Below are 64,300 nucleotides of genomic sequence, written 5' to 3' on the forward strand. Positions count from 1 at the left end.
CCATAGAAAATGGTCCAAAGCGTTTTCTTCATGGCCCGTACGTGTATAATTTATACACGAACAAGAGCTCTTGGTGGTGCTAGTTCGTATCACTACATCCATAAGCCCATGACAGCAGGGGAGGAGGTTCTTAAAAAAATTGTACGGGGATATGCCACGCAGATTTGTGGATGCTGTCTTTCTCTAAACCTACTGTTTGCTGTTTTTGCAACCCATCAGTATTCCAATTTTTCACAAAAGCACCCAAATTTGCCCTAATTGGGCGCATTTAAAGTCACTCTTGTCCAAATGTGCCCAATTGGTTGCATTGGTCTCCACTGAAAACCCACCCATTGATATTAAAATTGCTGAAAAATGTACCCCAAAACTGTGAGTCCTTCCTGTGGACCTTCAAACAGGAATAACCCCCCCCCCTCCCGTGGACATGGCATTGGCCAGCAATTCAGGGGTATTGAGAACAGGGTAAAGGGTACCGAGTGGTCCCAGAAATGGGTTATGGGTCCCAGGGGATGGATTAATAGGGTTTCTAGGGATGGAGTTAGAGATGCCAGGGATGAGGTAAAGAGTACCGGAGACAACATATTAGGTATATCGAGGATGGGGTTAGAATACCAAGGATATGTTTAAGGGTGTCTGATGGGGGATGTTCCCTTCTGAGATGAGAAGTTCCAATTAAAATCATTTGGTGCATCATTTTTACACTATTACCATTCGCCATCGCTTTAAACAAAACAAAACAAAACAAAAAAAGCGCGCCTGAACTAAGAATTTTAAATGACATACTAAATCATGCATGGATTGATGTTGAAGTCAGAATTATTAAGTCCGTCTTAATACTGATATTGGTGACATTACGTTTGGGAATTGGAAAGAACCTTCTGATAAATCATGCGATGACTCAATTACAAATCTCTACATCCCTTTCTTCTTGTCTATTGATATTTTGAATAGTGTTTATCTTTCCCTAATAGATAGTGCCCTGATCGATTCTTCCTGCATATCAATATGCTTCATTTACATTACATTACAGAGATCGGACACTAATCCCTACCATAACAAACCATGTATAGACTCTACATGCAAATACAGGTGATATAACAGGTCTATATTACAGGATTAGATTAGTAAACTATGATCTATTTGCAAGTATTATATTGATTGAGCAGGAAAGATTTGATACTATTTTTTTGTATAGTAGTCTAGTTGCCGGCGTGCGTTATTTCTTTCTGCAACCATAATGGGCCACAATGCGATAACACATAGTACATACATGTAATTAATAGGCCTATGAGGCTAGATATAACACGAGTTTATTACCATTATTATTTCCTCTTACTTAATAAAATAAAAAGAAATCGATAGAATTAAAATTCTATAACGGTTTACCTGGGGTTCGAACCCACAACCTTTGTATACATAGTCTAATGCCTACACGACTGTGCTATGATTCGTTGTGCCAGAAAGGTGTTTGTTTATGATACTTATTGATTACGGAATAAACTGCATACACACAATATACTATTACTAGTATAATAAATACGAATATAATCCTAACCCTAACCCTAACCCTAACCCTTACCCTAACCCTAACCCTAACCCCTAACCCTAACCCTAACCCTAACCCCTAACCCCTAACCCTAACCATAAGACCCTAACCCTAAGACCTACACCACATTTCGCCAAAATACATTCTAGAAACGCTTGCTGTTAGAATAAGAAAAATTTTAATGCTAATTTATTGCACATTCTAGGGAAGCGTGGTTACCTTTTTAAAATAACCGAGTGAGAGGGTTTTCAAGATAATATTTTTCCTGTCAAAACTGAAGCATCCTCTGTATAAAAGAAAATATGAATATTAACTGCACACCATATATGTGACCGTACAGCACGAATGAGCCGTAAATGTCCTCAATTGTATTCAGAGTTACAGTGTAAAATGGGCATGAAGGTCATATTCATAGGTATTTCAATTTGGTGCTACGTGTATCTCATTAAATGAGGTACACGTAGCACCAAATTGAGGTACCTATGAATACGACCTTCATGCCCATTTTACACTGTAACTCAGAATACAATTGAGGACATTTACGGCTCATTCGTGCTGTACGGTCACATATAACGATTCGTGATACCCAATTGTGGCACATTTGATGTCGTTTAAGAAGCAGAGAATTTTATTTCAATTTTATATACGCCAAAATATTTTTTTAATTGAGCAAGAATAAGGATAGAAAAAACGTTGAAAATCCTATGTGAATATTACATTAGACCCGGCAAAAGATTACTGTTTTGTTTTTATGGTAATCTAATCTTTTATTTCCTGAAAAAACATTTGGGGTCTAAAATGGAATTTTTATGTAATTGATAAAAACATCGAACGTGTATACAAGAAAATGGTAGGTTTTCCTCTATAGTATTTTACTGACCATGGAAATGTACTGAGACACAAGCACGTGTCAAAATCGATATAATGTATTGTCCATACAGAGGGCTATACAGACGCCCAGTCGCCCAGTTATCATGTTCATTATTGGATTTTTTTGTATAAAACACGCAGTTAACAGTAATTGAGCGCTAATAATACACATAAATGTTTTTAGGCAAATAAAATTCCAAAATATGGTACGTTTTCTGCCTTTGCTTGACACGTGGTAGGCCTATGTTGAAGTTGCGATTATATCTTCCAATAAGTTTCAAATGAATTCCAAGAAGACAGGTAGCCGAGTGGTCTAAGGCGCTGGGTTCATAGTGTATTCAATGCAGTCCGCCGCCGTGAGTTCGAACCCCGCCTCCGCCAGACTTTAATGAAGTAAAATTAAAATTAAAATTTTACTTTAAAAAAATTTCATATTGGGGAAATGTGACTGGCAGAATTTAGGTATGGCGTGGAGTGGTGTGCCTAAGACCCTAACCCTGACAATAATGAACCTTGCCTCGGACTATGCGGTTAGTGATATATTGCGGCCCATTATGGTTGCAGAAAGAAATTATTTATGTCCTCTTTTGCACAATTACTGTATTTTTGTGGGACCTGAATTTCAAATGTTTATGATGATGACATAGACTCGCTTGCCAGTCCTATATACGCCGTACCTATGTATATTGAGGACTGGCTTACGCCATTTTGGATGTCAATGGGAAATACACACTTAACGATTGCGCCGGTTAGAAACTTGAAAAAAAATCTTTAAAATTTCATCAATGTATATAAATGTGGTACCAACTGTATTGTACTTGATAATTTAAGACTCGGTTGAAACAAAATTAAGGATCGAAAGCATTTAAGTGTCCAAAAAGGCAAAATTATCGGCAAAGTTCTGCCGAAATCGGCACCCTTGCGAAGGGTTCAGAATTCGAATCGGGAACGAAAATATCCGATCTTTGCGATCAAAAACACAAAATTACAACTTTAAACATACTATTGGCAAAAGACATTATTACCAAACAATATAGAATAGAAAATTTGACATCATTTTCTCAAAATAATGAAAAATTTGCTCACTAGACATCGAAAAAGTACGCAATCCAATTCCCGTTCAAACGCGTGGGAAACTGAAAGTGCATAATCGTGACTAATGATGACATGTATGATGCAAACTCATAGGTGTTGTGCGTTTGGCAAGTTGGGAGGGTGGGGTTCAAAATGACCCCATAGGATTATAAAATTGCTCAAATACCTCTTTCAAATATATCAAATTATTTACATAAATAAACAAAAACAAATAAATAAATAAATAAATAAATAAATAAATAAATAAATAAATAAATAAATAAATAAATAAATAAATAAATAAACGAAAAAATTGAACAAATTTTAGCGTAGCATTAAAATCATAAATATAACCATTGCTGGCAGGAGGACTCGAACCAACGATATTGATATCAGCAGTCTGATGCTCTACCATTGAGCTAAATAACAGCATCTAGTGATGAGCATCGAGTTTTTAGCTTATACAGTGTTTATCTGTGATAATGTCGCCTCGTGAAAGAAAGAAATATAAAATCTCAATTTGTAATTTAAATTTATTTGATAATTTTCTAACCTATATTTTCTTTCGAGCAGGGACAAATATTTCCCCTTTTATCTAATTTGACCGCTATATAAGAATCTATTTCTTTTATTACTGATTTAATTCCGCGATTTGTTCCATTAAGCAATATCAAAGATTAATGTCACACATCTCACAACAGATATGTCGTTGGTCGATTGGTCTTTCACAGTGCTGTTTAACCGGGAGGTACCGAGATCGATTCCCACCTCTGCCTGCAATTTTTTTAAAGACTGGGAAATAATAACCTGACATTCGCCGCTGACATTCGTACTTCAGTAGCGGAGTTATAACTTGTTAAACTTTGCTCCTTCCGTAAAAGGGTACATTATTTTGGCTTTACTTTTTTTATTTTTTTTTTCACATTGCTGGTATTAAATATCAAATGGTCATAATTGGCGGTCACTTCAAATCATCCCCAACTGAACTAGGTTCAGGAATTTCCTCTCATTGTTAACTGTTGGTTAACCCACCACTTGAGAATAAAGGACTATAGCCTTGTTCACACAGTCGGACTTAAACCACTTAATACCGGACTTAAATTACGTCGGTAATAGTATCGGGTATAAGTGGCAGTGTGAATGAGCGTCGGATATAACTATATCCGACGTAATGTGGTTTAAATCCGACAATTTAAATCCGAAGATGACCAGGGTTAAGAGCTGTTAAGACCGATCGAAACGTTACGATCGGTAATAGTAATTACGTGTGAACACTGAACAGCGCTTTTGGGCTGTCGGATATAACTGTGACCTTTCACCTTTCTGCGTGATTCAGCGTGAAGAACACTTCCGGGTTAAATTAAATCACTCCCCCAACTGATTTGAAGCAGAGTGTGACCAGTGAGAGATAAAACAAAATCATCATGGATGCAGGTGCGAATATCAAACGCAATAGAGGAATGAACTGGCAAGAGAAGGAGACATTAGCTCTGCTGACCATTTCCGGTTAGTTATGACCGGTAATAGCTCGGATATAAACACGTCGGACATAGAGTTATTGCCGACTCGTCGTGTTCACACAGTCGGACTATTACCGGACTTAAATTACGTCGGTAATAGTATCGGATATAAGTGGCAGTGTGAATGAGCGTCGGATATAAAAAATTACTATATCCGACGTAATGTGCTTTAAATCCGACAATTTAAGGCTGAAGATGACCAGAGTTAAGAGCTGTTAAGACCGATCGAAACGTTACGTCCGGTAATAGTAATTACGTGTGGACACGCAGCACTATTGGGCTGTCGGATGTAATTGTGAGTAGGCCTATATCAAAATTTTAAGCAGAGTAATTTATGGCTGCAGCTGCAAATATTAATATAAACTAGCGGGATGCAGGCCTTGCCGTTTAGATTTTAAGTGGTTAATCACTCGCTAGCATGATTGTAGGCGAGTGGTCGAATTTTCACAAATATCACTTATTTAGGAAATAATCAAGTAGAGTTTCTGTCTTGACACGGTATTTATGTACATTTTCACTTTCTACGCTTGGAGGAGTACAGCATCGATTAAATACTGAAATGGCTGATTTAGTGGCTGATTTTGGGAGATTCGCAGCGAGTGATATTTAGTGTCTATGGCGAGTGGAAAATCGCTCACTAAAATTCGAGTTTGGGCGAGCGGCGGCGAGCGAGAGCTATCGCTCGCCTCAAACGGCAAGGCCTGGGGATGCGATTATTTTTTTTTCGGACATCACCGTTAGATGAGTAAATGGGAGCGTTCACTATAACAGGAAGAATTACTGAACAGGTAGAATCATTGAAAATGAACATTAAAAATTTAAAATCTGTTCTTTCTTACATTTCCCTTTTAGCTTCTTTTTTTATTTGCTGCTTGTGATTTCCCGTTTCCATAGAGGGGTCAATTGGAGTGACAAGGAAACATTGGCTATACTCAAAATTTGGAGAGACACGGAGAGTATTTCTGGGATAAAAAAAAAAAGCTTTGGGAGGAGATAGCCACGCTATTACATGACAAGGGCAAAGGGGGGGGGTCCCGATACGGTCGGGGGAGCAAATACCTGTAGTGATAAAGGCACTGAAAACTCTCCATCGCACCCTCCATGATCGGGTGAAAAATTCAGGCGCAGGAGCAATTGACCATCCTTATTGGGATAACCTACACGAGTTTCGGGGGGGTAGCAAATGTTAACCCCAGAGGGTTCAGTGGGGGGGCAGTATGGCCCTGGATGTAGATGGAGATGAAATTTATTAAGCCATAAGCATGATAACAGAAAGGCATGCAATTGCATTTTATAAGATGATTAGGGGGTCCCAAATATATACGGAAAGAAAAATAGGGGTGTCATAAAATATTTTTGATGACCAAAATGTAGGGAGTCACAACACAGCATGACTACAGATAGTGTGTTTATTTTATTCAAAAGACTGATGCCTGGGTTTTTGGGGGGTGTAAACGGTGGGGGGGTCATAAAATATTTGCTGCCGAAATAGAGGAGGTCGCAATTTTATTGAAGCCGACGTTTTGTAAATTTGGGACCCCCCCCCAAGAAAAAAATAGCATGATGATGGGAGTCAGTGTAATTTTTTTTATTTTTGGCAATTTTTCAAAGATGTCCACCATAGTAGGGCCTACATGTATAAAATGCGATATAGAGCTAAGTCTACTGTAAAATGGGACTACTTTGTCAAACTAAAATAATAATAATAATAATAATAATAATAATAATAACAATAACAACAACAACAACAACAACAACAACAACAACAACAACAACAATAATAATAGAACCTACATAAATACAAAATTGGTCTTAATTTTGGAACTTTTGAATTTGCATTTTCTTACATGACATACCTACCGCATTGTCTGTAATTTGTTCTAAAGAGGGCGTTTATTGAAAGTGAATTTTCAGTGAAAACATTTAAAATCGGGTTAAATTTTCTGATGATGCTCATGTAGAAACGGAAGGATTTATGACCGGTAATAGGCTTTAACGGACATAACACGTCGGGCATACGCTGGCGAAGTTACGTCATTTATCGGATTAATTACCATAGCAATAGTTGAAAACAATTTTGAACATTTCGCGCTGTACTACAAGCAGGTTGCACTCATCACCTGTATGTCTGCAATAATAGATTGAATACAATACCGGTCTTTTCAAAGATACTAATCTTACAGGTGCAACTAATCAGCATGATTCACCTATTGCTATGGTAGTTAATCCGATTATTACGTAACTTCGCCAGCGTATAGCGCTATTGCCGACAAATGTGGACGCACTAAGGGATTAGCGGAAATATTTAATTCGATCGGACATAAGCCTAGATAAAATATTACCGGTAATAAGTGCATGTGTGAACACAGCTTATGATAGGTGCAACAGGATTACCTACGGGATTATCTCAAGGATATAATTCTGTTCTCCATCCTTTTCTTACATCTTCTCTGATATGTGCTAGTGTCAATGGTTATTGTTAAAAGGCAATAAGGTGTGTAATTGCAATATTTCATTTGAATAGGAAAGACTCCCTACGTCGAGTTATGTATGCTGGTGGTTCGCAATACTGTTATTTAAGAGAAGGTATCTTCCAAATCCAAATTCAAATGGACAACATATGACATTATTCCCTAAATCATTACACCACAAAATGACAACCTCTGTATTAATCTCATTGTTTTGATATTGTTATTTATTTACATATTTATCTACTTCTTTATGTAGGTATTTATTTATTTATGTAATTATTTCAATTTGTTACATTCATATAAATGCGATGATGTTCTACTTATTTAACGGCTTTACTATTGGGTATACTTCATGACTTGTTTATCTATTTTACTAATTACAGCATATCAACTCAAGTCTATTGTCAAGTATCACACGTAGAACAATATAATAGAAACCTTCACCGCCATAACAGTTTTATGTACACGCAATACAATCCACTGGTCACATTGTCATCGTCAACTGTCCCCCATAGACAAATATCCATCCACTTGTCCAGAGTCCAAAATGAAGGTAAATAGTCATATATCTTTTTCCCCAAAGCCATGAGATGTGTCAGCTGATCGATGACTTTCCACATTTTCTGGGATTTTTTCACGATTTCATGACATCGTTTCTACTCAAATCACTTCGTTAATGAATAGGTAGACATCCAGGTATATCAAGATGAGAAATTAGTATTTGGTTTACGACCTTGGGTTAGTTGAGACAAATGGTTGGGTAGGTAAATGTGGATAAAATAATGCAGGTAAAATAGGACAAATCGTTTAATGGGAGTGGTTACCCGGTATCTTCAGTAGATAGCAGAGGGCTCACTTTTAAGTTATTCTCTTGTTTCTTTTTATACTTCACAATATTCTAATTGGGGTTGTTAGTTAAGGTTTGCTTCCTAATTTGGAAGAGTTTGTGACTCAAAATATGTTTTTGTTTTGTGTATTCCTGCTATTTCTGAGACACCCTGTACGGTTAAATCCTGAAAAATCAGGGTCGCAATTTTTTTTTTTTTTTGAATGATGATTTTTACAGATTTGTTCAAAAACTCAATGTTTTTCACTTAAAATTAATATTTTATTGTAAGACTAGTCTTAAATTGTTGTCTAACAGGTATCCAGAAGTCAAAATTGACAAATGTCCCCTAATTGAACAAGCATTATTTAATATATGAGGGGATTTTTAAAAACTGAAGGTTTAAAAAGAAAAAAAAATAATCCGACGGTCCTACCCAAATTTCCCATTTTTCCACTTCAGGGCAACACAACAATTTTTTTTTGGCCTTATATGTATCTTGATTAAAACCATATAAATTCGTTAATCTCAGCGTTCCCGGAGGGTGACCGGTGATATTACTGATTTTTTAGCAGTGAAAGCAATATGCCGTATTCTCAACAATAATGCATTAAACTTTGACTTGCAAAAACAACATTAACACTTGGCAAGGATTCCAAAATGCTCATACATAATAACACACAAAGATTCAATCAGCTTGCTACAACTTAGTCTTATGTAGTAATCCCAGTAATTTGGATGGTTCCTGTAAAGACAACACAATAGGAAAACATAATTAGCATTGATAGATATTATAATATTTTCATATTAATAGTATTAAAGGTTACAAGTAGAGTTTCTTCCACTGATTCAGAGATATGCTATAATCAAACGAACCTCGGTAGCCTGTTGGCAGTAGTCAGGTAACTTGAAGTATTTATCGGGATCACGAATACCGTGTTCATAATTCATATTCCCACTCGTTGAAACTACGTCTTCTGTTATGGAAAATAAAATAAATTATGATAAGGACATTTGTATTATTAGACATGCCCGACGAATATCCATCCGTGTCATATTAATTTAGAGTTTCGCTGCAGTGAAATTTACATGTAGGCTATATTTTACCTGCGTAGACATTTGTTGTAAAATATTTTGGAAACCAAATTGAAGAGTGCTTCGAAACTTTACAAATAAAATAAATGTTTTTACCTTGGCGAGAGATTTGAGACCATTTTGATTAAAATCAGAGCATTTTTCAAATATCAGAGCATTTTTCAAATCACTTCAATTTTATTTGGACCCTTGGAGCCCAAAATTTATCCTTTGACCTTTTTGCCTTTAAGAGAGTTTATCTGATAGACTCAGATGGTAGGTGGAAGATGGGGGTCAGCAAATTTTGTTCATATTTTGTCAATCAAACATGTGTCCATGAGTATTTACAGTGGAGGTATTAAAAATTTTGAGGACCCCCACTGGGAGATACTGGACCCCCTCAAAATTAACCCCTATGATTGTCTTCTCAGACACAAAAACTTCGAAATATGCGCTAACTTTCGACTAGAGCCACGTAATAACACCAATTTGCAGACAATTTAATTATACTTTACAGTAATTATGCACATTTTGTCTCGACAGAGCAATTACAAATTCTTTAGAAAAAGTTTGGATTGTTCCATTTTCAGAGAGGGGTGTAATGGCCTTTTTAGCAATTTTATAAATGTTAAAAATCCCAATTTTGAAGCCAAGTTTACAAGATGATTGTGAGAGTTCCCCAATATTTTTGGAAAAGTTATTGATATGTTGGATAAAGTAAATATAGGCCAAACAGTTGAGCAAATAAAAATCATGGAGACTTTTTCCGTTTTAAAATGAGCACATCTTATTTCATGCCCTTTTTCAGAAAATGCAACCGCGACATTTCTAAGCTATAAACTCATGTTCGGTGATTTTCCATGTTTGAAAAGAAATTGGATAAAACATGAGCATATTAGAAGTAAACAACATCAACAATACTGTTGCATAATAAGTTTGGGGCCTACATTTTGCTGCAGAAATGCTTAGAAAAGGACTATTCCATTATTTGTTGGGTGTCAATACCCCGTGTCAGTACTACAATTCCCTCTGTTTTGATTTAAAAATTGCATCATGCTTATATGCATCCTCAAATGAATATTATCTCTTTCTTCCAAGGTAGATATAGCCTACAATTATTTTCTATCACATGTAGTGAACAACAAAGACAATAGTAATATTGGAATGATACATTCATCAAGTAGGGTGTTATTATGATAAACATAAAAATGCTTATCTGTCTATGATTCCTATTTTTTGAAATACCAATAATGCTGCTGACATTCAATTGATTCTGGGGTTTATATTAAGGTTCCTATGAACTTCTTCCTCCTCCTCTCTCTCCCCTCCTCTCTCTCTCTCTCTCTCTCTCTCTCTCTCTCACTCCATGCTCCATCATATTGCAAAGCATGTAAAAATCAACATTTTTAAGTGGCATTTTCTACCATGCGTGGCAATATTTTTCAATTTTACATCCTTTCTAGTTGTATTAAATAAAGAATACATTTTCATTTAAGGGCTCAGATTTTTCCCAAAAGACCTAACTTGCTTTGGTGTTTTGGGAAAAAATCTATATCAGATTAAGGTCAAAATTTTCAATTGATCATCGGCTTTAAGGTGGTACTACACCCCTGGCCAATTTTGTGCCTATTTTTGCATTTTTCACACAGATTATAGCGCATTGGTGACAAGTAAGATATGTATAATTATAGGGGCAAGGAGTACAACTACTGCAATGAAAATTTTATTTCAGCACAGACAACAGTTGTGGAGTCAAAAATGAGGGAAAACCAATATTTGATCAATAAATCAATAACTACTTATCTTGAGTCCCTGAAATTCCAGTGTAGATTCCTTGCCCCTATATGCTATAATATACATAACTTTTATTACCAGTGTTTTATTAGTTTTTGAGAAAAATGCAAAAATAGTCACACATTTATCAAGAGGTGTAGTACCACCTTAAGTACATATCATCATATTTATACAATTTACTTTGAGGACTGTTAAATTTTTTTTTTTTTTAATTTTTAATAATTTGCCATAAAATGTGTATTATATCGCGAATTTAAAATTAGCTTTAATTTCATGGCTATCTTTACAGAATCAGATTTTTTATTGAAACTGTTGAAAAGTGACGCTACTATTTCTATACCAAAACTATTATCAAAACTGGCTCCGTTCGCAGTAACTCGGAGAAGGTCTACCTTTCTTGTATTAAATAATTTCATATTCATATCCATTTGAGTGATTAATAAAATAGCATGTTTTTATTTACCGGGACATTTGCTCAATTCACTGGGGAATTAAAAATTAGTATAAATGGCTGTTGCCATGGAAACTCTCTTTGAATTCACCTAATATATGTAGCCTAAAAATAAAGAATCCATGTATATCAATAACATAAAGTGTAATACAAACTTTTTAATGAAAGTAATATGAAAATGGGTCAAATTTTGGCCAAAATTCCCCAAATTACTAAAAACATGCATTTTATGACTAAAGAGTACTTATGAATTTCAAGAGGTCATAGGCCACAGAAAAAAATATTGTTGCTGTCATCTGGAATAAGGGAGGTAACAAAAGATGGCATAGTGGGTTTTATCTTGATAATAATGTGGATGGAAGTCATGGAACCTTCCGAGTGGATCACCTGATGATGCGCGCTGGTACCGGAGATGAAATTTGGCAGGGACAACCATGACCACATGGCACTCATGATATCCAGGTCACTATCGAGCAGCAGATTATTCCTGCGCCTGTGGCAGTTTCCAGTTTCTGTGGCAACAGCCATTTATACCAAAGGGCAATTTTTTGGAAAATTTTACAAGAAAATTTACCAAATGTTACGGGGGAAATTCGCTGAAAAATGACTGAATGAGTATAAATGACTGTTGCCATGGAAACTGCCTCTTCCCTTTGAATTATCCGAATAGCTTACACTGTATATCAAAAATATAGAATAAACCCACTCCCTATATCCGAAATGGCAGGGATGTGCCTTGGCCATGTTAAAAGAAGTGGAAGTGCCCCCCGGAATAAACCAAAATATAAAATGTAAAAAAAAGAGCAAACAATTTATCTATATGTTTCATTTTTAATAGTATGTTATTTTTCTATTTCATTATTAATATCAATATTGTTATGTAATTTTTAAACTGTTGTCTAGCTTTTTTCTATAATATGAGGTTTACGGGCATGGTTCAAAGTCTAGAGTAAAAAAGGGTAAATTTGGTCAAAATGGATTTTTGCCCGGTAGGCCCACCCTTTTCAAATAAAAGACATACACGCACAAATGAGTGCCATGTGGTCCCTGCCAAAAGTCAAATAAAAGACATACACGCACACCCCCACACACCAACACCACGCCTTAAGAAAAACAAAACATGACCAATTAAAGCCCACTACTAGTACTATGATTTACCCCCCTCCCCCACCCAAGGTTAATAAGATTTTGTACTTTTGTGGCATGGGCCCTTTGTAGGCCTAGTTCCTACGACCTAACCCAAAGTGCTGATACATGTAAAATGATTAAAAGTCAAAATAGGAGCTTGTGATCATCATAATAATCGTGATAACGCTAACATATAGGCCTTCATGTTCATGGAGCATTATTGACTGGTGATTTTACTAATATGCTGTAAAAAAGAAGCACCCATCACAGATATTGGAACCATGTACTTGATTTGTATTCTTAAATGTGGTGCTCAACTCATCAAAGCAATAACTGACTCAAGATAACTGACTCGAGATAAGGGACTGATCAACAGTGAAAAGATCATACGTTTGATGTTGGTGTAATATACAGCATCATTATACAAATGCCATACCGTTTATGGGGAAAACATATGTTTGTGTTTTCTGAAAAGTAAAGAAGTCTCCATAATTTTTATTGCATGATATAAATAACCTATGTACATGTACAGAGCTTCTCTCCTGTAATGAACAATATGAAAAAAATTGGGGAACTCTTACAATGACGTCACAAAGTAGAGGGATATTTCACTTTTTTTTTCAAAAGTTGTAAAATGTGAAATATGGCCCCCTCCCCTGTAAATAAATGGAACATCCCGATTTAAATATTTGTTGTTTTATATTTTTTCAAGAAGACGAAGGATGAAAGATTTTGTGTACAAAAATTTACTTTCATAAATGCTCGTCTTAGGTGCCAAAATATTGTTCAAAATTGGTATAAAACCGCATTTTACAAGTCAGGGAAATACACGCTTGGGAGTTCATGGAGCATTATTTACTGGCGATTTTACCAATCTGCTGTAAAAGAGAAGCACCCATATACGTGGTTTGTATTCTTAAATGTGGTGATCACCTCTTCAAAGCAATAACTGACTATTGACTCAAAATAAGGGACTGATTCAGTGAAAAAATCATACGTTTGATGTTGGTGTAATATACAGCATCATTATACCAATGCCATATATTGGGGAAATACATGTTTGTGTTTTCTGAAAAGTAAAGAAGTCTCCATGATTTTTATTGCATTATATGAATAACCTATGTACAGAGCTTCTCTCCTGTAATGAACAATTTGAAAAAGATTGGGGGACTCTTACAATGACGTCACAAAGTAGAGGGATATTTCAGTTTTTTTCAAAAGTTGTAAAATGTGAAATATGTGCCCCTTCCCCTGTAAATAAATGGAACATCCCAAAATAAATATTTGTTGTTTTATATTTTTTCAAGAAGACGAAGGATGAAAGATTTTGTGTACAAAAATTTATTTTCATTAATGGTTGTCTTAGGCACCAAAATATTGCTCAAAAATGGTATAAAACGGTATTTTACAAGTCAGGGAAATATGTGTTAGGGGCATATTTTAGGGGGTCCCATATTTCCTAGGAGGGGGCATACCAGATTTTTAAACCTGATTACTGTGAACACTTATCCAAACTTACTAAATTGCCAAAATATGGTTGAAATTTGCTGACCCCCATCTTCCGCCTTTTTCCCATTTCATCGGTATTTCTCAGAAAATCTCTCTTAATTCGAGAACTTTATAGGCTAGAGACAGGTTAAACTATACTTTTTTGAATCCTTATGATGAGGGGAATATACGTTGGTTTGGCTTTTAACCAGATTTGACCAACTTTGTAATTGGACCCCCTGCATAGTGGACATTTTGGAATCTATCCCCTACATGGATTTTTAATAGGACTTAATAGCCTACCCAATAGGCTATGATCATGATGATGTTCTGGGGACTTGGGCCTCCAAGGGTAGTCTAAAGGTCCAAATTGAAAAATGATCTGATGTTTGAAAAATTGTAGTCATTGTTGTGAAGTGAAAGAAACTTATTTTGTAATTACTTTGAAGTTAAGGGGGCACACAGGATCACTCAAAGTCGGACATTTTAAACATTATTTTGTATTGTATCTTTAAAAGTAATGATGATAAATACATAAAAGTATACATTTTCAGAAAGGAAATGACACAAGGAATCCAACTAGCATGGCAGATTTCTGCAAAAATGAGCACTTTTTGAGAAAAGCGCCAAAATTGATTTTCCATGCCAATTTTTTTCGGTCCGCCATAACAACTTACCCAAAATATCAAAATGGATGAAAATTGCATATTTGTATTCTAAAGACTTGCATCTAGAAAGTGTTTTCTTAAATTTTTGAATTTTTTCTTCGTTTTAAAAATATGGGTCAAAAAAGATCAAAATTTGACTTTTTTTCAATTTTGACAAAAATTTGAGATAATTTAAGGTATATTTTCAAAACGAAGAAAAAATTAAAAAATTTGAGAAAACACTTTCTAGACTTGTGTCTTTAGAACACAGATATGCTATTTTTGTCAAATTTGATATTTAGGGTAAGTTGTTATGGCGGACCGAAAAAAATTGGCATGGAAAATCAATTATCCCCAGACACTGAAATGACGAAAACCCATACGCCAAAATTTGGGCCTCTGGTCAGCCATTCAGAAAGAACGCATAATTTATTCAAGCAATGTTTTTAGAAAATTCCCTGGAATCAGCCAAATAATAATGATTTCTGGACAACTTTTTCGAACGGAGTAAATACCCGACCGAGCCTCCCAACAATTACTGGGAAGCTTGTTGCGCCTATAACCCAAGAGTTCCCCTTAACACACTGGGAACTATTTTGCTAGGCACTCATCTAGCGATCAACTCCTTATCGAGGAGGAAAAGCTCCATATACCAATGGACAAATATTTCGCTAGGCAATCCTCTACACGATATCTCCTCGGAGGAGGAAATAAAAAGCTCCATAATACCAATGGAGAGAATATAAAATGCCGCGGACTTACATGAATTCGCTAGGCAGTCATCTAGCGCGTCAAAAGAAATTAAATGGCTGATACCTTTCTCATTTTCCTATTATATTCATATTCAGATTACATAGTGGACATCGGTAAATATACCCATGCCAAATACCCAGTAGGTAGATACCTCCGGATATTGGAACTACTAAATCGAATTTATTAATGTAGTACATGTATAATTCTGTACATTAAATCGATCATTTTAGAAAAATGATCCAAAAACTGCCACAAGGACTACTTGTTAACATCCGTACCCTGTACCATGGAATAAGCTATTTCTGATCCCCTCATTTCCTTTGCTAGTAAATTCATTCATTCATATTTCATTTTCATCAATCATCAACATCAATATACAAGTGATACTAATAGCTCAACAAAGTAATAAAATTAAATGTAAACAAGAGTGATTGGTATATAAATAAATCTCAATACATTTAGGCAGTAACAATTAAATCAATATAATTAAATTAGAATAACATTACTATGTATGATTGACCAAAATGCACTTTAAATGCATAATGATATTACGAGCGTGCTTGTAGTGGTTTATCACGGAAATACCACACTGCACTGGCAAATGATCTTGAAGTACTTCTACGGTGATAAGCGCCTAACTGATAAGCTGGCTCTCTACAAACACGCTCAGTGAATAATACATACATACATAATAAATACCGCAAGATCCACGTTTGCGATTATTTGAAGAGCCTCTGAATTTTACGGTCGAGGCCTCTTCACCACAGTGGACCATTAACCCGATTTTTTTGTTTGAACATGTTGAAGGAGTTAATTGCAAAACCCATTATTTTTCGCTGCCAACGCCAAGCAAACACAGTGCCATGCTCTGCACATTTATGAATTCGAATACATAACTAGGATATCATGTCTAATACAAAAGGCAGCCTTTAACAGAAATTAACGCGATAACCAGCCGGCTGCGCAACCTCATAAAAACTTGAACCCAATATTTCATTTTTATTTATACTTTGATGAACAAGAAAATCTGAGGGCATAGTACTTGGCCCCTGTCTAGCTATCCCATGCCAACCTGGTGTTAATTCCTTCCTTCCTGCTATAAATAAAATTACTCGACCTAAGACTGAAGGGCATTACCACCTAAGACTGAAAGTGGTACCAATTGTATCGATTTTGTTAATGCTTCTGAAGACACACTAGAGTGAACACACCTATACAAATAGAATTTCAGAAAATACAACTGCGCAACAGAATAGAATGTGTTGCTGAGATAGAAATTGAACCTAAAGTGATCTACCCACGCACACTCTCACACCCGTATACAATAGTCATACTCCTATGTAACTCAAAAACCTCAATGTAATTAGAATATTATTCAAATTCAAAGAACTCTCAATCGAATATATTTTCCTTTCTCTTTCGTATTTCATCTCATTCCTCATTACCTTTTAATTTGAAGACCGACACTTTATATGTACTTGTCTCACTACTGCGAGACTCAAATTTTATGACACACTATCAAACTCTTGAAATCAATTTTAAACAGATATCAATTATGACATATGGGGAGTGGTGGGTGGGATAAAAAATTTCTGCATCCGTTCTTGCTGAAAAACTGACAGAGAATGGCCTTAGCTAACAAAATGGCCACCGACGGCTCCAAGCAAGGCTGCCTGTGATTGGCCCGCCTGATACCAAACAAGGCACCCAATTGGCTTCCCATGGAAACATCGCGTGACATCACGAGGGCGATTCCATTTCAGCAGCAGGGATAATTTTTTGTTTCATTTGATATGTACAAATTAAACTGCATTATCCCCAGACACTGAAATGACGAAAACCCATACGCCAAAATTTGGGCCTCTGGTCAGCCATTCAGAAAGAACGCATAATTTATTCAAGCAATGTTTTTAGAAAATTCCCTGGAATCAGCCAAATAATAATGATTTCTGGACAACTTTTTCGAACGGAGTAAATACCCGACCGAGCCTCCCAACAATTACTGGGAAGCTTGTTGCGCCTATAACCCAAGAGTTCCCCTTAACACACTGGGAACTATTTTGCTAGGCACTCATCTAGCGATCAACTCCTTATCGAGGAGGAAAAGCTCCATATACCAATGGACAAATATTTCGCTAGGCAATCCTCTACACGATATCTCCTCGGAGGAGGAAATAAAAAGCTCCATAATACCAATGGAGAGAATATAAAATGCCGCGGACTTACATGAATTCGCTAGGCAGTCATCTAGCGCGTCAAAAGAAATTAAATGGCTGATACCTTTCTCATTTTCCTATTATATTCATATTCAGATTACATAGTGGACATCGGTAAATATACCCATGCCAAATACCCAGTAGGTAGATACCTCCGGATATTGGAACTACTAAATCGAATTTATTAATGTAGTACATGTATAATTCTGTACATTAAATCGATCATTTTAGAAAAATGATCCAAAACTGCCACCCAAGTTCCTTGTCATCACATGCAAGGAAATTGCCAAACCACCACCCCCCCCCCCCCCCCCTCGAGATTTTTATGCTTTACAAATAAGGCGAGCTCTTGGCTGTCGTTCCCTTCCTTGTTTATGATCTCCATTATAGTGTTCTTAAAATAGTTTGTCCCAACTTATAAACCTGCCATTGTTGGTGGTGACGAATGTTGGTGCTAAAAAGTTTAGGATTTAACTTGACTGATTGGATCAACAGTCCTACCTAGTGAGCATTCTTATGCAGTACTAGTGGAAAAGAATGCCTGCCAATGCTTTGTTTTGGCCATCTGGTACATTCACGTACGAGAAAACCCCGAAAAGAAAACAACAAAACCCACTGACTATTATAACTTCAAAAGGATTGTTTTGAATTATTTGAATTTCCTTCCTTCTGAACATGTGAGATGAGATAATTATGCTACTGTCGAGTGAGTGTCTACTTCTCATATTTTGACCACTGTCAATTATCATGAATGAGTGTTTTAGTAGCTTAATAGGCCTACTATTACTTATTAACGAGTTACCATTGTAAAAATTGTGAATTTCCTTCTGCTTCAGGAGTAACAACTAGGTGATAACCTATTTAAAACACTGACATACCGAAAAACATTACTATACATGTAATCTATGAATTTCCGTCTGTTTCGGACTACACATAGCCTATTTGTACATACCAACTAGGACAATGTTTTAGTGACCAATTTACCGATAAATGAAACTATATAAGGTCAATTTGCCATACATGGTGAACGAATCTGTCCTACAGTACGTTTAAATTCATAACTTTGATTTACCAAACTTAATACTAATGAAGAATTGTTCTTTGTTTGATAGGTACAAAAAAAATAATTTGTTTTACCAAACTTGATAACACTCTTATAGCAATGTACATTAATTATGTTATATGAAATTCTTTTTGCTTCTTTAAATGACTCCCCTGGTCTATCAGTGAATATCTACTGGGACAAAATGTGCTTAATTTAACTGCAATTTTAAAGGTTAATTTGCCGTAATTAGAACGAAGACATAATAATAATAATAATAATACATGGGATTTATAAAGCGCCCCACGATGTAAAAACATCCTCAAGGCGCGCGCTGCACAGAATCTTAAATTTACACCCACTAAAATAAAAAAAATTTAAATTTAAATATAGGGCCTACATGCTGAACAAAATAGTATACATAAAAATACGCATGATAGAACTCATATACACACCTTAATATACTAAAACCATGAAAACATAATAATAATGTACAAGAGTTCTGGACTTCGTTTGATAGATACGAATAAGAAATCATTTACCATGAATTTGTTTTGATAATTTCATAATAATCACTCTACTCAATGTAGCCATTAACTATATGTAATATGTTATATGCATATCCTTATGCCTCTGTTAGTAACTACCTACAGTCTATAAGCGAAACTTACGAGGCGGTGAAATTATAAGTATGCCATAATAGATGATACTGTATTTCAATTAATGACAAATTATTCTCTTTGTTTGATAGATACAATTATTACAACATTTAATCACACACACATGTTTAACTTGATGATAATGAAGATCCAGTCTTTGTTTGATAGATACAGAAAAAAATATTTGCCTTATACAATGCAGGTTTGTTTTACCAAATTTGGTAATAACCGCTCGACTAGCCATTAACAATAGGTAATATATTATATGCATTTCCTTCTGCCTATATTAACAGACTACCCCCAACCTGTGTCGGAGAAAAGTTAGGTGACAAAACGTATAGTGTAAAAGGTAATTTGATTGAAAACATTGCCAATTTGCAATAATTTAATTGATGAATAATTTTTTCCCCAGTAAATAAATTTTATTCGGACTCTGGACCTGCGCACCCCTATCTGCAAATACACAAATTTCCCTTGATTTATTAATAATGAACATCTATAAAAGTTTGATATGATGACCGATATTTCACTTCACTTTGAATTCTACCCCATAGAATTTGGGGTTATTTCTCCAACTAGCAAAAGTTTGCCGTTATTTCTCCAACTAGCAAAAGTCAAGTTGTCGGATGTGCTATGACACCTAAAAGATAATTCATGCAGCAACGAGTTTGGTTAATTAGCTACTCCGAGATAAATCCACTCACTTCAATTGCCTTCAGATCGCTTCAGCATTTAATGTATGACATTTTATCACTAAAATGATCCATTGATGACACCAAGATAATTCTGCAGTTTCCTGCAACCGCTTCCTTCATCTGTTTCTTGTATTATTTGACATGGACATATTGCCCAAGAATAATATAAGCCCAATCAGTGGTACAAAATAAATTTTGACATTTCCATCAAGCATTGGAATGATCTTCCTCTTTATTGCAGCTCCATTCGTAGAAGCATTTTTGACATTTTATCACTGAAATGATCCATTGATGACACCAAGATAATTCTGCAGTTTCCTGCAACCGCTTCCTTCATCTGTTTCTTGTATTATTTGACATGGACATATTGCCCAAGACTAATATAAGCCCAATCAGTGGTACAAAATAAATTTGACATTTCCATCAAGCTATGGAATGATCTTCCTCTTTATTGCAGCTCCATTCGTAGAAGCATTTTTGACATGGACTTGTTAGCATACAGCTTCCATAATTGCTTATGCTGTTTTTACTCGCATGAAGAACTGTATAATATATAATATTCCCGTTCACCACTAGCATTTTGTTTCGCCTCCTCGCCATATTAAGGTGCAACAATACTCCATTTGAAGGATACACTGTATCTAATGTAAGTGAAGATTCTTCGTTATCTGTACAATGCTCTCAATATAGTTAGCTGTTATACACAATAAAAATTTTCACCATTAGAGAAGTTACCGTTTCCATCATGCTTGTGCTCTAACAACGATAGTTCCTCCCCATAGAGCCAGGTTACGATTCAAAATATACTCCATCCACTGTCATAGGCATGGTAATTACGAGCTTTCTGTTGCAGATCCGCAAGATGTCCTCCTTCTACCACCTGTCTCGAAGTAACCACATGACCTGCAGTGAATTAAAAGACAGAAAAAGAGAAGCAAATTCTGCCAGCAAAGCCCTTTTACTTTGTGTATAATTCATGCCTGTCTATAAATGACATCCAATATATTCGACAATTCAACTCCTTTATTAATCTATTTGAACTCCGACAACCTTGGATTGAACTTGTAATAAATATCAAAAACACATAATTAAACCCATTTTTATTCATTTTTAAAATTTATTTATTTATCTATTTATTTTAAAGGCCGTTTTGTTGTTCATAAATGACATAGACGACAGCGTTGTTACTCTTTTTTGTTGTGATTCGTTTTATCTAAATAGAGTTGACAATTAAATTCACTCACATGGCTTTTATATACCAAGAGAGAGAATCACGCGTCTACGGCCATGATGATGATTGCGATAAATTGACCATGAAATTCACTCATATTATGACTATTATTATAATTTTACCCAGAGAGAGCATCACGTGTCTACGCCCATCATGATTGCGCTAAACGTATTGAAATTAAAATCACTCATATGGTTATTATGTACAAAGACAGATTTTCCAATTCAGAACAAATGTTTGAACCATGTTGCCAAAAGATTGAAATTGACAATTAAATTCACTCATATGGCTTTTTATATACCAAGAGTGAGCATCACGTGTCCAATGCCATGATGATTGCGATACAAATTTTGAAAATGACGATTAAATTCACTCAGATGACAAGACCTATTATAATTTTACCAAGACAAAGCATCACGTGTCCACCCCATGATAACAAAAAATTTTGAACCGTTTTGTTATACAACTTTCAATTTCAAACCAGAACAGAAACATAATGTGTTCCTTCAGACTGCCCAATATAATTATGATGAACATAGAAATGGTTCAAAACTTTGCTTTCCCTTAATTTCAAGCGTTTTCCATTCTCCTACCTGCATGATTTATAAATATTTATGAGGTGACCCCCCCCGGGTTATATACTACCGTGATTCAGTGGTCTATGTTACCATTAATAATGTACATACAGTATGTATACATGTAGACGACCACGTTTGACAATTTTGAAAGCAAATTTCTCACCGTGTTATTCACTGTTGACGCAAAATACAAATACTCTATTTGGCCATCGGCTGTCATTGCTGTTGTCACCGCTTATAAGCATAGGATAAATGTAGTCTCTCTTACAATATTTCAACACATTAGAATTATTCCATACCACCAGTCCGGCAATCCCAATCAATAGTACTCGTACATGCATGACTTCCTCAAATCACTGTTTAGACAATCGACCACGAAAGTTTTATCGAGTTATACAAACAACTCCGGACTGTTCATTGTACCGTCACAATTCATTTCATGTGATGTGATGTGCTGTAAACTGTAAGCTTACTTGCTTTTTTTCTTTCCAGTTGTTCATATTCGAGGTATCCTTGATGTGTTTTGTGTCCACATCCGTTGGATTCACCACTACCCATTTTTTGTAAGCTGTGACGGCCTATTCATTGTCTTATAGTTGCATAAAAAATTTCTGCATCCGTTCTTGCTGAAAAACTGACAGAGAATGGCCTTAGCTAACAAAATGGCCACCGACGGCCCCAAGCAAGGCTGCCTGTGATTGGCCCGCCTGATACCAAACAAGGCACCCAATTGGCTTCCCATGGAAACATCGCGTGACATCACGAGGGCGATTCCATTTCAGCAGCAGGGATAATTTTTTGTTTCATTTGATATGTACAAATTAAACTGCATTTTGGCGCTTTTCTCAAGAAGTGCTCATTTTTGCAGAAATCTGCCATGCTAGTTGGATTCCTTGCATCATTTCCTTTCTGAAAATGTATACTTTTATGTACTTATCATCATTACTTTTAAAGATACAATACAAAACAATATCTAAAATTTCCCACTTTGAGTGATCCTGTGTGCCACCTTAAGTAAAGGCTCATTCATGGAACAACAGAATTGGCTACAAGAAATACAACAATTAATCGGCTATTCCAGTTGAAATTCATATACCCCTATGTAAGATATGATCTTAATCTTCCACACAGGAGTGTGAATTTCAAATAGGGTTACCTGAATGGGTGACTCCATTTGAAAACTCCACACCCTGTGTGAAAGATTAAAATCATGGGAGCGTGAATTTCAAATAGGGTTGCCTGAATGGGTGACACCGACTCCATTTGAAATATATACCTCCTGTGTGAACGGTAAGGCCATGTCTTCCATAGGGGTGTATGGATTACAACTGAATATCCCTTTATAACACTCACGTGTGACCCCTCCAGATATAAGCTTCCCATTGAAACTTCCACCAATAGGAATGCAGCCATTATCAGTGTCTACAGACATGCTGGCTGTGCCATTGATATGCAAATCCGTCTGTGTACTAATAGCCCTGTTAAACACCCATGTGTCAAAATACACGTCCTTGTTGCCAAAGTAATTATTGCCAACGTAAGTTGCATTCTCTGTTTTGAAAAATATAAATATATTTTGTATAAAAATATTGTGGATCATTTCATAAGACACAATAATTGACGACTAGTCCAGTGGGAGAAGTGTCCAAGACTTATATAGTAGGCCTACGCCTAGCTTCTTTACCATATGTAATATGCTAAATTGTAATGCTTCTGCCATCACTGTTTTTACATGAATATTCTCCATTGATTCGCTACTGTCGATTTCAATAGCGATCATAGATTTGCGGAAGGCCGATGATGACTCGGCAAACTTTGTTCATTGTTTACATTTAATACGTGGTCTCCATTTTAAGATAATTTCTTGTTTACCTGGTATGCATCTGTAATTACTGAAGAAGTCAGACGCTGGCACTTGCATACATTGTTTGTTGATAGGATCAATTTCCCATGTCAGTTTCTGGAATAAAACATGAGAGGAAGTCTCACCCCTGCTTTGACGACTCTCACAAAAAAATGCATTTAGATTTTTTTTTTCTTTTTAAATGCATTTTTTTTTTGGTGAATGACGTCAAAGCAAGATATGAGACTCCCCCAAATTTAAATTTAAAAGACCGCATTCCTGGTTTTGGGTGCTTTTTGTGAAAAATTGTATCCCGATAAAGGTCAACCGGGCAGGTCAACAAGTGGCGTAGCCAGCACTTTTTTAGAGGGTGGGCAAAGGCAACTTTCAGGGGGGAGGAACTTTGACGAAAATGATCAAAAATGGGCTAAAATGTACAAAAAAAGCCTAAGAATATTAAATATCAGGGCGGCCAGCATCACACGAAGGAGGGGGAAGGAGGGGGCCAAGCCTTCTCACAGGGGGGAAGCTGCCCCCTTTGCCCTCCCCCTCCCCGACTACGCCACTGCTGTCAACTTTTTGGAATTGCTTGGCGTGGCGCGTTTACACTTATCGAATAGTGTCGTACCGGGGTGGAATCATTGTTTGCCGCCCGGGTTTGTGGACTACAATGTTCATTGTGAACCATTTACCGTATTTAATTTCGTTTAAAAAATCTTAAGTAGGATCTTAGAATTTGTTGGCCCCTTTATATATCTCAGTTCGAAATTCGCCGTTACCTTCGTCATGTCAGTTACTATTCTATAACTCTGGACGTCTTGTCCTGTGAACAATGTCCTATTACCATATGCTCCAAATCGGTTATTTGTGTAGTCGTATGCACTGTATTGTGCAGCGTAGAAAGCCTCTGGATATTTTTGCTCTTCAATAAAGCTGGCTACTGTGGAACCTGTAAACAAAAGTAACTATTTTAATACAGGTTCTACTATAAAAGTCAATTTTTGATATTTGGTCAATTTTTGACACAGGGGTTGATGCTGCTCCAACTTCTAGAGTTACCGGTTCAATATACAGCACTTCAAAACAGCAACACTGCTGCTGAAGTCAACCGATGGTTGATGAAACGTCCAGACTATTACGTAAGTTTTGACTGGCGTTGATCAGATGAAATTCTTTATGTTATGTTTTGGAGAATTGTTCCTCAAAATGCAAAAGTATTAACATTTGACTTGTATGCCAGTTAGTAGGCCCTACTAACTAAACGAGAATGATTTAGCTATGTTTCATTGGGTAAAATAGGATCATATAATCAGTGGCAGTGGGGTACCCACATATCAATTTGTAAGCGCTCTTTAGCAAAATAGTTCATTACACAGCCGTGACGTTAGTCACGGCTGTGTCTTTTTTCTTACAGGTTCTTTCTTCTTCTTTCTTCTTCTTCTTCTTCTTTCTGCCGACCACTACATTTGCTCTAGCACTTACATGCTTCCACCGATTTTGACCTAACTTGGTCACAACCATCATTGACCATGCCCCTACATGTCACATGAAACTCGTGGGGTCAAAGGTCACGCAGGGGTCATAGGGGTCAAAAACGTGATTTCAACCCAAAATGCTTCTTCTCTCACAGATTACGTAGGACAGTGACACCACTTGCGCACATGCATTGTTATTATCCAGTGTCTATGGGGTCCTCACAGATTTGGGGTCAAAGGTCATTAAGGGGTCACTTCCGGTATAAAACGAAAAACCTTCAAAAATTTTTATTTGCTAAGAAAAACATAGGACAGTAACGGTATGTTCATATATGAATTGTGGTTACCCTGTGTATATGTGGTATTTTTTTATTTAGGGTCAAAGGTCATTAAGGGGCCACTTCCGGTATAAAACTAAATACCTTTAAAATGCTTCTTCTCCCACAAATTACGTAGGACAGTGACACCACTTGCACACATGCATTGCTATTACCCAGTGTCTATGGGGTCCTCACAGATTTGGGGTCAAAGGTCATTAAGGGGTCACTTCCGGTATAAAACGAAAAACCTTCAAAAATTTGTATTTGCTAAGAAAAACATAGGACAGTAACGGTATGTTCACACATGAATTGTGGGTACCCAATTCATATGTGGTATTTTTCATTTGGGGTCAAATGTCATTAAGGGGTCACTTCCGGTCTGAGACGAAAAACCTTCAAAATGCCCCTTCTGCCACAAGTAACATAGCAAAGTAGTGCCACATGCACCCATGCATTGACATTAGCCAATGTCTATGGCCGTTTTCATATATTTTGAGGTCAAAGGTCATTAGGGGTAACAACACGGCTGTGTTCGTGGGTTAGACCACAGCTTAGTCTAGTTACACAGCCGTGACGTTAGTCACGGCTGTGTCTTTTTTCTTACAGGTTCTTTACACAGCCGTGACGTTTAGTCACGGCTGTGTCTTTTTTCTTACAGGTTCTTTCTGCCGACCACTACATTTGCTCTAGCACTCACATGCTTACACCGATTTGGACCTAACTTGGTCACAATCATCATTGACCATGCCCCTACATGTCACATGAAATTCGTGGGGTCAAAGGTCACGCTGGGGTCATAGGGGTCAAAAACGTGATTTCAACTAAAATGCTTCTTCTCCTACAGATTACGTATGACGGTGAACCCACTTGCACACATGCATTACTATTACCCAGTGTCTATGGGGTCCTCACAGATTTGGGGTCAAAGGTCATTAAGGGGTCACTTCCGGTATAAAACGAAAAACCTTCAAAAATTTTATTTGCTAAGAAAAACATAGGACAGTAACGGTATGTTCACACATAAATTGTAATTACCCTGTGTATATGTGGTGGTTTTTTTATTTAGGGTCAAAGGTCATTAAGGGCCACTTCCGGTACAAAACGAAATACCTTTAAAATGCTTCTTCTCCCACAAATTACGTCGGACAGTAACACCACTTGCATACATGCATTGTTATTATCCAGTGTCTATGGGGTCCTCACAGATTTGGGGTCAAAGGTCATTAAGGGGTCACTTCGGGTATAAAACGAAAAACCGTCAAAAATTTGTATTTGCTAAGAAAAACATAGGACAGTAACGGTATGTTCACACATGAATTGTGGGTACCCAATTCATATGTGGTATTTTTTTATTTGGGGTCAAATGTCATTAAGGGGTCACTTCCGGTCTGAGACGAAAAACCTTCAAAATGCCCCTTCTGTCACAAGTAACATAGCAAAGTGGTGCCACATGCACCCATGCATTGACATTAGCCAATGTCTATGGCCGTTTTCATATATTTTGGGGTCAAAGGTCATTAGGGGTAACAACACGGCTGTGTTCGTGGGTTAGACCACAGCTTAGTCTAGTTCTTCTTTCTTTCTTCTTTCTTCTTCTTTCTGCCGACCACTTCATTTGCTCTAGCACTTACATGCTTACACCGATTTTGACCTTACTTGGTCACAACCATCATTGACCATGCCCCTACATGTCATATGAAACTCGTGGGGTCAAAGGTCACGCAGAGGTCATAGGGGTCAAAAACGTGATTTCAACTAAAAATGCTTCTTCTCTCACAGATTACGTAGGACAGTGACACCACTTGCACACATGCATTGTTATTATCCAGTGTCTATAGGGTCCTCACAGATTTTGGGTCAAAGGTCATTAAGGGGTCACTTCCGGTATAAAACGAAAAACTTTCAAATTTTTTTATTTGCTAAGACAAACATAGGACAGTAACGGTATGTTCACACATAAATTGTAGTTATCCTGTGTATATGTGGTATTTTTATATTTAGGGTCAAAGGTCATTAAGGGGCCACAAACGGTATAATACGAAATACGTTTAAAATGCTTCTTCTCCCACAAATTACGTAGGACAGTGACACCACTTGCACACATGCATTGTTATTACCCAGTGTCTATGGGGTCCTCACAGATTTGGGATCAAAGGTCATTAAGGGGTCACTTCCGGTATAAAACGAAAAACCTTCAAATTTTTTTTATTTGCTAAGAAAAACATAGGACAGTAACGGTATGTTCACACATGAATTGTGGGTACCCAATTCATATGTGGTATTTTTTTATTTGGGGTCAAATGTCATTAAGGGTCACTTCCGGTATAAAACGAAAAACCGTCATTTTTTTTTATTTGCTAAGAAAAACATTGGACAGTAACGGTATGTTCACACGTGAATTTGTGGGTACCCAATTCATATGTGGTATTTTTTTATTTAGGGTCAAATGTCATTAAGGGGTCACTTCCGGTCTGAGACGAAAAACCTTCAAAATGCCCTTCTGCCACAAGTAACATAGCAAAGTGGTGCCACATGCACCCATGCATTGACATTAGCCAATGTCTATGGCCGTTTTCATATATTTTGGGGTCAAAGGTCATTAGGGGTAACAACACGGCTGTGTTCGTGGGTTAGACCACAGCTTAGTCTAGTTGAATTTACAACCGTATGACAAAACAGGCGAAACAACTTTTTGCACAAGATTTGCAATTTAAAGAGAATTGGGCATTGCTGATTGAAATGAAGCTAGTACAGTAAGGCAAAAAAATAAGGTACCGGTTGTTTTCACCCCTGTATATCCTAAATAAAGAAAAAGGTTTCAAAATTGCAAAAAAGTGCAGCAAAAACACCCATTTATGGTCACATTTCATTGTAATTCCAGGTAAAAGAGCAGACTTTTTTCTTTCACATACTTTTTATTCCAAAAAATCGCACTTACGGTTCCCAAGAAACTGCAATTTGATGTGGAGCATCTTGCACGATAAAATATATTTTTAATGTATTTTATTGTTTTTCAAGCAGTGATATTTATTATGTATTTTATTGTTTTTCAAGTGGCGATATATAACATTTCTTCAGTCAAAAATCTGTATCTCAGCAAATAAGCTTTTATCATGTAAATAAATAAATGTAAATGTAGATATTTATATAGCGCTTTATGCCGTAAACAGCCTCAAAGCGCTTTACATTTAATTCCGCCGTTATTAGAATATGTCGGAACCACGTTTGCAGCCTACAAGTGGCGCAGGGTCCATCAGTACAACGACTGTGACTACCCGTAACAGCTTCCCATTGCACCTGGGTGGGGTTAGGCAAGCGAGGCAAAGCGCCTTACCCAAGGGTGCAACACGGTGGTGGGACGGGGAATCGAACCCATGCACGTCGAGCAAGCTCTCAGATTATGAGTCCAAGGCCGTAACCACTGAGTCACATGTAATCTTCATAAGAAATTGTAATAAATCAAGTGCCTGCTTCTTTTACATGTTGTAATTGCCATCTAATTTGCATAAAAAATGAAAAAGGTGTTTCTAGATGTTTCTAGGATTTTTCTCATTTTTTGCATTTTTCGCCTTCAAAATAGAACCGGGAAGCCATTTTACGACGGATTTGAATGAAATTTTCACCGAATGTGTGTTTTGTTATTTGTAAAACAAGTATGAGAGTAGATTTTTGAAATTGTTTTTGTTTTCACGCACTGTCACATTTGTTAGGTCAAAAAATCGCATATTTTGGCGTTATCAGGTTTTGGACTTTCAAAAATACAGCACTTTATCAAAAATCTGCTCTCATACTTTTTTTTTGCTGCTTTTTAACTTTCATTTAAAAAAGAAATTACATCTCTAGCATCTACGGTTGCGTTCCGGTTCTATTTTGAAATCTGACACCTAAAATCCAAGTTGGCCGCCAATTAAATATGCAAATGAGATTTTTTTTGTTGCATTTTTCTGATTTTTTGGTCTCTAGTGTCATTTACACCAAGTATAAAGTTCCTAGCATGTTTAGTTTAAAAAATTGATTTTTGGTGCACTTCTTCCCTTAAGACCTAATTTGTCGAAATTGGTTGAGAATTAAAGAAACGGTGGTCTAAAACCTAATAAAGAAATAAAATCAAAAGTTGCACTTTTGTGCAATGAACGCACGACAATAGTTTTAACATGTTTAACGTGTGAATCAATGGAAGCACGGCGATGGTTCTCTTGTTCATGTTGTTCGTGAACGCGGGGGGCTTGAAAAGTGAAGAGCAAAAAGAAAGGATAATAGTCCTCACTAACCTCAAAACCATTTTAAAGGTATAATTCCATTTGTTTCACAATTCTTTTTAAACATTTTTGACAATATTCCGCTCTTTTTTCTTTAATCATGTTAATAATTCATTTTGCCGCCCTTCTTCATCTGCCGCCCTTCCTTTTTGTCGCCCCGACTTTTACCCCACGCCCCCTGTGGAGGGCCACGACCCCAAAGCCCCCCCTCAATATACGCGCATGAGTTGCGTATACAACGTCATACACCGGGGGCACGTGCCATCCCCACCACATCGATTTGAAAATATAGGAAAATTGCCGAAAAAGGGCTTGTGCTCCAATTAGACTCGGTATCCCCTCCCTTCTCCCTTCTACCTTGCCCTAATATGATGAGTTGATGACTCACACTACGTCACTGCACTGCTACCGATGTAAGCTGATTCAATTATAACGATATTAGGCTTACTCGTCAGAGTGTGGTGTCAAAATCGAACTTACCTTGAAAGATAGTAAACTGATCGGGAAAGCAACATTTCTTTGGCTCTGTTGCCTGGGCTATCGCCGCCCATGTGATAACGACTGCAACTATGAAACGTATGTGGAGCATGATTTTGTTTTAATGAGAAAGCACGACTTGAAATCACAATCCACAAGAGGTTGCAGGTATAATGGAGGCTGAGCTAACTGCATATAATATAGCTAGTTTGTCTAGGGTAGTTTTTCACCTGAATAACTTCATACATGTCATAATACAAACTATAAGCCCAATCGGCATTGGAAGTTTGCAATGCATTGTGGGACAGTTTTTGCAGTTTTAGGACACTTTGTCCTTTGACCTTTCAGAAATATTGGGTTTTTGTACATACAAAATATAATCTAAAATGTTTTACAATATTTAAAACAAAATAAAAAATATTAGTGTTTTATAAATTAATTATTTGATATTTTTAATGATCAAAATTGTGACAATAATAAGAAAATTAATAATAATTACGTAAATATTCCCGATATGTCAGAGGTCAAAGTGTCCCAAAACTGCTCTCAAAAACAGGAAGTTAGAATGGCGATTGGGCTTATTGGCAACATAATAATATGTATACCGTTTCAAAGTTAATGAAGGGTGTCCCAAAAGTTTTGAACCGTAGTCTTTGTATCGGGCATTGAATAAGAATTTTCCATTTCTTAATACTTCATCCAAGGCCTGAATCCATGAGCAAATTTGATGTTTTGGGGTTGCCTGTCTTTTGCATGTTCTTTTCCTTTTATTCTATTTTGTTTCTTTGTCAGGCTCTCTATAAAGACCAGCATGCTTTAAGGCCATGTATAAATAAGCTTTAAAGCTTGGCTGAGCTGTTCGCTTGAACCTGGTCCCATCAGGACCCTAGTGGGGGTCCGTCTGGGCCGACGGTCACATTATTAAATACATTAGACCACAACATATTAAAGATACAAGTAAAGCGCCTATTGACTCGGCAAAACATTGAAATTCAAAAGGACCATTTTTTGCATTCTAAATTCGTGTTGTGGAAGTTCAGGAAAATATATTTTTATCAATGTTGAAATATTCAAGTTCACTTCAAACATCAAACTCAAACATATCATGTAAACTTTTTTACCTGTGTAACTACGTACATGTATACGTTAGACTACTTACTACATGTAATCTGTTTGGGACACCCTACATAATCTAGAAATCAATCAGTCAGGGAATGATCAAGGTTACTTGCATATTATTAACCTTGTATTCACAGTTTTCCTTTCATTTCGTTCCATTTCAGTGAGTAAATATAGTTTGCTTTCCTCGTGACTACACAGTCATTCTATATTTCAGGCCCGGGATTTTTCAGTCGCTGCTACCCCGTAATTGAAATCAGTCTTTTTTGTTGGGGAATTTGCCATATTATTTACACTCATGTTCAATACTTGAGTTATCTTCAGTAGATAGTAGATCTAGGACTCACGATTAAGTAAATATTCAGTAGGTAGCAAGGGGTTCGCTATTAATTTCTTTTAGTTGATAGCACTAGGGTTTACTATTAAAGTTATCTTCAGTAGATTGCAAAAGGCTCGCTATTCGCTGTAGGAGTGACGTAATAATCTGATAACTATACCATAGCAATAGATGAATACAATTTTGACTATATCGCCCTGCACTTAACGCCACGTAAGCCTATAGTTTTATATCACGAAAGGATAAGTTTAATTTGTTGCAACATTCACTACCGCACATTTTTCAAAAGTTTTATACCATTTGACCTTTGTCTCCCCCTGGGAACCCTGTGTACTTTTCCAAAGGTCATGTGCCATATAATTTTCTGGTGTATTTTTTGTACAACATGAACTGCGTAACTGTATTATCATGTCATGTATTTTCTGTGCAATTTTTTAGTCATTGGTCAATTTTTAGTCAATATATCCATGAGAAATTATACACAATCACTTGTATTTAACTTTTATATTACATTTTTTAATGTATATTGTGCTTTTAAATCTTTTTGTAGTCCTATTATTATTTACAAAGGAATTCAAAAAGTTGGGCCAGATTTCATTTCTAACTACACTACGGTATCCGAAAACAGCTTCTTGATATGGGCGTTTTTTGGTAACTATTAGTTGGTATGCTGTGCAATGTTTCATCTTCTCTGTGTGTTCGTAGATAAACATCCTAGTTCAGCCTCAAGTGCATATGTATCAAACACCGGGTCAAACACATTCAGTAGATTATATTTCGAGGGAAGTGGTCCAATGTGACACGTGACAATATTATAATAAATGGTTCTAACAACCCATTTTTGTAAATTGAAATTTGTATTTAGTGTTGCACGTATTACCCCATATTAAAATTCCATAATTACATACCATGTATATTGAATAAATTACATGTACATCTTCGGTATATAGCACAGGATTCATTATTAAAGTTATCTTCAGTAGATAGCAAAAGGTTCACTATTACAACATTATTAGCAGATAGGTTCTCTTCTATATCAAAGTTATCTTCAGTAGATAACAGAGTGTTCACTATATATACAACATTATTACATTATCAGATATGAAGAGGTTCACTTCTATACCAAAGTTATCTTCAGTAGATAGCAGAGCGTTCACTATATTACAACCCCGGGGGTCACTCTCACACAAAAGTGCTACCCACCCGTGTCCGACCACCTCTGAAATGCACACTTAATGGCGAATTTTCACATAACCAAATTGCACCCCTTAATGGCGAAACACGTGCAAAATCCTACCCTAAATGGCATAGCACATGCAAAAACCATACCCTAAATGGCGTCAACTGAGAAATATCTAATTTATACCCTAAGTAGCGTAAACAGAAAAATAAGCTTATTTGATGACCAAGGTATCTTTTTGATGTTGCAGACCTATAGATACTAAAGAAAACATGCACAAAGGTAACAAGAATCAATTAAAAAGTAGTGATTTTTATCAAATTAGTGCAAAATCACTCAAACAATAAATTTACTAACCCTAAACGTCTAAGGATTTGGCTGAAAAGGGACCCCTTAATGGCGATGCCTTCTGAAAAAGTACCCCTTTTTCAAAAAGACGTCGACGACGCCGTGTGGGGAAAAACATACCCTTTTAGATGTTTTTCTTGGACGCGGGTGCGTAGCAAGTCAAGTAGTGAGTGACCCCCCCGGGATTACAACATTATCAATAGATAAGAAGAGGTTCTCTTCTACCGTGTATACCAAAGTTATCTTCAGTAGATAGCAATGGATTCACTACATACTGTTAAGTATATCTTCAGTAGATAATATCTACTCTACTGGAGATCTAGTTAATATATAGCATTTCATTTCCACTCGTTTAATATCCTATTTCTATAACTAGATGATCGTGTTTGAAACTACATTCTGAAGATAACAAAGTACCCACTTGATTATGATGCTACCTTTCATGTCTTTTATATTTCATCAGATTGCCAATTATATAGTGGGTTTTCGTAGCAGCAAACAATAATTTTCCCCCTCCTGGGGGCCACTCATGTATGATTGTTGTAAGCACGGCCGCGTGAAATCATAATGACGTTTGGCAAGCATTTCAAAGTGCTCATTCATAACACCCAAAGATTCAATTAGCTTGTTACAACTTAGTCTTGTGTAGTAGCCCCAGTAGTTTGGATGGTTCCTGTAAAAGAAAAAACAATAAGGAAACATACAAAATCATTATATTGCAGATCGTCTGTATTAGGGGGAGGGGGCATGCGTCCCTTTGGACACCGCCCTGGTATGTTTTTCCCTCTCCCCGCCTCTCATTATTTCTATTTTAACTAAGATAAAATTTAGCCATTTTTGTACAACGTTTTGACAGTTTGAGCAATGGTATGCATTTTTGCCAAATTAAGCCAGCTTTAGACATTTTTCCAACGGACATGGGGCCTCCATTTCATTCCTTAGACCCCTTTCTTATAATCAAACTACTAACCTCAGTAGCCTGTTGGCAGTAGTCAGGTAATTTGAAATATCTGTCAGGATCATGAATGCCTATCTCAAAGTTCATATACCCACTGGTTGAAACTATATCTTCTGTTATGGAAAAGAAAAACAATAATACGTTAAAAGTGTTTGACATACGTTAAAACATGTTTGACATGCCGTGTCAGTGAAATTAATGAGGTGTCGCAGGAGCTGGAATAGGTAATACTATATAGGGTATAATGAATACATTCAAGCAGAACAGATAGCCGTACTTGCCAAAGATCGCTGTGCGCCGAGAAATCTTGTGGTCGCCTGCTCCGCAGCCGAAATTGGGTAATAAATTTCTACCAAGTGGACTTTGTAGGATATTCTATTGGGCAATGTGTTATTTCATACTGTTCTGTCACTAGGATCCACAACATGCTCATCTAATCAGGGCACAGTTCTTTAACCCAATACATTTGTATAATCATTGAATGACCGTTGAAAATTTGGGTACAAAAACTCATACCCTGCAACTTGAGGTCAAATTTTGCACTATGATTGTTTAATTGAGGTTATTGAACTATGCCATTGGGATGATGCCATTGTGGTCCATGGTATGTTCCCGGTCCCCGCACACCGTGCATCCGCGGGTATTCATGCTTGTCGGTGAACTTTAAAAACACCCCCTTTTGCATCTCATTTCGCGAAGTTTTTAGGGGAAAAACACCCCTTTTTTAACGATTTCGCGAATTATTTGCCCGTTGACAATACCCCTATTTTCGCTAAAACGCGAACGATATTTCTAATATACCCTTTTCTGGAAGAAACGCGTATGCTGCTCGATGAAAATACCCTTTTTTTTAATTTCGCGAACACGTGGTTTGAATAAACACCCCTTTTTTGTGTGTTTCGCGAATCGCGTTTCTTCATCTGAAAACACCCCTTATTTCGCGAAATTTTCGACGAGCATGAATACCCACGGATGCACGGAGTGCGGGGACCGGGGTATGTTACCCCAGGTAATCGCCAAAGCAGGTGGTTGTGAAAGACGACGAGATTTGTAGATCACTTTGATTTACTGTTCAAGAAGTGGGCGTCGGCGGTATTATGTATGGGCGCCGCACTTGTGCGAATGGAGGTGTCTGAAGGGAGGTAAGTTGGAGAACTTTCAAACTAAACGATCCTATTTGGTTCCAGGGGCAACTGGGTGGACAGGGTGACGAGTCGAGGGTTCAGGGGCCCCGATGACTCTAATGGGTTAGGGATAGGGCTGGTAAAGGAGATGTTAAAAGGGCCCTTGCTGCTCCTTGTCCATGGGCCCCGGGACTCTTTCTTGCTACGCTCCTGTTTGGTGCACCATTTTGTTTTAAATTTGGTTTGCAAAACTTTTTTGCAGGCAAATTCGTGAGGCAAGCTTGACTTTGAGGGGTTTTAAAAGTTTTGTCATGAACACAGAACAACAGAACTGATAACAACAAATTATGGCACTCACGTGTGATTCCTCCAGCTGTACTCTTCCCATGGAAACTATCCCCAACAGGAATGCATCCATTAGAATCTATTGCTATGTTATATAAGCCAGTGGTCTCTAAGTAATCCGTCATGTTAAACATCCATGAGTCCATATACAGGGCTTTGTTACCGAAATAAGCCTTACCAATGTAAGTTGCGTCCTCTGTTTAGAAAAATGGAAATTGTTAAAAATACTGTGCACCATTTCATCAGACATATGCCTATTTAAGTACTCTATAGTCTAGTAGAAGAAGTGCCTATGACATATATACTGAACACGAAGAGTATCCGTACATTTAAAATAAAAGTAATATCTTAAAAACACCAAACTTTAAAAATTACCAAATAGGCCTAGAGTGATCAATTATCATAGATGGAAACATTTTTTGTGCGTGTTTTGACACCTTGTTCGGCACAATGCGACTTTATTCCCTATAATTATACCAATTTACCAATTTGAATGGGATAATAAGAGAGCTTTTCAAAAGTAACACATTTTTGATAGTTCTTCCTTCAGTTTTAAAAACGTTTTGTATGAAAATACACTACAAAAATATTTTTTTCAAAATGTTATTGTAAAATATTTTTGCAAACATTTTTGCCAAATATTTTGTCAACACTTAAATAACAATATTTTAGAATATTTGCAGTAAGTTATCACAAAATGTTTTTGAATGTTATGAAAACGTTTTATACCTTTTATTTATATACCCAACATTTAAACGTTTTCTGGCAACCTTTTCTAACCTTTTGCGAATGATGTATTTGTGGTTAGGTTTTGGTGATGTACGTTTCTTTAATTTGTAATATTCCATAAAAACCAATATTATTCTGTTAATACTCATGATTTTCATTTTAAGAACATTTCTTGTTTACCTGGTACGCATTTGTAAGGGAAGTCTTTAATGCTGGATTTTGTACATTGCTTCGTGGTAGGATCAATATACCATAACAGTTTCTGCATGAAGAATACAAAAATACAGAAAATCAAGAAAACGTCAATCTTAAGATAATGTGACTAGACTATACAGTACGACAGCAACTTAGCTCACTTCCGGTAATTTTTACCGGCGTGACCTCTGCTGTTACGTAACGCAATATTGAAAATCAGGTGGCAAATACGGTTTTTCAGAAAACATCAAAAAAATGGAATACACGAGTCGTTTCTCCCTTCATTTCCATATTGAGCCCATAGATAAGATATGAAACATGAGTATAAGGCAAAAAATAACGTGTAAAAGTTGAATTATTGTGGAAAAAATGAATGCTTTTGGTGCGCGAAGTAGCCTAAAAATGAGAGAAAATGCATGTCACGATCACTAAAATGGTTATATCTACAGCTTTGAGGAAACGCCGGTCTAATGCTTTTCTGTTGTGATAAACATTAATTAATCACAGCTTGTATTAAAATTTCAGCGAAAATGAGCGGTGGAACAACCTAGTCGTAGGTTGAAAAGTTGCGTACTTTGATTCCTCGTGTCGTGAGCGCACGTTGCAAGTGTCACGATGCTTCATGAAATGGATGCCAGCCGGCGCTGTCTATTATACATGTTATGTTGATTAATATAGCAATTAAAAACGTCTATTGTTATATATTTTATAAATGCAAAATACTCTATTGTGTAACAAAATATTGTAGTCGTCAAAGAAGGTAGTATCATCTCATTTAACTGAAGTACAAGCAGTTTTGAAAAGATTGTTGTTGAGTGAGATCCTTGAACATGTTGAACGAGAAATAACATAGCAAAAGAATACCCTTCGCCCGAACAAGTTGCGATGGCTTAGTGGACAGAGCGAAGGTATGCAGTGCGCGATGCGGAAGGTTGAGAGTTCGATTCCCATGTTATCTAATCGATTATGTGGAATTTTTCAGTTCGTTTTTCTTTTCTTTTTTCCTCTCCCTTTTGTCTTTAATAATTAGGCCTAATGAATGTCAGCTTGAAGGCCCACTTTTTTCATGATTTATTTCTTGTTCATGTTAAAGCCTAATCATACATTCGAGTTCATATCTTTTAAAAAAAATGCATTTAAGTTCAGTAGCTTTCAATATGAAATAATCAAATAAAGCATGTCAAACTTAAGTAATTTTTAAAAGTTCAAGAATATATATAGGCCTATCAAATAAAGGAACGTCAACACAGATTTTCACGATTTTTAATTGGACTAGACCCTCCCCTATCGGCAACATATTTGATGAGCTTTTATGCATAGGCCTACATATCAAATCATGAGATGCACGAATTTCAAACCTAATATTTTGGCATATTTGTAATTTTTACACAATGTCCAACTTACACCTCGGATTACACCTAATTGGAATCAGCCAAGTTCGTTTTCTAGATAGAGCAACTATAACTTTGATGTCTTATTAAGACTAATCCCCCATAGAACACCACAGTTAAGCGGTCAAGATATTAAGTGTTTTCTTTCATTTTTATCTCGCTACTTCTGCTTCAAATGTAACGTGAAAACCTTCCTGACAGTTATTTACTAATATTATAAATATTGTTATAATTTTTGGAATAACAAAACTTCAAATTTGCCCGAAATCGTATATTATGGCTTTAATAAAAATATGAAAACTAGGATTTAAAAATATGAGTTAAAATCAAATCAAAAATCAAAGAGAGGTGCTTGCGGGGTTTGAACCAAGATCGAACTTCCAAATACATGTATTTACCACTAAGCCATACCAGAGATATGATTAATTCGGTGACAATAATAGCAATGTTATTCCCAATCAGTGGCTAACTCGTGCATTCTATTTCTGGAATGAATTAACACCGTCCAAATAAGGTAACAGAAACCTTTATGCTGATTTTTAAAATTGTTTGAACGTTGGGAGTATTATTTTCAAGTTAAATAACCAACAATGGACAATTGACAATGAAAGTTTTTTTGCAGGAAAAACATCGGCCGTACAATATATGGCGTGACAGTAGTCACGCACAAAGATAAACATTTCAACATGTTCAATATACGACTGACAATATACCCCAACCAAAATTCACGAAATTTTCAGGCAAGCTAACTTAAGTTATTCTATAACATGACACCCATTTTTGATTCCGGCGTTTTTTCTTGTTTGATGATATGAACATTTTTGTGTTCGTGACATGCAACTTTTCTCATTTTCCGAGCTACTTTGGACATGTTCAAGCTTCTTTTTTTCCCATTTAATTCAACTTTTACACGTTATTTGTTGCTTTACACAAATGTTTGATGTCTTATCTGTGGTCAGGGTACATGAATGGAGCAATATACGACCCGTGTCTTCCATTTCTGGAGCTATTTTGATAAAAAGCGTTTGCCGGCTAAAATTTCAACATTGTGTTACGTAACCCGTGTTCACCAACCCGTATAAATTTTCTGTCGAACAAAAGAGGTCACGAAGTTGCTGTCGTACTGTATAGTGAAATGCACGTTTGGCCGAGATAAAAATTGGAAAATCAAATTATCTCTAAAAGACCTTCGCCTCGGTGGAAGCTCTATAGTCCGAAGGTTCTTTAGTCCGACGGTTCTTTAGTCCGAAGGTTCTTTAATCCGACGGTTCTTTATTACGAAGGTTCTTTATTCCGACGGTTCTTTATTTCGAAGGTTCTATAGTCCGAATTTCAAAAAAGGTTCCCTAATCCGAATATTAAAAGAGGTTCTTTAATCCGAATTTTAAAAGCGGTTCTCTAGTCCGAATATGAAAATAGGCTCTATAGTCCGAATTTTAAAAAGGGTTCTATAGTCCGAATATGGAAATAGGCTCTATAGTCCGAATTTGACAAAAAGGTTCTATAGTCCGAAATTGCAAAACGGTTCTATAGTCCGAACCGGATACCGTGTTCTTTAGTCCGAATTGGTAAACGGGTTCTATAGTCCGAATTTTATTTTTATCATTTGTTTCAGTGTCAAATCATCACTTGTTAAATACAAATCCGCTGAAGTTCAACATGGTTGGTTTCTCTGGATATTTTTCGTAGCATACATTAACGTTCACCTTTATTCTGGTGATATTTTCTTCATTTGTATCCGTTTTTCATTTTCGACCCGTTCAGGGTAAACCCTGAAAACCCGTTTCTGGCCATTTTTCAATCCGACGGCCTACTTTATTAAAAAATTGTGTTATGCAACTTGTTGGGCGATCCAAGTTCATGTGTAGGTCTCAAATATTTATTTATGCTATAACATGCCTCTCTTTTTTCCACAGAAAGGCCAAATCTCTAAAAATATTTTAGTTTTTACCGTAATCCATCTACATTACATCGTGATTTGGTGGTGTGCGCCCTTTTAATAGCAGTAGCGTCATATCCCGTTTGCCATAGACTCTGCTTTAGTATTATCTAGCTAGAGGGCGCAGTATATGTTAATGTTTTAAAAATTCGGACTATAGAACCTTTTACTGATTCTGACTAAAGAACACGGTACCCGTTTCGGACTATAGAACCGTTTTACAATTTCGGACTAGAGAACCCTTTTTTGAATTCGGATTATAGAGCCTATTTCTATATTCGGACTATAGAACCCTTTTTAAAATTCGAACTATAGAGACTATTTTCATATTCGGACTATAGAACCCTTTTTTAAATTCGGACTATAGAGACTATTTTCATATTCGGACTAGAGAACCGTTTTTAAAATTCGGACTATAGAACCTTCGAAATAAAGAACCGTCGGAATAAAGAACCTCTTTTCAATTTTTTTTCGGACTAGAGAACCTCTTTTAAAATTCGGACTAACGAATGCTATGAACACGTGTTCGGACTAGCGAACCTTCGGACTAAAGAACCTTCGGATTTTAGAACCTTCGGATTATAGAGCAGTCCCCTTCCCAACATCGTATCAAAAAATAGGGAATAAATGCTCATTAGTATAAAACAAAAATGGCTGCTTATACAGGGCTCAAATTTCAAAATTGGTCGATGGATAAAAAGACATATAATGTATTCCTCTCATCATCATAGTAAGGATTCAGGAAAAGTATAGACAATTGGAGCGCCGCATAAGCGACCATTTTTGTTTAATGCATAATTATTAGCATGTTTCCTTGGTTTTTTTTATGTTGTTCAGGGTTGTTTGTTCTAACAAAACATATAATTTTCAATTCTAGATCTGGACAATACCAGCAGTGATATTTTGTAGCTATTTTTTTAACATAGAATTTCCTGTATCAAATTTTTCTTCTTTTTCTGCCTTTTTGTGGTAAATTTTATTCTATAAATTACATATTTGTGTGAAAATTGAGGGCGCTATTTACATGCATTTAATTTAAATTTAGCCCAATAATATGAGTTATTCCTTTCATTTCGTGATTTTTTTAGAAAATGTCCTTGCTATTTGTAACTCGTTTTTCTGATGTTTTAATGTCATTATACAAGTGTCTACCCCTTGTAAAGATGCAAACAAGATTGTAATTGTAATTGTAATTCCGCAGTCCGTGTCGCAGCCATTGCTGGGAACGGTATTCGTCTTACCTTCGTCATGTCTTCCACTATTCTAAAGCTCTGGAAGGCTTGTCCAGTAAAGAATGTCCTATTAACATATGCACCAATCCGGTTATTTGTGTAATCAAATGCACCGTCTTGTGTCTCATATAAAGACAGTGGAGATTTCGTTTCTTCTATAAAGCTGCCTATTGTAGAACCTGTAAACCAAAAGTAAGGGCGCGTGAAATTAATTTTTGGTCCTCGTCCGCAGGATTTTCATGAATTGATGAGGGAAGCTAGCCTAAAGGTGTCAACATTACCATTAATGTACACACATACTTTGCGTAGCGACATGTTATCAAAATCACAGCGCTGCTTATAATACCAGGGATATTGTAGGCATATCATATCCCTTTTTATATGCCAAACATGGATTGGACAATATCATCCTGTTGGTTTTTTTCAAATGAAACAGAAAATTATAATCTTTATTTTTATCATTCGAGAAATTGAACAAAAATATGCAATTTTGAATGCCAATTGCAGTCACAAATTTCAAAGACGTGCCACAAGCATTCAAAATCTTGAGCATAGGCTAAACATGCTATAGGTTCTTCATAATTTTACTCATTACTTATAATTCTCGGTTTGCGATGTAATCGTGATGTATCATGGGAAAAGGTCGACATCCAGGTCCGCGCAATACGAATATTACCTTGCTATTACATAAGAACACGTGACAATATTTTTTAGTTTGTCAAAATAAAGGTGTTACACGCGAATCGATACTCAATAATACTTAATAATGTGATTTGAAATGTGCACAATTAATTTTTTCTCTATCGATTTGCGTGTAATACCGTTATATTGACAAACTAAAAATATTGTCACGTGTTCCTATGTAATAGCATGGTAATATTCGTATTGCGCGGACTTGATGTCGACCTTTTCCCATGATACATCACGATTTTCCCATGATACATCACGATTACATCGCAAACCGCTGGCGGCGCCCTTATTGCGAATAGCGAGAATTGTACTGACCTTGCTGATCAATCAGTAAAGTATATATTCTAATGTAATGGCTGGAACCAATTAAAAAGAAAAAATTACAAAAAATTTTCCTGACTGCCACTGTCTCATTGGAAGATTAGATGGGCTAAATATACCTTGCCATGAGGCAGGATTAGATATAGTCTACTGCAGTAGACCATTTAAATTTATCATCCCCCAATCCCTCTGACCATACAAAATCCACTACCAATCCTGTTCTGATCCAACAGCTAGCTATCTTTTCTCTGGGCAGGGCAGTCACTGGGGATGTAGTGTGTTTTATGCATGGAATGGTATGAAATAATGAATTGTTTAAAAAAAGGAATGCAAAGCAGTCTAGATTACATAAAGATATACAAACGAGGGTATGAGATAAGGAATTATTTCCTAGCCTGTTAAACATAGGGTTGGTGGGCTACAATAGATGTTCAAGACACAGGATACTATATAAGGGATATTAAACTGTGCGTATGAGATATGGATTTAAGTGGAGTCATAGTTCACTGCACTGCGTGAACAAAATATTAAAATATGACTTTGATTGTCAGATTCGGTTGTTGCATTTGTCAAAACGTACAACGGGATAATATTTTTAAATAAAAAACACATAAAAATAGTGCTGTATTTTACTGGAATCCATAGTAAGTTCCTTCAGATGTCCAGGACGGTCTCACAGTAGTGCTGAAATGCACATCATTTCAATAGGGGACTGGGAAAGGCGTTTTCGAAACTGACTGCATGATAAATGTATGGGTCTCTGTGCAAGAACAAAATACTCTCATGGATCATTTAACCAATAAGCCCAATCGGCATTTTAACTTCCGGTTTTTGAGAGCAATTTGGGGACACTTTGACCTCTGACATGTTGGGAAAACTGCTGTAATTATTATTTATTTATTTATTATTGTCATACTGTTATCATTAAAATATTTGAATAATTGATTTATGAAATAATAATGTTTTTTTGAGTTTCTTTTTGTAAAACATTTTAGACTATATTTTGTACGCACAAAAACCAATTTTTCTAAATTTTCCCAATAGGTCAGAGGGCAAAGTGTCCCAAAACTGCAAAACCTGTCCCACAATGCATTAGAAACTTCCGATGCCGATTTAGCTTATTCTAAATGTAGCATGGTGAGAGCGGAGCTGATCTTAATTTAATCTGAAGGAAGATGTTGCCAATTAAAGTAATTTTTCTTTCTAAACCAATATGATAAGCCAGGAAATTGCCACGGAGACAGCCGGGAATTGAACCTGGGTCATCGTCCACCGAAGGCGAATATATGACAAAATGATCTATATTTTTTTACTTCGAAACCCAGTCTAAACTTATCATACAAAATACAATGGCAAATCATGGCTTTTTATATTGCAAATTGTTGCTGCGTTCTCCCAGGTTGAATCTACCAATGACTCCATAGACGAGTCCTCCCTAAAATTATACTTAAGGTTGGTGTTAAAATCGAACTTACCTTTTAAGACAGTAAATTGATCAGGAAAGCAACATTTCTTTGGCTCTGCTGCCTGGGCTATAGTCGTCACTGTGATAACGACTACAACTATTAAGCGTATATGAAGCATGTTTACTTTAATGAAAGAACACCGCTGGAAATCAAAATAAGAAATTTGCAAGGAGAATGGAGACTGAGCTTATAATGCATAGCCTTATATACTTTGTCAGATTTCGTTCATACAAACTATTCACTCATAAGCACGTGAGTTTTGTTTACGTTTCAAAGTTCAAGGTTAATAATAATTACAGGGTGACCCAATTTAAGCTATTCAATCAAAGACCTGAGTACAACAGCATTGGCGTTGTATTTCTGTCTTATTTTAAAATAAAATTGCAATAACTCAATCATGTCAATATAATTACTAATATCATAGAAACTGTTATGGCTTAGATATCCACTTCACTCATGTGTGACTTCTAACAAGGCACTGGTTCCCGTAGTATTCCTCATTCAAACTAATTCAATGCACGACCTCGGAGTTACCTGCATGACTTTGGCGGGCTATTTTGAAACAGTCATGGTTGTACATGCAGGTACTTCTTTAGAATATCCTAAACAAGGTATAGCAGTCGTTGATAGGATATGCAGCTTATAGAACATGGATAACCCTCTATTGCACTTGCTTTAACATATTTTTTCCATTTCATGTCAATTCAATGTGTAATATGACTGATCTTCGTCATACCCGAAAGCTGTGGCTAAAAAGGTCCACATTAAATCAGTCGCTCATTTTGACGACTGTAGTATGAACTACTAACTTCGAAAAGCACTTGTCTATTGCAATGAATTCAAAATCACATGATTCATAATTTACTTTACACTGCATGTCGTTAGAACTAACCCCGTTCCACAAACCGCGACGCCTCTCGAATAGCGAGCCGTGCGAGCACCGAGCGTAGCGAGGAACTATAGATGGAATATCTTGGATCATCATCATCATGATCATAATTATTATTATAAAGGTATTGTATAAGAGCCTGTGCTACATGTCGTCTGCCCTCGATTGTTTTATTTAGAGTTCAAAATAAAATGTAGGTGAAAAATGGAATGCCGGTTCCACATAATTTATGTTTGGACAAAAAAAAAATCAATTTTGTAGCCAAAGATCTAAATTGTGTCCATTTTTGACAAATTTATCATGCAGAGATCAAACTTAGTGTAATCGAGAGCAAAATAAACCTAAAGACCAGTATTTTTGGGTTACCTCAGTACGTTTATTTAATCAGTATAATTTGGTCAGAGTAGTATACACGATTAATTACGTTCCTGGAGCACAAGCCCTACCCTTAAACCCTGCAGGACTAGCACTAACCACCTTGGAGCATTATTGCAGTAATAGCACTACCGCGTACGGGCACTAGCCCTAATGCGAGCTCCAGGAGCGCTGATGTGTTGACGAAGTCTCAATTTTGCCCCATAAACTTTGTACACCATGCACACAGAGCTACACAGATACACAGAAAAACAAGCTAGTGACGTTTTATGTTTATCATGTTTATTGATCAAAAGTCTAAAGTCATCTCACGAGGTGCTCATGACCTTATATACGTTAACACAGTCACTTACCGGCAACTGATAAAAGAGGGTCCACATGATCCTTTTTTAGGGTTTTTAGATATTTTTCAAACTATTCTCGGGTGTGTGCTTGTGTGTTAATGTCCGACTTTGGTAAATAAAACTGAATTAGGGACCGTTCATAAACACTTGAAAAGGAGGGACCTGATGCAAAAGGGGGTCTGAATTTTTTTATCCCTCTGAAGGGGGGGGGGTTAATAATATCACCTTAATTTGGCCATGAGAAAATGAGTTTATACTATTTTCCATGGGGTTTACGTTCATTTTTCATGGCCAAAAAGAGGGCCCTGAAAATAATTTAAGGTCCAAAAGGGGAGCCCTGTAATAAGTTGTTGTGAACGGTCCCTTATAGTGGCGTTGGCAAGGGGTGGCAAAGGGGGAGACGGCTGCCCCCTTTGAGAAGTCTTGCCCATCCTCCAGCTCCGGATGCTGGCTGACCTAACATTTGAGATTTGTAGGCCTATGCCTTTTTTTTTACTTTTTAGATTTTGACCTAAAGGTTATCTTCAGTAGATAGCAGAGCGTTCACTATTGGGCTATTCCAGATAAAACATGCACCCCCCCTATAGAGGGCAAAATTGTTTTTTTCTCAAATGTCTGGAATTCCAAAGCATACTTGAGGAAAAAACCTGGATTTCCGGCCCTGTTTAGTGCATGTAAAATCTGGAAATCCATGGAGGGTATAGAGGGTTTTTAAAAATTGTCAAAAAAAAGTTGGAATTTTCAATTGACTTACCAAAAAAAATCTGGAATTCCATCGCCCTCTATAGAGGGTTTCTAAAAATACTCAAATAAAAAGTTGGAATTTTTCAATTGACTAGCAAAAAAGTCTGGAATTCCATGGAGGGGTATAGAGGGTTTTTAAAAATTATCAAAAAAAAAGTTGGAATTTTCAATTGACTTAACAAAAAAATCTGAATTCCATCGCCCTCTATAGAGGGTATCTAAAATTACACAAATAAGTTGGAATTTTTCAATTGACTACCAAAAACTCTGGAATTCCATGTTTTAAAATTTAATAACTAATTCCCCAGTTTCCCCGATTGGGTGCATTATTTCCCCGAACTATTAGAAAAAAAAAGGGGGGAAGGGCACATCCCCCTGTCCCCTTTGCGCATGTCACTGGTGTTGGTATCCTAGGTAACCACTAAAATTAAATTGTGAAGGGTTGCTGTTCTCCTTACAGGTTTTCAATAACAATATGTGGTATGTAGGCCTACTAGTTTCTATATTAGGCCTAAAAATGTTTGATTGGCGTAACATAATTTTAACATTCTTGTTAAATCGGGTCTTTAGGTCCATGAACTGAACCACACAAAGGGACGCATACTCTGTCGGCAGCACACATTTCGAACTATAAAAGGATTGTATTGTGAAACTCAGTTTCTTGCTTCAGCTCTTTCTAAAAATTCATTAGGGCAAAATTCTTTCTTTATGTCCTTAATTATTCTTTATTTATTCCTGTTCTTTCTTTCTTGAGGCCTAGATCTTTTTTCCCTACTTTACAACTCGAATATTGTTGTATTGTCAATGGATTTACCGTAGAACGTTCGCCTAATGGCGCTATGGGCCCCTTTGATATAACTGGTATTTTAGACACAAACTTAAAGTGCCCTCCTACAAAAATCCCACCAGCAAATAAGGGCATGCGCATACCCTTAATTCTTGTTGTGATTTTAGAGGAGGTAGCTCTCTCTTTGTACATGAAATTTACCCCAAGGCAAAGGAGCCCATGTGCGCGAACGTTTACGGTACATAAGAATTCAAACTTTCTTACTTTGGTTTGAGCTGAGACTAAAATACCTAAAGCCTCAAATGTTGTTTTTATATTAAATACATACCTGTATTTGAATGAAATAGATATATTTATAATAGGCTACATGATAAATACATGAAGCCACAGCAAGTAGAACGAGTGCGACCTTGTCGCGCCTATGGTGCCTAATTGCTGCAGTACCTTGTACTACCATGACTACGTAGGTGCTCCTTTGTTAAAGGGAATTCCCTGATTGGGGAGTGGACATTAAAGAGCTCATATCTAAATTCGTTGGGGTCTTGGGGACTGTTACTTTTTAAAGTTTCAACGTCCGTATACATACGACATGTATGAATAAAATACGACATGAATAAAGTAATAATAAAGTGCACACACATCTTCCAAATCTAGGTATATCCTTTATTGTTACCAAAAATAAATACATGTTGCATGGATCGAATGGTGCAATTAATAATACCTTGTCTGTGTCATGTGCTCATTTCTTCGATAAAACAAAACAAATAACCACTCGTATCATACTGATATCTGAGTGAGGGATTATTATTTGAAAGGAAAATAAGTTCACGACTGCACTTTCAGACCACAAATTGACCCCACTAAACCTAGTAAAAATCAAAATGCAAGTTTAAGAACTTGGAAGTTTTGGATTGGGAAACTTGCATGTTTTTACTGCACTTGACTCACAAATGCTAGTGTTTCGAACGCAATGCAACTACTTTTCTAAAATTGGCAAGTTTCTTGAGTTTTCTGGAGTAAACACGACCAAGCTGAGTTGTCCACACTTGCGTTTTACTTGACTTTGTTTATAGGTCTTTGGCAGTAACGTACGCAGGTTTTCAAAGTCTGGTTCAGGGGTCTCGATTCTCTGACTGTTTTAAAATTTAATAACTAATTCCCCAGTTTCCCCCGATTGGGTGCATTATTTCCCCGAACTTTTTGACAAAAAAGGGGGGAAGGGCACATCCCCCTGTCCCCTTTGCGCATGTCACTGGTGTTGGTATCCTAGGTAACCACTAAAATTAAGCATCTCTTTTGTGAAGGGTTGCTGTTCTCCTTACGGGTTTTCAATAACAATATGTGGTATGTAGGCCTACTAGTTTCTATATTAGGCCTAAAAATGTTTGATTGGCGTAACATAATTTTAACATTCTTGTTAAATCGGGTCTTTAGGTCCATGAACTGAACCACACAAAGGGACGCATACTCTTGTTGGCAGCACACATTTCGAACTATAAAAGGATTGCTATGTGAAACTCAGTTTCTTGCTTCAGCTCTTTCTAAAAATTCATTAGGGCAAAATTCTTTCTTTATGTCCTTAATTATTCTTTATTTATTCCTGTTCTTTCTTTCTTGAGGCCTAGATCTTTTTTCCCTACTTTACAACTCGAATATTGTTGTATTGTCAATGGATATACCGTAGAAAGTTCGCCTATGGCGCTATGGGCCCCTTTGATATAACTGGTATTTTAGACACAAACTTAAAGTGCCCTCCTACAAAAATCCCACCAGCAAATAAGGGCATGCGCATACCCTCAATTCTTGTTGTGATTTTAGAGGAGGTAGCTCTCTCTTTGTACATGAAATTTACCCCAAGGCAAAGGAGCCCATGTGCGCGAACGTTTACGGTACATAAGAATTCAAACTTTCTTACTTTGGTTTGAGCTGAGACTAAAATACCTAAAGCCTCAAATGTTGTTTTTATATTAAATACATACCTATATTTGAATGAAATAGATATATTTATAATAGACTACATGATAAATACATGAAGCCACAGCAAGTAGAACGAGTGCGACCTTGTCGCGCCTATGGTGCCTAATTGCTGCAGTACCTTGTACTACGTAGGTGCTCCATTGTTAAAAGGGAATTCCCTGATTGGGGAGTGGACATTAAAGAGCTCATATCTAAATTCGTTGGGGTCTTGGGGACTGTTACTTTTAAAGTTTCAACGTCCGTATACATACGACATGTATGAATAAAATACGACATGAATAAAGTAATAATAAAGTGCACACACATCTTCCAAATCTAGGTATATCCTTTATTGTTACCAAAAATAAATACATGTTGCATGGATCGAATGGTGCAATTAATAATACCTTGTCTGTGTCATGTGCTCATTTCTTCGATAAAACAAAACAAATAACCACTCGTATCATACTGATGTCTGAGTGAGGGATTATTATTTGAAAGGAAAATAAGTTCACGACTGCACTTTCAGACCACAAATTGACCCCACTAAACCTAGTAAAAATCAAAATGCAAGTTTAAGAACTTGGAAGTTTTGGATTGGGAAACTTGCATGTTTTTACTGCACTTGACTCACAAATGCTAGTGTTTCGAACGCAATGCAACTACTTTTCTAAAATTGGCAAGTTTCTTGAGTTTTCTGGAGTAAACACGACCAAGCTGAGTTGTCCACACTTGCGTTTTACTTGACTTTGTTTATGTAAATATATTCAAGGTTTTTATAATTGACACCTGTCTATTTCTTTCCTTGCCCTGTTACATGTATAGCTATTATTATAAGATGAGCTCAAAGTGTATATTTCTACATTTTGAGCTCAAAATATTTAATCAATGATAATAGGGATATCATATGTCTATACTATTGTGTGTGGGGGTGTGGGCTGTGGGAGTGAGTGTGATGCTGTTTTAAACAAATAGGCATATAAAAACAAAATCTTCGCACAAGCTAGAATGAAGAGTGAAGACCCAAGTCAAGCTGGGGATCACAATTGCAGGGGATGAACCTATAGACCCACACCACTCTTCGTCATACATAAATTCTTCCAGGCGCATTTCATAATATGAAATTTAAAATTTTTAAATTTTCATGGATCGTATCGGCATATTACCAGCGCCTTTACCATGTTTACCGCTCGGCCAACTGAACTGACTTGTTGCGTTGGAGCCATCTTGAAAATTTGAACATATAAATAATCACAACTTCAATTACTTCATTACTTCAACATACCACGTGACAAGCAAAGACAGAAAACGTACCATATTTTGGAATTTTATCTGCTTAAAAACATTAAGGGATCTAAAATGAGCATTTATTGCGTTTCGACAGTATTTTTTGTGGCACATGAGAGCACCTCAGACCTATCGAATTGTATTCTGAATACGAAGCATGTCTTTCTGATATCAAATAATTTTCATTTTTTGAAAATCACAATATAATACAAATTTTATGACAAATTATAAAAATTTGATATTTTTCGAATTTTTGATATATAACTGTCCTCGAAGTAAATTATATAAATCTAATGACATATTCTTAAAGTGTATGTAGCAGGGAGGAAAAGCCGACGGTCAATTGAAAATTTTGACCTTTCATATTGAAGATATGGATTTTTTTCCAAAAAAGACCTAATTTTTTTTGGTGTTTTGGGAAAAAAAATCCATATCTTCAATACGAAAGGTCAAAATTTTCAATTGATCGTCGGCTTTTCAACCCACCTACATACACTTTAAGTATAAATCATCAGATTTATAAAGTTTACTTCAAGTACTGTTAAATATCAAAAATATCAATTTTAATGATTTGCCATAAAATGTGTATTAAATTGCGAATTTCAAAATTCAAAATTATTTGATATCAGAATGACATTCTTCGTATTCAGAATGCAATTCGATATGTCTGATGTGCTCTAATGTCCCAAAATAAATACTGTCCAAACGTTCATACCCCAGCCCTTAATTCGCCACCCTGCGACTTGTTTCCCGTCAAGTTGATGTACCTTGCTCTTTTTCTTTCCTAATAATTAGGGCTTACTCAACAAGAAAGTTGGTTGTCATGGTCATCACTTGGGCGGTCAATCATGATGATTATAACTAGTACCCACCACCAACTTGTGGGGATGGGAGAACCCCCCCTACATACATATGCGTATACATAATGACAAATTGCATTGAACTGGAAGAGAATGGAATTCCTGATTGCACAAAAGGCTGGAAATCCCGACAAATTATTAATAAAACGATCTGGAATTCCAGCACCTCAATGGACAAAAATGTGGATTATTTTGTTGACCAGAGGCAAAACAGTCTGGAAATCCAACCAAGGATAAACACAATAAACCTGGAATTCCAAAACCCTCTATGCCTTCAGACTAACAAAACGGCGGAAAAATCTGGAAATTTTGTTGACCAGAGGCAAAAAGTCTGGAAATCCAACCAAGGATAAACACAATAAACCTGGAATTCCAAAACCCTCTATGCCTTCAGACTAACAAAACGGTGGAAAAATCTGGAAATTTTGCGCCAAGCATAGGCAAAATAGGCTGGAATTTGGAACAGCATAAGTAGAATAGGCTGGAATTCCGAGCCCCAAAGACCACCAAAAAATCTGGATTTCCGTTGCCCTCTATAGGGGGGGTGCATGTTTTATCTGGAATAGCCCATTACAACGTTATTCATCACTTCTATATAATACCAAAGTTATCTTAAGTAGATAGCAGAGCGTTCACTATTACAACACTATCAGCAGATAGCAAGAGGGTCTTCTCTAACGTGTACCAAAGTTATATTCAGTTGATAGTAATGGATTCGCTAATACTGTTAAGTTATCGTCAGTAGATAATATTCGCTACTCGAGATCTATAGTGGATAGCAACGTTCATTTCCATACGTTTAATATACTGCATGTATTTCTATAGCTATAATTTCATATAATCGTGTTTGACACTACATTCTGGAGATTAAAAAGTACCCATTAGATTTAGATGCTATACCGTAATATTTCATGATCTTTAATTTAGCAGATTGTCAATATTCTGGTTTTCGTAACAAACAAAAAGAAAAAAGGGAAATCCCCCACCGGGGCCGGGGGCTCACTCAAACTGAAATGTTGTACGCAAGGTCGCGTGCATGACACTTGGCAAGGATTCCAAAGTGTCATGCATAGAAATAACACCCAAAGATTCAATCAGCTTGTTACAACTTCGTCTTGTGTAATAGCCCCAGTAATTTTGATGGTTCCTGTAAACATGCATAAAGAAAACACAATAGGGAAACACAATTAGCAGATCATCAGTATTGGGGTACACATGTGCCCCTTTGGCTGCTGCCTTGCCTTGCATGTCTCTCTCTCCCTCCCTCCCCCTCTCTCTCCCGCTCTTTCTCTTTCCACCTCCCCCTCTAGCTCTCTCCACCTCCTTTATATTTTGACTATGATAATGCACCATTTTACACTATTTTTGCACTCTAACATGTCCAATACCATTTTTTCTCCTTTCGTTCAGTAGCGTAACCAGGGCAGGGGGAAGAGGAGTGCCCCCTGACAAAAAAAATTTAAAAGAAAAGTACCCCTGACAAAAAAATGAACGAGAAAATCCTGAAGGTATAGGAAAAGAAAAGGGGAAAGGGCCCGACTTCCCAACAAAATTCACCCTGACCATAAATTCTCATGCCTCATTTATTATCTCACACGATTTTATATAAACTACTCATATAAAGAAAGTCCGCACTTACGTAACCCGTCCTACACCAAAACCTGATCTTGTTATGACAATTTGATTGATAAGGTCGTGTGCAGAATCTTGTTAGCTCCACTTAAATACTAAATTTGCTACCAAACACTCTAAATTCACACAGGTTGATACCAGTATATGAAATTTGGTGCATTTGTAAAAGTTGGAAATTAAAAACGGACCACGCGGACCTGTAGAGGTGAATGGCAGAGCGCGACCGTTTACATAGCCCGAAACAACCGCTAGGTAATATCGATCATGCACTAGTATTCATCAGTAACAATCCATGCGTTTTAAATTAACAATAGAATGACACACGCGCTTGGGATAGTCGACAGGGGGCAGGTGCACCTCGTTTTGATTTGTAACTTTTGAAATTGCACCAAATTTCTTATTATGGTATCAATCTTTGTCAATTTAGAGTGTTTGATAGCAAATTTAGTATCAAATTGGAGCTAACAAGATTCTGCACACGACCTTATCAATCACATTGTCATAACACGACCAGGTTTTGGTGTAGGACGGGCTACACAAGTGCGGACTTTCTTTATGTGACATGATGCAGTCATGTCTACAGTAGAATTCACTTCGACCTTTGCAGGACTTAAACCCCATTAAAAGCTATTAAACCAAGATAACACTCATTGAAACAGCTCAACTGATTAAATCGGATCTTCTCTGGTTGTGCACATGTGTCTGTTTTATATGTGCGGTATCGCAATGAGCTGGTATAATACAGCTTCAGTTGGGTAACCGATTATAAAGGAAACGCAAGGAAACAATGGTATGTGGACCTTTGTTCACGAAATGAGACAATGGTCTGCTTTTTGTTAACCAGCATTCTTGAAAATGAGCAACATAATGATTGTTGACTTAACACGGTTTGGAAATAATTTCTTCATATTTTTGGTGTTATCTGTCGTTTACATATCCTTCCTAAAACACAAAAGTGCGACTATTTCCAAACACATAAATTAGCTAAAAATTTAGGACATGTTACAAAACTATATTTTCTAGAACCTATTTAGAATAGTTTAAATGTAGCTTGTACCGTTTTTTTTGTGGCATCCTTCAGAACGGAGCGGTCCGTTACCAATATAGCTCAATATTTTCGGTCAAATCTCCATTCAATTAACACGGGGAGTTGGCTAGCTATGAGCTAGCTATGCCTTGCCCTCACTCATATTTTACGAAAGTGCGACTATTTCTGAACATCTAACCTAGCTGTAATTTTAGGTCATGTTAGAGAAATATATTTGCTAGAAGTTTGGAGAATAGTTTAAATATTGGCTGGTTATTTTTCACACAGTGATGTTAATTAGACAAATGCAATATACTTCTAACATACACTATTTGTAAAGGTCGCGCGTCAATGGTGAGAGCACTGTGTATTGTGTATAGGAAAACGGACAGTAACTGCAGTATGAGTAGTTTATCTCTATCAGGACTGTGCTATACAGTGAACAACTTGATCTAAGATTTATACTTTATCACGTTAACAATAACGGAAATAAGGCCATAATATAGTGTACGTTTTCCATAAGTGTCCCAACGCATTTTGGCCATGGTTGTAGACAAAGAGGCAGGCAGGATATTTTTGCGATGGAGGCGTGATGAATTTCCCAAATCTGGCCCTTTTCCATACAAAAATTCACTTTATTCCCACAACCGGACTACATCCATCTAAAAATGAACCCCTGTGGGCTATTTTGAACACTCTTGCACGAAAAGTGCCCCCCCCCCTCCATTTTTAAAAATCTTTTTACTTTGGACCTTGATATTTTTAGTCTGAAAAGTATACTGTTTTCGATGGGGATGTGCGTCGCACCGGCAAAAATCCCAGCTACGCCGGCACTTGTGTGAGAGAATAACCCCGGGACTTGAAACCCGGGCTTGACACAGACATATACGTGACAATTTGTCACGTGACGCCCTTGCACCTTAGCCGTGAACTTCAAACATTAGGCCGTATAAAATTAATGTTTTGGTTCTCGTCCAGAGGATTTTCATGAATTGATGAGGGAGGGAGGTGTTTTTGTTTTGTTTTGTTTTTCAATGTAAAATTAGCATTGTCAGTAGTTTTCGGTCTTCTCCAACAGTGCTCGAGGAAACGATGAGGCCCTTTTTTTTTCAAATGTGAGATTCTGAGGGATAAACCCCTAGAGTACCACAAAAAGACTTGGAAGTGATGCTTGTTCTCTAATAAACTTATTTATATGTATGAAGATTTCATAAATCATTCCAAAGTCTAAAAAATTGAAAAATCTAAAAAAAAAAAATCTGACAAATCCCAGAAATTGAGGAGGAGGGACGAGAACCAAAATATTAATTTTACACGGCCTTATTATTTGGATCCTTGCCAAAATATGATGTTTTACGCATGATGATAGAATTAGAAGCTGGTCTACGACATCACATTACAAGCGCTATATAGGCATACAGATTTCTAGACCTTTATTGTCCATAACTTAACAATAACTATGAATACTATGTGTAAAGCCATCGTTGTGAGCATAATGTTCTATGTCTTCGTGACGTTTATTGGTAATGTAGTTAGTAAACCCATCAACCCAATGGTGATCAAGCGTCGTTCTACAACAGACCAGCAGCAACAGGCAACACACGATTGTTATGGAACTGAATGTTTCTACGATGACACAGATATTACCACGGAAACTGTAGTCAATGTGAATATTCCTGCAGATGCCATTCTGGGGCTCCTTCCACCTTTTGAAGACCATCATGACGTTGTCGTAGCTTTGCTGGAAAGTATGACTCTGCATGATCAACAGATACAAAATTTGACATTATCTGTGACTGGATTGGCAGACAATGTTGTCAAAGTGTTACAAAAACAAGTTGACGCTCTCAGTCAACTGAGCCTGAGTGACAGAGTTTTAGTTCCAACAGTTTCATCTCCAAGAGACTGTGAAGCAGTAGCTGCATCTGGACATTACCTTACAGGTAGCTATACCATCACTCCTCCAGATGGTCTAGGATCTTTGACAGTATATTGCGATGGTGGATGGATTGTTTTCCAAAAACGTTTTGACGGTTCGGTAGATTTTTATCGTGGTTGGGTGGAGTATGTATCAGGTTTCGGCAGTAACGCAGATGGGGGAGAGTTTTGGATGGGACTAGAAAACATCCATAGGCTTACGAGGGTTGGCAACTGGAGTTTGATGGTAAATTTGGAAGCTTTTGATAGTACTACCAAATATGCTGTATACGATTTCTTTAACGTTGACGGCGAGGCAACGAACTACAGACTTTCGGTTGATGGGTATAGTGGAACGGCAAGTGATTACGGAAAGCCATATCGGATATGTTGAAGGATGATGTGGAACAGTGAAAAATTGTATGTATGATGATGAAGACGTTGAATGATGAAAATAAAATGTTGTATAATGAAGAATACACGGACGTCATATCCGACATTGCTTTCCGTAAAACGTTGTATGATGAAACACCTTTGATTTAATGAAGAATGATGAATGGTCACGTTGTGCGTCGACGTACGATGTGGATTGTGGCGACGTATAACGAAGAGTGAGTTTACGCACGACGTGGAAATTAGTGTGGTGCGATGCGAGAAGCTTCGCCGCATGATTATGAAGAGTGTACATACGACGAGGAAAAAAAGCAACGCATGATGAGAAAACGATGCACGTATGACGATACTATACTCCACGTCGTACAAACCATTTCTGATACTAGTATGTTGAAGAATGATGTGAGACATGAAAAATTGTATGTGTGATGATGAAGACGCCAAAAAGCATTAATCTTGGATACGTTAATAGTAATTTTCGTTATGAAAATGTTTTAGTTGATTATGGCCACCCTGTTTGACATGAGAAGTGTGTTTAGGGGTGGTGCAATAGTCATGTGCCGGATTGTGCCCCCACCCCGTGGTTAATGGGGTGGGGGGCTACTTATTTCTTAACTTTAGTATAGCCACCCAGCGAACTCAAAAACGTTTTAAAAACGTTTAAAAAAAGTTATATTTTGGTTTAGGTACAAACGTTTTAATAACATTAAAATGTCGGGTTATATAAAGGTCATGATAACGTTTTAAAACGTTTTGTATGAAAACATACTACAACAATATTTTTAAATATGTTTTCAAAAAATGGTATTGTGAACTATTTTTGCAAACATTTTGGCCATATATTGGGTCAAAATAACATTATGTTAAACTACGGTATTTGAACCCAGCAAACACAGAAATTTTCTTAAAATGTTTGTTTTTTTTCAAAACCTTTTAATAACATATAAATGTCGGGTTATATAAAGGTCATGAAAACGTTTTTATAACGTTATTGAAAATATTTTGGGCAAACATTTTTCGCAAAATATTTTTTCAACCCCAAAATAACATTCTGTTTAGAATGTTTTGTATCAAGTTTTCAAGAATGTTTTTGGAATGTTATTAAAACGTTTTTATACCCTTTATATAACCCGGTATTTAAACGTTTTCTGTAAAACATTTTTGTTTGCTGAGCAGGAGATTATCAAAAAAATGTTTTTTAAGGTTTTGAAAACGTTTTATACTCTTTTATACCCTTTATATAATCCGACATTTAAACGTTTTCTGACAACCTTTTATAACCTTTTGCGAATGATGTTGAAAACGTTTTGTGTTTGCTGGGCAAGGGGCGGTGCAATAATTATTAGCCCCTCCTCGTTTAAATTTCCAAATGGTTGCCAAGAATTGCCCCCCCCCCCCATCCGACTCGGTCTGCCCAAATTGCTTCGGACCATGCGCGTATTTGGGGGGGGGGGCTTTGGGGGCGCCAGCCGGCGGGGTAAAAGCAGGGGGCGGCAAAAATGAAGGGGCGGCGAAAGAAGAAGGGGCGGCAAAAGCGAAGGGGCGGCAAAAAGAATTAGTAAATAAAAAAGGGCGGAAAAATGTGATAAAGCATACAAAAATTGGGTCAACCTTTTCGGGCTGTTGAGGAAGGGGCGGCAAAATTGAATTTTCTCAGCCCCCCGGGGTTGGGGCGGTCACGGTACGCCACTGCCCCCCCCCCCGATCTGAAATATTTGAACGTTATTTAGTGTTTTGTAAGCATTTTCAGAGCGTGCTATTAAAAAAGGTGTCTCGTAAATGTGTGCCAAATATTCCTTGTCCCTCTCCTCCGGCTTGCCAAAATTGACCCCCCCCTCCTCTTGGCAACTTTTTGCTGTGCCCGACGCATAACGTAACAAAAAAATAAAAATGATCTTCAATGACAAATACTTTATAGATTATATGTTTAAAGCAGGGCCGTCGCTAGACCATTTCTCACGGGGGGGGGGAGGTGTCGAGAAATAAATGTTGCTGGTTTTTGGCCGGTTTACCTTTTGCTGGCCCTTCAGCAACATGATTACCACCCCTGGCTCTTCGGATAGAAGACTCTCCCCCACACTGTAACTCAAGTTTTTCCAAGCTGTCCGCAGAAGTAATTCCTTTACCGAGGAACAATATATATTTCCCTATAACAAAAATAAAAAAATATAGCTTTTCAAAAGTGACAAAAACTTGCGTAGTGGATTAATAAGTCGCCGTTTTCGCTTCTGCTTTCGACATCCGGCACTTTATGTTTCAGGGAGGTAAATAACATGTTAACTGGGTGGGCATTTGCCCACCCAGTAAATTATTTTGGCCACCCAGTAAATTCAACTTGCCCATTGCCCAAAAGTGCCCACCCAGTAAATTATTTTGCCAACAAAAAATTGGGCACCATATACGAGGGGTATCAAAAGTTTTAGAAATCGCCCAGAAGTGAAAGAGCTATATCAATGAAATTTTGTCAGTGCAATCACTGGTCCTTATGTACATTATGGTCCAAAAATGGTCTCATAGGTATGTTTACTTTTTTTACAGGTGGCACTAGATGTCAATAACCTGCTGCCCCAGTTACTGCGCATAAACTGCAAGATTGAGAAAATTGAGGCAAGCAGCATTATTAAGATCCTGCTTTTGAAGGGTTGCAGTGAATTGAAAATTGATGATGAAATGAAAGTTATCTTCGGTGGTGATTGTGATATGTCACTGTCGCTTTTTGGAAAAGGAATTTTTATTTCATCACAGATTTTCTGGGCACTGTAACCCTTAAAATGGAACTTAATCATGCTGCATGACTCAATTTTCTCCATTTTGCTGGTTATGCGGTTACATAGGCAGGTAGTGACATCTAGCTCCTGTAAAAAAAGTAAACATACTTATGAGACCATTTTTGGACCACAGTGTACATAAGGACCAGTGATTGCACTGACAAAATTTCATTGATATAGCTCTTTCACTTCTGGGCGATTTCTAAAACTTTCTGATACCCCCTCGTACATGTAATAATTACAATCTAATTTTACTGCTTTTTCCTTCATAGGAGTAACGGTGAGTGATAATTAGTATAAGTTTCTAATACCAAAAGTGAAATATAATATGGTATATAAATTTCTTGAAAGTACGCATGAATATGCTAAAATTGGCAGAAGATGCATTTAGGGGAGGGTAATGTGATGTCCACTTTTTACATCAAAGCCAAATTGTACCCAAAAACAGGTCTACATTTCCGAAAATCCAAACGCCTGGATGCCATTAATTATCGCTGCCCACCCAGTAAATTATTTTCCATTATTTAAGGGCAAACATAAATTAAATTGCCCACCCAGTAAATTATTCTTATTTACCTCCCTGTTATGTTTAACACAATTTATAGGCCTAAAAAATTGGGAGATCGTAGTGCACGTTAGAATATGACCGTTGCCAGGTCAACTGGATCACGCTTTCCTTGTTACGAACCACTGATCGAAATGATCACAACACAAAGCCTATGGCATATCAAAATTCGGAACAGGTGCTTGAGCCCTAGACTATGCCATAGTCGCATTTTATTAAAAATATGTTATTATTAGTCATGATGAACCCATTTCGTTGAACTCAAAATTATACTGATGTTTATTAAAATAAAAGTATTCAATAGTAAAATGGTCATAAAGAGTTAAAAATATCAGACGATTAGTGACAATAAAAGTAATTGAATGCAACATTATCTTGCATAATTATAACGGCTCACTTTAATACTGAACAATTCTGATTTTGGAATCTACCAGTTTATTGATAGCGAACCCCGAAATTTCGACTATGAACTTTGAATTGTAAGCAGAACTTTACCCCTGGACTTTGCTCTCTAAAACACACTGTCAAGCATACTTGTTTATCAGTCCATTAACCACAAGTACGCGCTAGATGTTTGATGAGAGATTAACTTTCGCGTCAACACAAAAGCGCCACAAATACCACAGACAGTTGTTTACGGTGTAGTTAATGGTAATGGCGCGGGCCCAGACGATTTAAACCATAGCGAGGTATGGGCGACCAATCACAAGGCAGATCCATTTAAAGATGCATTACATCATAGCCAATTTTAGTTAGGCCAGAAATTGGCCTAACTCTCCAAAGAGTCCCGTGTTAAAAATCTTAACCGCAAGGCAATGTCAGTAGTCCACTTGGGAAGCTAAAAAACAGAGGGAGTAGGGTGACTGATCAGATGTGAAAATATATCAATTGTGCACACATTAATTAAATCAGAGCTTAAATACAATATCCAGAGTAGGCCTATGCACAATGGGCAAGGGGACTACGGGGTAGTCTACTTGAGCCCAGGCTTGGAGCAGTAACCAATGGTTACTAACGTGCACTACGACAGCGAATAGGGATAGCAACCGTCGCTGCCTCCTTGCCGACTTGAAAAGAAATTGACATGGTGAGATAAATTATTATCATCTCGCCATGTAGAACCCCAGGTGGGGTGGGGGGCACTTAATACAAATGACCTGTTTTGACCATACTATGTTCCCCCGGAAAGACCATCCCTTTTTTTTCGCAGCTCCGAAAGACCCCCTATATTTGACCAAAATAGAGCTCCAAAAGACTCATGATTTTGATAATTTCAGCTCCAAAATTGACCCCAAAATTGCTCATTCCTCATCAAAAATTTTGGAGGGTATGTTCCCCCGGAATTTTGAGGTAGTGGGTCTTTGGGAGCTGACGGCGTACCGGTAAAAGGGGTCTTTTGGAGCTGCGAAGCGGGCTGCGAACAAGTAAAATGGGGACTTTTGAAGCTGCGAACAGTCTAAGGGACGCACCATTAGATTCTCGGGGGGGGCATGGGAGGTTCGGTCCTGAGGCAGAATTTTTTTTTCGCCTCCATGAGCATCAAATTTTTTTTCAGCCGCCTTCGGCGGCGAAGTATTTTTTTTCAATTTTAATGTCAATTTTTATACAAAGTGTGGGTGGGGGAAATTTTTTTTTTACTCATCAGTGAGGCAAATTTTTTTTTCATCTCACTAGTGGGCAAAGTTTTTTTTTCGTCTCACTAGTGGGCGAAGTTTTTTTTTTCAAAAAACTCCCATGCCCCCCCTGGAAATCTAATGGTGTGCCCCTAAATCAAGGTCTTTCTTAGCTTTTTTGTTGAAAATCGCCTGAAAAGAAAAACAGATATACGACGAATGAGCAATTTTGGGGTCTTTTAGAGCTGAAATGATCAAAATCAAGGGTCTTTCAGAGCTCTATTTTAGTCAAATAATAGGGGGTCTTTCAGAGCTGCGAAATCCAAAAAGGGAGTTCTTTCCGGGGGAACATACCCGCATGGTCATTTGCGTTAAGTGCCCCCCTCCCCCGAGTATGAACTGTCAACAGTACTGAGTCTGCACTTAGAAAAAAACAGGGGAAGTGATTTGAGGGAAAGTAATTTAAGTGAGTGTAATGGAAGGGGAAGGAATGAGAGAAAGGGGAAGAAATTGGAATATAATGAAGAAGAAAAGAGAAGGAAGGGAAGGGGGAGTAATTTAGGGGGAAGTAATTAATGGAACGGGAAGGCAGTGGAGTGCGCCTCACATTCAAAGTGGCGGGGCCCGGGTTGTTCAATTCCCCCGAATGGAGTCTGGTTAGGAGAGTAAGGTGCGGGCGTAGCCCGCACTGCTAGCGGCTTGCCGCGAAGCCCCACACGGGTGGGGTCCAGGGGAAGCTCTGGGGTTTTAGCATTTTAAAAGGCCAAGGAATCCTATCCATATTAAGGGGGGTAAATTTTGACGTTTTTGCACCGTCATAAATACTTTCTCAGAGATTTTTCCAATCTCCCCCGAATGACAGATTTCACCCGAATGACCAACAAAAGTGGGGAGGGCTGTGCAATCCCCCCCTTAGCGCACGCCACTGCGGGAAGGAATGAAAGAAAGGGGGAAGAAATTGTAGAATGTTAAGATTTCCCAGATGGGAATTCCCATGTAATATTGCGAGAACAAGGAATGGGAAATCCCAGTGTCATCTTTGGGGTGTGTGGATAATATCTGGAATAGCTCATTGGGTTCCCAAAATCTAACATGTGCAAAGGGTGAGGGGGGGGCAAAGATTTTTGGCAGGCCGAGAAGCTCCGAGAAGGAAAATCCCAGTGTCATCTTTGGGGTGTGTGGATAATATCTGGAATAGCTCATTGGGTTCCCAAAAATCTGGCATGTACAAAGGGTGAGGGGGGCAAAGAATTTTTGGCAGGCCGAGAAGGGCCGAATGCAATTTTGGCACGCTATTTGGAAATCTTACCCTGGCTCATAATTATTGTATACAGCCCGTAACTTGTTGGAAAATGACAGACCGTAATAGTTTGTGAAAACTTCTTTATTTTTAATAAGCTAAAATATCAGGCAATTGAAGATACCAGATATTTTCCTCTCATCATCACTTGAAGATATCGAGCTATATATTAGCAATGGGGAATGAAACTTGTGATGATGCTGAAATGCATGTTCTCTTGAGCACCAGAAAGTCAGAAACAATTACACAAGGTCGTACAGGTCAAGTTTATCCAGTTTCTGTATAGGACCATTGTGGGAGTACATCATTTTGAAGGTCTATGGTCCAAACATGTTTATAATAGTGTTACATAATAGTAAAGAACATCATAAATTATGTTTTCAGCATAAACATGATATTAAGGGACGCACCATAGATTCTGGGGGGCATGTGAGTTTGGGTCAGGCCGAAGGTGGCGGATTTGTTTTCAATTTTAATTTATACCAAGGCCTAGTATACAGAGTTGGGTGGGAGAATTCTTTACTCATCAGTGTGGCGTAGTTCTTTTTTCGTCTCACTAGTGGGCGAAGTTTTTTTCTCCAAAACTCCCAATGCCCCCCCCCCCCTCAGTGGAAATCAAATGGTGTGCGTTTTAGGCCGCTGCTTCCTTCTAGAATCTCTGTAGGCCTACCCATGTTAAAGCAATAATTTACGAGACAGGGGTAAAAGACAAAATGCAGAAATGACAAAAACAACAGAAACAACAGAAAATTAAGCCTCCCCTTATGATCACATAACCTTAGGCTATTTAAGAAACATAAATTGACAGGCAGTAGACTAAACCCCTTTCGACTAACGATTGGGATTACTCCGTTTTGTGAAAATACTATTAAATGACTAGCAAAATAAAATATAAATCAGATTGAGTGCGAATATTATATTAATTTCATTTTGCTATACTGAAAAATGGTATATATAACTAAGTAGTGCAAACAATAAACTTAAATAGGTATCTGCCAATATTTATGCAATTTAATTTCAATTTAAGAGCCAAAATTGAGTGTAAATGACACAAATTTCAGCTTAAAGAAAAGGGAAATAGCACGCCGTACTTTGTAGTTTGTGAAACATGTATGTGGTGAAGTGTACGATGATGTACATTGCATGTTTTTTCAAATGTATGTATGATGAAGATGAACGATGTGGACTTTTCGCCACGCATAACGAACTTGAAGTATGTCTGACGAAGTGGATCATGTTGTATAACGAAGCTGTGCAGGTGGATGTCCGATGAAAAAAATCGGGGATGCACGATGTGGATTTTCGCCATGCATGACGAACGTGTGGCGTGTGTATGATGATGTGAAAGCGTTCGACACTACGTCGTGCGTAACACTGTTCATCGTACACCTTCATCATCAGACATACAATAATGATGATCCAATGAAAATTTGACGAAGAGTGTGAAATCATCGTGCAACATTTTTTTCACGTCGTGCGTAGTTTTCCAAATTTCATCATCATACAACACATTTTTCATCGTACAACACAAATGTTGTATGATAATGTAACTCTCCATAGACTTGTGTGCAAAATTTCATCATCATACAACAATATCCGATATGGCTTTCCGTAAGTGATTCCTTGACATATCATAACAGTATGGCCTTCAGTACCAAAGACAGAAAAAACGACCTCCACGGTACAGTTGATTGTGCTGTTTAGTACGGAAAGCCATATCGGATATGTTGAAGGATGATGTGGAACAGTGAAAAATTGTATGTATGATGATGAAGACGTTGAATGATGAAAATAAAATGTTGTATAATGAAGAATCCACGGACGTCATATCCGAAATTGCTTTCCGTAAAACGTTGTATGATGAAACACCTTTGATTTCATGAAGAATGATGAATGGTCACGTTGTGCGTCGACGTACGATGTGGATTGTGGCGACGTATAACGAAGAGTGAGTGTACGCACGACGTGGAAATTGGTGTGGTGCGATGCGAGATGCTTCGCCGCATGATGATGAAGAGTGTACGTACGACGT

The 64,300-nt window shown here is 37.1% G+C and overlaps 2 protein-coding genes across 3 annotated transcripts; both read right to left on the reverse strand.

Annotated features, from left to right (window-relative positions):
- Positions 1–8,146: 8,146 nt before the first annotated feature.
- Positions 8,147–30,696, reverse strand: LOC140164535 (development-specific protein LVN1.2-like). 2 transcript variants are annotated; one of them, XM_072187835.1, is made up of 6 exons: positions 30,441–30,696; positions 24,686–24,855; positions 23,936–24,023; positions 23,417–23,614; positions 9,184–9,284; positions 8,147–9,052 (listed from the first exon to the last, which is right to left on the reverse strand). In XM_072187835.1, exons 1-6 carry the CDS (start codon positions 30,547–30,549, stop codon positions 9,008–9,010), a joined length of 711 nt encoding a protein of 236 aa, XP_072043936.1. In that variant the 5' UTR covers positions 30,550–30,696; the 3' UTR covers positions 8,147–9,007. The 2 variants fall into 2 exon arrangements, with proteins under 2 accessions (XP_072043936.1, XP_072043938.1); XM_072187837.1 differs by lacking the exon at positions 9,184–9,284.
- A 758-nt stretch (positions 30,697–31,454) lies between these two features.
- LOC140164536 (development-specific protein LVN1.2-like) lies at positions 31,455–44,031 on the reverse strand. The gene is made up of 6 exons (XM_072187838.1): positions 43,821–44,031; positions 41,344–41,513; positions 36,758–36,839; positions 35,862–36,044; positions 34,392–34,492; positions 31,455–34,094 (listed from the first exon to the last, which is right to left on the reverse strand). The coding sequence occupies exons 1-6, from the start codon at positions 43,927–43,929 to the stop codon at positions 34,050–34,052; spliced, it is 690 nt and encodes a 229-aa protein (XP_072043939.1). The 5' UTR covers positions 43,930–44,031; the 3' UTR covers positions 31,455–34,049.
- Between the last annotated feature and the right edge of the window lie 20,269 nt (positions 44,032–64,300).

This window comes from Amphiura filiformis, chromosome 11, assembly GCF_039555335.1.
Source record: "Amphiura filiformis chromosome 11, Afil_fr2py, whole genome shotgun sequence".
NCBI lineage: Eukaryota > Metazoa > Echinodermata > Ophiuroidea > Amphilepidida > Amphiuridae > Amphiura > Amphiura filiformis.

Excerpts from the sequence above, each read along its gene's own strand:
- LOC140164536 (XM_072187838.1), bottom strand. The coding sequence starts at position 43,929 with ATGCTTCATATACGCTTAATAGTTGTAGTCGTTATCACAGTGACGACT. Across the intron at positions 36,045-36,757 it reads CCCTTACAAATGCGTACCAG|AGGACGCAACTTACATTGGT; the intron begins GTAAACAAGAAA and ends TTTTCTAAACAG. Across the intron at positions 34,493-35,861 it reads TACAGCTGGAGGAATCACAC|AAGATATAGTTTCAACCAGT; the intron begins GTGAGTGCCATA and ends TTTCCATAACAG.
- LOC140164535 (XM_072187835.1), bottom strand. The coding sequence starts at position 30,549 with ATGCTCCACATACGTTTCATAGTTGCAGTCGTTATCACATGGGCGGCG. Across the intron at positions 23,615-23,935 it reads TAATTACAGATGCATACCAG|AGAATGCAACTTACGTTGGC; the intron begins GTAAACAAGAAA and ends TTTTCAAAACAG. Across the intron at positions 9,285-23,416 it reads TATATCTGGAGGGGTCACAC|AAGACGTAGTTTCAACGAGT; the intron begins GTGAGTGTTATA and ends TTTCCATAACAG.